General features: G+C 39.4%; 3 protein-coding genes across 6 annotated transcripts; 2 read left to right on the top strand and 1 right to left on the bottom strand.

Moving 5' to 3' along the window:
* The first annotated feature begins 13,361 nt into the window (after positions 1-13,361).
* On the top strand, positions 13,362-29,664 carry LOC131249300 (cysteine synthase-like). Of its 3 annotated transcripts, XM_058249965.1 has the most exons (11): positions 13,362-13,464; positions 13,724-13,775; positions 15,064-15,173; positions 16,180-16,237; positions 17,082-17,345; positions 17,864-18,001; positions 18,182-18,233; positions 22,812-22,891; positions 26,780-26,839; positions 27,284-27,364; positions 29,303-29,664. In XM_058249965.1, the coding sequence occupies exons 2-11, from the start codon at positions 13,734-13,736 to the stop codon at positions 29,393-29,395; spliced, it is 978 nt and encodes a 325-aa protein (XP_058105948.1). In that variant the 5' UTR covers positions 13,362-13,464; positions 13,724-13,733; the 3' UTR covers positions 29,396-29,664. The 3 variants fall into 3 exon arrangements, with proteins under 3 accessions (XP_058105948.1, XP_058105949.1, XP_058105950.1); XM_058249966.1 differs by lacking the exon at positions 26,780-26,839; XM_058249967.1 differs by lacking the exons at positions 22,812-22,891; positions 29,303-29,664 and having other exon boundaries at positions 27,284-27,370.
* An 11,303-nt stretch (positions 29,665-40,967) lies between these two features.
* Positions 40,968-54,415, top strand: LOC131249299 (cysteine synthase). Of its 2 annotated transcripts, none has more exons than XM_058249964.1 (11): positions 40,968-40,999; positions 42,086-42,137; positions 43,304-43,413; positions 44,484-44,541; positions 45,095-45,358; positions 45,894-46,031; positions 46,219-46,270; positions 48,741-48,820; positions 51,858-51,917; positions 52,353-52,433; positions 53,962-54,415. In XM_058249964.1, the coding sequence occupies exons 2-11, from the start codon at positions 42,096-42,098 to the stop codon at positions 54,052-54,054; spliced, it is 978 nt and encodes a 325-aa protein (XP_058105947.1). In that variant the 5' UTR covers positions 40,968-40,999; positions 42,086-42,095; the 3' UTR covers positions 54,055-54,415. The 2 variants fall into 2 exon arrangements, with proteins under 2 accessions (XP_058105947.1, XP_058105946.1); XM_058249963.1 differs by lacking the exon at positions 40,968-40,999 and having other exon boundaries at positions 53,962-54,027; positions 54,081-54,415.
* A 1,685-nt stretch (positions 54,416-56,100) lies between these two features.
* Positions 56,101-61,489, bottom strand: LOC131249295 (small ribosomal subunit protein eS24z-like). Its single transcript, XM_058249957.1, has 5 exons — positions 61,359-61,489; positions 61,204-61,245; positions 60,913-61,083; positions 56,946-57,032; positions 56,101-56,440 (listed from the first exon to the last, which is right to left on the bottom strand). Exons 1-5 carry the CDS (start codon positions 61,431-61,433, stop codon positions 56,399-56,401), a joined length of 417 nt encoding a protein of 138 aa, XP_058105940.1. The 5' UTR covers positions 61,434-61,489; the 3' UTR covers positions 56,101-56,398.
* Positions 61,490-72,089: the final 10,600 nt, after the last annotated feature.

Below are 72,089 nucleotides of genomic sequence, written 5' to 3'. Positions count from 1 at the left end.
GATTGACCATTAATACGCCATATAAGTTTTGGATCAAACTGATATTTATTTAATACCTCCATCCACGTTCATGTGAACTTATGGCAAATAAACATTACGAAAACAATAAATTGGGGAACAAGAATTTTTTGTATGGTAGGTCATTTAATCACCACTATTTCCTATGGTATGGTCCGCCTGAGATTTAGATCTTCTTCATTTCTGAGTTCATGCCCTAAAATGATACGGCGAAACGTATGGACAGCATGGATATAGAATACATATATCAAGGTGGGCCCCCACACCTAATCGGCTCCCTTTCGTCTATGGACGGTTCATGATTCTCGCCTTGAAGAAAGAGAAATGTGGGACGGTTCATGATTCTCGCCTTGAAGAAAGAGAAATGCGAGCCTGCGACGGATGATACTCATACATCCGTCGCAGCGTGGGATTTCATACGTGGCATACAAGCAATGCATATTAAACGGTCCAAATTACGGTACACATTTAGATGAAGCGTGGACCAAAACTTAGGCTTATTTAATTATCTGATGATGAGATTGTTAGACATTTATTGGACGGTTAGATGGTCACATTTCCACAAATAAATAAATAAATAAATAAATCCATAAATCTAAGGTAACCATTGTTCAATCCTATCTGGCTTTGGGCTTGTAACTTATTAATACTGTGATCCACAATTTAGTCGGTTTAAGTATTTTGTACCATTTCAAGTGCCTGCGTATCATGAGTCATGCGTAGCCAGAGTAACAGTCTATCTTAGGCCTAAAATTAGGACCTGACTTAGACAAAATATCTGACATTTAGGCTTAGGAAAGACTCACGACATGATAAATGGGTCTGACTGTAGGCTTTTTTGAATAAGTATCATCCAAGAAATGAATGGGTGAGACAGTTCGAAAACTGGATCATGGCCCCACCTGAGTATTGAACATGTTTGGGCCAAGTATTAAAAGAACAGGTGGGGCCCAATTCATGGATGGGCCTGATCAAGACTCTAGCCTTAGCCCATTGTGGCCCAGTTCAACCATATTCTCACTCACAGTGATACTCATACTGGCTAATCTTATCCCTGTTTGGAGTGTTCTAAGTGGGGTCAAAATCAGGTGGGCCCATTTTCAATACACCTTCAAACAGATGTTTTTGGCCGTATATCCTTACTTTTGAAGTATGTACAACCTTGTTAGAAATTTTGAGATCGATGTGATCAAATACGTGCCTGATCTTGATGAGACTCATTTTTGGACGGACCAGATAATCCCTAAACAATCAAGCTGTTCTTCATTGCCCATAGATTCGATGACCGGCCTTCCCGAATCGAAAATGACCACGTGGATGTCATTTTTGGGCATTTTAGGTCACGTGGCATATACTAGTGATGATTCTAATGTCCTTGATTCCTGATGAATGGCCCAGATATAATCATCTATTGAAATCTGTGAACCTGATTAACAAATATAGATTATTTTTTTATATATATAGTTAAGGTGTGGATTCCTATGATAGGGGTGGTGATGGGATGGGTTGCCTGGCCTGGCCTAGGTAGCCCAGCCTTGAAGGGCTAGGGCTTGGGCCAGTAGACTTGACCCAAAGGCTGGAAGTCTAGGCCCGCTGCTTGGGCCAGGATGGACAAGGGCCAATGATGAGTAAGCTTGACTTACCTGACCCGGCCTGGCTCGTTACCCACAGCGTATACCACACAATATACTGGTACTAGTAATGAGCTAACTTACCAATTTTACACGTACCATTCATGTAATTAAAGTTGTACATGAACCAAGTTGGCCTGATTAACTTGCTTGACTCAACTCGGCTTGGAAAAGCTTGACCTGTCTCGGAATTGAATTATAGCTGAGTCCAAGCTAAACCAAACTCGACTCGGCTTGACTCGAACTTGACTTGGTTCGAATCGATTTGACTTGGATCGGGTTCACTTAATATAAATATTTTTTTATACATATATAAAACTTGTATATATTTAAAAAATCTTAAAACTTAAACTTGAACTCAGCTTACAGGCTTGAGCTTGAACTCAACTCAAAAGATTGAGCTCAAGCTCGGCTCAAACTTGGCCTGAGCTGCTGACTAAGTCAAGCCGAGTTGGCCAATTAGGCTTGAGGACCGAGCTGAGCCGAGTACGAGCTGGATAGCCTGTTGGCCAAGCTAAACCGGCTAGTGTACAACTCTACATGTAACTTATTTTTTAATTTGTAGGGTTGGCCTTGGTTCAGCCTAGCCCAACCCTTTAAGGTGAGGGTCAGGGTTGAGCTAGGTTAGGGCCAAGCCAAGTCTAAACTTGATCCGGCCCTGCTTGGCCCATTGGCATACCCTAGTCTACGTGTGATATTTAGAAGAATGGTAGACTCATAGGTTTTCTACTAAAAAAGTCATGGTGGTTTTCATAGTCCTAGTTGTTGACCACTTGGATTAAAATTGATTAAAGAGATGATGAAGAAACATTAAATAGTCATAGTTGTTGGCCACTTGGATTAAAATCACTTAAAGAGATGATGAAGAAACATTAAATTGCATGCTAACCCCGGTATCTATATTTGGTGATAGGGTTCTTAGCACTTAGTATTTGAGATACTACACATATTGCATGCGGTTGAAGTAGTGCTTTTGCCTATTACAAAAAATCAAGTTTGCAAGGGAGTCTACCCCCTAGTTTTAAGACTTTCCTGAGAGGTCTAGCACTCTAGGCAGAAGATTCCTAACGGGAGTGAGAGTTTTTAGACTAATGAAACTTATTTCAATGAGTGCTGGCGTCTAAAGTCCCAAGACGTGAAGGTGTAGAGAATTAAATATCCCACAAATGATGCTTTAGGAAGTATTTATAGTCCTTATGAGGGATGATTTTATCTTCAAAATTATGTTACATGGTCATGAATGCCTATCAACATTTCATTGCAATTTTGTAGAATTTTGGGAAACTAAGCAAACCCAACTAACTCCCATCGTGGGGGAGTTAAGTGCTTGGTGCTTAGACATTAATGCATATGCCTAAGTAGATTAGCATTAGGTACTCTACATCTGGTTCCAAGAGTCTTTCTTATCAATAAACATAGTCTAGTTTCACTACAAACCTTCCTGAGAAAAGCTTAACTTATAAAATAATGTGTGGGATTTTTATGATATCAAATCTACTCATCATTTGACCTAAAAAAAAAACTATCTTAAACTAGAGAACATTGATATTCTCATCTATGCACCATTGCCAATAGGTTCCGGTTGCTCGACCTGATCCATTAAAAATCATTTGACTAGAACCATTTAATTATAATTAGGGCATCTACCATGCTAGGTCTAGTCTGGGCTAATGTCTGTCTAAGCCCAACCCTCAAAGTAAAACCTAGGCCGAGCCAATGACAGACCAAACCCAGCTTGTGATGATTATGCATGGTTTGGGCCTGAGTCCAGCCCAAACCCGAGGCCAGCAGAGTTTTGGGTTGGATCCGGTCTGGTCAGATTATCGGCAGATCAGATTGGGATCAACCCAAGTCGGATGTATTACTCAAATGGGCTACATTTTCTAACCCAAGTCCGAACGGCTAACCATTTAGCTTGACACAGACCCACCACAAAAGCAGGTCGGCCCCGGTCCGACCTATTGCGGCCCCTAGTTTCCAATTCTCTGTGGCTTATTATGCTGCAGATTCATGTGTGGGCCCAAAGGCCTACATATGCCAACAAGACCATTGGATGGGAGGATTCCATGGTAGACTGCAGATTACCAAAATGTAAGTTTGATTGTATAACCACAGCCATATCATTGAGGACATGCAAGATGGATAATATTATTGAATTGATATCATGGCCCACTTTGCCTGCCCTTATTTGGATGGATGTGATCTGATCAGGCACACTGCTGGATTTGAGCCTTTTTTAATGGATTCCCCGACTGTTGGATTGGTCCTTTTAATGAATCCAGCCGTTTATTTGATAGGGCTCCCCATGGATGGAAAATTCTGCTTATCATTCTCAATTGGACGGTTAGACTGAGGTCGTCAATAGGAGTCTTGGAAATTTGCTTAATGCCTTGTGAGAGATCACATCAGAACTTTGGATACTATTTTGCTTATAGCCGAGTTAGCAGCGTATAATAGTTCCATTAATATATAGGTTCATAGGCATAAGTCCAGTTGAAGTAGCGCATGGCTACAAACCTAGGAAACCTGTAAATCTCACACCTATGTTTATGTCCCATCGCCCACTAAGTCAGCACATGAGTTTGCATGTCACATACATAAGTTGCATAATAAGATGAAAACACCCTGCGGACTTTTCAAAAAATTACCTAATTAATATAGAATTCATGGCCGACACGATAACAAATGGTTGAGTGGCTCAAGTGGGCCCCACTGTAACCTCAACCACCACATAAGCCATCCCAGAGTTAGGCCAGGAGCTCAAAAATCAGTTCAATCTATGATTCAGGTGGGCCATATGATTGTAAAATATAGGCAACACTTACCATCCAAACTATTTCCATTAGTATGTCTTTACGAGCCATTGATGTATATCATTTTTTGGACACATGCTTAAATTTTTGCGTGGGATCTAATGATTGGAATGGATTTCATATAATTATCATGGTGGATCTCATCAAATCAAGGATAGTCGTCTATCTCTCTAAGTGTTTCCTTTGGTGTGTCTCACCAAAATTACAAAAGAGCCTTTAAAAAAAAATAAAGAACAAATGCACGAGGCTTTAATTTTTGGCAAGGCCCACCATGATGTTTAAGTAACATCTACTCTGATATGCGTAATCCTACTTTAGGCTCATATTTTAAAAAAAAGAAGTCATGATAACTTGTGATTTAGGTGGGCTATACCAAAAATAAAATAAAATAGAAAGAACATGTTAAATGGCTTTCATGTGCAAGGGATTAGCCTATTAAACGTATCCCACATCTTGTGTGGGGCCCACTAGATCATCTTGTAGCAATCTAAGCTGTCTGCATGAAATGAGTTTTAATTTCATGCCATCTGCCCAAGTTTGAACGCAAAACTCATCATGAATGGATCACACTAGAGGATGTAATTCGAAATTAACTCACAGCGTTAATACAAATCTTTTTTTTTTTTTTAATGACTTTATCGTGGGTTCAAGGTTGTTCAATTAAAGTGAGATGATCAAATTACTGAAGCTTGGCCTCAATCATTAATTTAACTAGGCTCACATTGCCATTTTCAAAAGGTCATGTCAACTTCGCTGGATAGCTAATGTTGAGTAACGATTACTGTTGATGTAAGAATCAGGACCACCCATTTTAGATCTTCGAGCACCTGCATAATAGAAGAACAAATGAGACTCTGGCTAGAGTAGGGGACCCTCCAATGCCAAAGTCAAGCTAGGAATCTGAGTTTGGTCGTATTAAAGAGTTTAGGGTGAGAGATTTTGCGTACCTTTTCAGTAGGACGGGATAGTTCGTAATCTTAAGCACGATCTTAGTTGTTAGGCGAGATGTGCGCAAGTGGTGAATACCGGTAGTTATCCTGGAATCACGCGGTAGACGATTATGCGCAAGTGATAGGTGTCGGCAGTTACGTTTGAATCGTGCATAGCTTAGGAAAATCATCCACTCAGCCAAGGAGGTAGGTCGACATAGTTCTAGTCAGGATGTCATAGGTCGGCACGGTATGAACCTCTTATCTTGTTCGAAGTAAACCCGTATATGAGTAATCCGATGAGGTTATCAGGACTCATGAAGAAGTTAAAGGCTACAGAAATTGGACATCACAAAGATTTGGGTTGAAACTTCGTTTACTTGCGTTGGAACTGAGATGGATCCAAATCTATGCTGTCAACCATATTGAAAGCTTATTTTAGGGTATGATATAAGAAATAAAGCAGATCCAAATCTCAGATAAACTATAATATAAGAAACAATGGTAATTGATTATTAAAAACTTCTCATGGGCCACAAAATATCAAAATGATATTTGTGTGGTCTCTTCATGTAGGTCTTTGTGACCTTATCAACAGATTTGATGTAAAATAAACATTAAGGTGGAATTCATTAAGTCTTCAATGGTGGAGATTTAATCAAGACTTTTGCATGTAGTGTGGTCTACCTGAGGATTGGTCACCTTCATTTTTGGGAGCTATAAGAATGTACATGCATCACTGAGTGTTACGGCACGACTAGGGGTGTACATGAACCGAGCTAGCTCAGTTAGCTCGCTTGACTCAACTCGAAAAAGCTTGATTCAACACGGTTTAAAGCTGAGTTTGAGCCAAGTTGGGCTGATTTTTTGAGCTTGAAAATGAGTTCGAGCTGGCCGAGCTTGACTCGACTCAGATCAAACCAGTTCAATGACTTGGTTCCTTTGATATTGATGTTGCTCACCAAGTGTTTGATGAAATGACTCAAAGAAGTGTGGCTGGTGGCAAAGAAAGTACGTATACAAAACTAACACTTTTTTTCTTGATTTTTTATATTGCTTAGAAGGTGTTTGATAAAATACCTCTAAAACCATTGCTGCTTTCTCAAATATAGTGAGATTTTGAAGGTGCAGCCCAATGTTTGTGATAATGCCTCAACAGCAAACTCGGCCGGCCTGCTAACCAAACCGAACTGAGCTGGCCAGTCAGGCTCGAGGACCATGCTGAGCCGAGTTCGAGCAGTGGTTCGACCAGATGTGCACCCCTAGTCGCAACTCCATGTACAGTTCAAAGACGCCGGTCGCGACAAGGCAATCCGCTTTTTCTACGGATTATTTGATACTCTGACCGTGTATGAAGATCCATACGCAGGCACGTGGAAATGATTCACCTATAATATACTGACTCAAATCAAACGGACTAACTTTTAGAAACCAGTCTTTGCAAATTACAACCCAAAATCAGTTAGATTGAAGAATCCTTGTCTCTGATTCATTGATGCTTGTTTCTCTAAATAAGACCATTGGATATATCTTATTTTAACGGTCCAATAAATAATTCGGTTCCCAGAACTTCTAAATTGATACCATACGGCCAGGTTGATTAATTTTATTCCCCGTATGTAATTTTTCAGTAATTCCTACCTGCATGAGTATCATCAATCACACCCTGCCAGAGTATCAAAAGTATTTCTCTTTTTCTCCGCATGACAGCTTATATACGGCAGTTATCGCATTGGACAACGATTTTTTTATTTTCTTATCTCATTTGGATTTTTCTCCTATTGATTCCTACCCTTCCAGTGCTTCGAAGGGCCGGGTCTGCTAAGCCCACACGTGCATACCTGGCACACGTGTGCAAGATTAAGCTGTCCTTTAGGTGGGTTTCACCGTGTGTATGCCCTCTCATGTACATAAGGCTGGACCATTCATCAGGTGTCCCACAACGGTCACAAAAAATGGGCAGCCAAGAAAGTTGGTGTGTGTTTTAAGCCGTTAATTTTTTTTTGAGCGCTCTGGTCTACCCAATGAATCGATTGGCCTGATTTTTCCGGACAGAGCATATAAGTCGTGGGCCCAACCTGATGGACGGCTTAGATCTCGCATAAATGTTCCAGGATGGGATGTGGTGTGTGGATGGGCTTGGCATGGCTACAGGCCCACACGCGTGAATAGGCCCATAACATTGTACCACACGTGGCAGGGTGACAAATGGGTGCAAAATCCAAGATCCCATCATGTGGTTCCACTCATAATCTACGAAACAAATGAACGGCAGGAAATGATCTGCGCAAGATCTTTTAAGCCGTCTGCCTGCATCTACCATTGAAACCATCTTCTACAATACACTAGCTCTGTGGGACCCGCATGTTGTTTCTGTGACATCCACTCCGTGAATCAGGTGAGATACTTGATTCTCATCGTCCATTCCAAAAATCATCTTGATCAAAAACTCAGATGGGCCACACCAGGAGGAAAATTGCAAACTCACCCCTAAAGCCTCTTACCTCATGGTGTGGCTCTTTGGAATTTTGTATCAGGCTGAAATTTCTAGTGTCCCTTGATAAGCACCTGATTAACAGGTTGGATGGAATATACACATCATGGTGGGGCCCTCACACAAACTAACGGTCGACATCCACTTCCCATTGTTCCACCTTAGTCGCGAATCCAACTGATTTTGGCCCAGGCCTAACATTGAGGGCCACATCTCGAATATGGTGTAACCCATGCAATAAGGTGAACCCACAATCTGTCTGTCTTAGTGCAGGATTCAGGCCCCTAACATTGCTGTCCTGGTAATAAATGGACGTCTGGTATTTCACACCCGTGCCATATTGGAGGGTGATTGAATCAGGTAATGGAGTTCGGTCAGGTCGTGATGGTGGGACCAACCTCAATGTATATATTGTACATCCATGCTGTCCATTCATTTTTTTTCAGCTCATTTTAGAGTATAGTCCAAAAAATGAATCAGATCCAAATCTTAAGTAGAACATTCCGTATGAAACAGTGGTGATTGAATGCCTACCATTAAAAAATTCTTAGGGCATACTGGAATATTTATTTGTTATTCAAACTAAGGGCCCGTTTGGCCGGGTGGATTGGAAGGGATTGAATGGTATTAGGGTGGATGGCATGGATTTCTAGGTAATGATGGTGTTGTCAGTGGATTGTCTTGAGATCCATGGGATTGCTATATCCCTGGATTGCTATATCCAGTCTGTTTGGCACGCTTGGTCAATCCCGGGATTAAACCTTCCCATTACTTCCAATCCCTCGAACCAAACATGTTCCAGGTAAATTTGAACGGATTAGGGTGGATTGGATGGGATTTAAAGGTAATGATGGTGTTGTCAGTGGATTGTCTTAAGACCTATGGGATTGGGATCAGATCACGACTCTGTTTGGCACGCCAAGCCAATCCTGGGATTTAACTTCCAATCCTTTCCAATACCATCCAATCCCTTCCAATCTGACCGGCCAAATGGGCCCTAAATGTTACAAAGATGTGGATGAACAAAAAATGCAAACATTGGCTTGATTCAAAACTTTTGTGGCTTATGAAAAGTTTTTAATAGTCGGCAACCACTATTTCCTGTGGTGTGGTCACCTAAAATTTTAATCGGCTTCATTTTTTGGACTTTGCCCTAAAATGAGTGAGCAAAAAGGATGGACCAACACATGCATCAGTCAGGTCCCAGCTTGACCCACATATATATGGGTTTTATCCATGCCATCTATCCATTTTACCAAATCATTTTACTACGAGCTTAAAAGGTAGATCCAATGCTCAAGTGGACCAAACTACAAGAAACAAAGGTGATAATGATGCCCACCTTTAAAACCTTACCAAGACCCACCGTGATGATTAGTTGCAATCCAATCTGTTCATAAGATCACATGAGCCTAGATGCAGGGAAAGCACAAATATCAATTAGATCCAAAGCTTCTATAGCCTTCAAAATGTTTTCAACAACAAGTGTTTAATCACCACTACATGGTCCACTTAAGCGTTTGATCTGCATTGTTTTTTAGCTTGTACCTTAAAATGATATGATAAAATGGGTGGACAAAGTGAATAAAACCCACATTATGGTGGCCTTTATAGATCCCCTGTCCATTATTAGTTAGCGACCAGAGTTGTGGTACTCAGATGTGGGTCCGAAGAGCTTTGGGCTGTGGCTGAAGGAATCTTTCTACCACATTAATCATGGTGGGCTCCACGTAGATTATGCCACACAATTCTAATGCGTGTATTTCCTTCTAAAACTCTAAGTAACTGACTCACTACTAGACGGTGCTCTATGAACCCTACCGTGATGTATATGTCTTATGGGCTACAAAAGTTTTGAATTAAGTTGATATTTGCGTTCTTCCTTCACTTAGGTCTTTGTGACCTAATTAACAAGTTGGATGGTAAATAAGCATTACAATAAGCCTATGAAGTTTTTTATAGTGAGCATTAAATCACTACAGTTTTTTGTGATGTGGTCCATTTAAGATTTGAATTTCACTCATGCCCAAAAATAACGTGAGAAAAACATATACATCATTGTGGGACCCATGGGTCACTGTCCATTAGCAGTCCCTGTGAACAGTTTCAATACGCAATCTGGGAATCTTTCTGTTATTGAGTAATGCAAGCAATCCCATGTCCTGCTGACACAGCTTATGGTCAACGTAGTGACGTGTGAATGTGAGAAAGTATACTTTGTGAGGCCCACTACGATATATGTCTTATCCATACTGTCCCTCCCATTTTTTTATTTTACTGGCTTATTTTAGTGGGTGAGACCAAAATAAAAACACAAATATCAGCCTTATCCAAAACTTCTATGACTCCCAATAAGTTTTTAACCTTAAGTGTTTAATTCATACTGTTTCCTTCGATGTGGTCCACCTAGCCTTTGGATGTGCTTCGATTTTGGTCTCATGCCCTAAAATGATGGTAAAACAGATGAAAGTGTGGATATTATACACATATTGCTCATGCCCTATTATGGATGGATGGCTATATGTTTCTAAAATAACATGTATAAGAAAATCCAACCTATGACCTTAACGTTGACTGTTAGATACATCTGTTTCTACTGCTCAATTGAAGGCCATTGATTGTATGTCTAGGATTGTATGATCCATGTGCGTTAGATGAATGGTTCTAAATGGAACGTCGTTTGTATTAAGGATGTGACAAGTCCTAACATAACTTTTGTAGGCTCGAAGCAATCTCAGGTGAAATCATACAATATAACTGCAAAAGAAAATTTCAAATAATTATAGAAAACACATGAATTTTATGTGAAAAAATTACAACACTAAATGACAAATAATACACTGTGAACATAAAGTTATAAAAGATAGAACAATTTATTAATGTGAAAACCTTATCTTTACCCCTCACAAAATCTATGGATCTTAAACTCTCACAAATTCATTAACCCTAATCTCATATTAATATGATTTTTATAACCTCTGTACAAAATTAGAAATAAAACAGGCATAAACCATCAATCGAATCAATTCCTGTTGATGACATAGTGATTGAATCGGCACCCATTGTCAATCGAATTGAAAGTGTATAAAAGTGTCTACAGAGTAAACTTGTAATTTTCGAATATTTTCAATTAAATGGACCAAGTTGCAGTTCAAATCTAAAACTCTGTTCCAAAACTAGACACCCCATCAATAAATTAACTAGGGACTCCAACACCAGGCAACTAGTTAGTGTCAAATCCCTATTGGCCACACTATAATGTATGCATTTTATGTAAGCTGTCCATCCACTTTTTCAGATCACTTGAGGACATGAGCCTAAAAATGAAGCAGATAAAAAGTTCAAGTGATCCACACCATGAGAAATAACGAGGATTGAATTTTTACCATTGAAAACTTATCAGGGGTCCACTGTATAATTTATTTGCCATTCAACATGTTCACATAGTATGTAATTCAGGTTAAAGGGAAACACATATATCACCTTCATCCAAAACTTTTGTGACCCAATAAAGTCTTTAACATTAAGTGTTCAATCCATGCTCTATATATATATATATAGAGAGAGAGAGAGAGAGAGAGAGAGAGAGAGAGAGAGAGAGAGAGAGAGAGAGAGAGAGGGTGGATGAAGCAAACATCATGATAGGGTCTATTGATGTGTGGATGAAGCACACATCATGATAGGGCCTATTGAGCTTTGACACTAGCTAACGGGCTGGCCTTAGAGGTAACCAGCCAAGATCGTAGCTCAAAATGAAAAGTTATTCTTATATTATTCTTAAGCGTGTGATATGAATGGTCAGCGGATTTGGTGTTACTCGTGTAATAGCTTAGTAGGTGTTACCTTCGTGTGCGGCCCACCTTGATGATGTGTTGTATATCCATTCTGTCCACCATTTTTTACAATGCCTTGATGATGTGTTGTATATCCATTCTGTCCACCATTTTTTACAATGCATTTTATATCGGGATGAAAAAAATTATGCAGATCCAAATCTCAGGTTGACCACACTACAGGAAAAGATATTGATTGAATGTTTCACCATTAAAAATTCGAAAGAGCTCACAAAAAACTTTCAATGGTCATTCATCATCATTTCTATTGGTATGGTAAACCGGAGAGTTGAATCTACTTATAATTTAGGATCACATCTTAAAATGAGATAAAAAAAACAGACGAACAGATTGATTGAATATTCAACAAATACATTAAGGTGGCCCCACACGGTGAGAGTAACAACACTAAGCTGTTGCCCGGGGACACCGATTGCATCTAACTCCGGCCATCTCAAGCCACGGACGGCCACTGTGATGTATCGATTTATCCACGCTGTCCATCCCTTCTCTCCTATTATTTTAAATTGGGTTCCAAATATGCAGCATATCTGCTATGCTTAAGTAGACCACACTAAATAATCAGCTATTTACATTAAATGCACAAAGCATTAAATGCAAAATTGCATTAAATGTAAGAATCATTTGTGCTGTGTTCCACTTGAGTTTCAAATTTACCTTATTTTCCGTGGGATAGGATGCAATTAGGGTTTGTCTGGCACCATGGATTGGAGGGGATTTGAGGGGGTTTCAAAACCCAACATAAAGTAACAGGGGGTTTCAAATCCAGGGGGTTTCCAATCCCTTATTTGAGGGGGTTTGCAATCCACGGTTTGAGCTTTGGTTACAGCTAAAATTATTTCAATAGTTGTAGGTGTAACATGTGTCACTATACATTATTATTTTATTGGGCATATGGCCCACTAATGATGATCAGCACCGTCCAAACATTGTTCATATAAATCAGCACTGTCCAAACATTGTCCAGCACCATCCAAACATTATACATGTAAATCAACGATTAAAAATCGCTGGTTAGCCACTTAGACATGGTCTTGTGCTTGTGGCCCATCGCAGGCTTATCACAACCATTATGTCAAAAATTACATATCTTACTAATTAGAGATATTAAAGTTGATTTAATAATTAAATTCAAACCCTTGTAAATATACCATGCACGGGTACTTTTGGATTAAAGTTAATTCACACTTCCAAGTGCCAAGGATTTCAAATCCAGGGGCTTTCAATCCGGGGTTAGGAATCCAGGGGTTCCAAATCCACGCTCCCAAGCCCTTAGGCTCCGTTACCCTGGTAACAGCGCGAGCTGGGTACCACCGAGGAGGGGAAAATGAGAAATAGGCAGATCAAAAGCTCGACTAAACCACACCACATGAAGCCAGTTGAAAACTTTTTAGGACTTACCATTCTAATGTTTATTTGCCATCCAACCTGTCACATGACCCTGGATGAAGGGAAAATATTAAATATCTATACATTTTGGGCTCATGCTCTAAAAAAAATCTGTCAAAATAAATGAACGGTCTGGATATAATATATACATCACAGTGGCTCCACAGAGCCCCTGATAGGACCGTCCGTTTTCAGTTATTAACTGAGGAGGATGATAGACGGCTCTATTATATTCATCTCCCTGTACTTATAAAACGTTCTTCCAAGAAGAAGTCGCTTCCAAGCTCAAAGCTGGTTTTCTCTCTTTCATTTCCATCCATCGCTGCGCTTTTTAAGGTTAGACAAGAAAAATCCTGCTCGTTCTTTTTTGGGGCCGCGTTTGGATCGCAATTCAATTGCATTGCAGTTATTATGAGTAGTAAAGTGGAACTAACCCCAAACCCGAGCCGCCCAAGTTGCAAATACCATCGTTTCCGATTCCAGCTTGAAGCGCACGGAATTGAAATTCGAGGGGGGTGTGGTCTGCATTCAATACGTTTGAAGATTGGGAAGAAAATGCATTTCTAATAATTTCTTTTGTGAACTATGCTTCTAGTAATCCGGAAATGGGGGAAGAAGGTTGCAAGATTGCAAAGGATGTTAGTGAAGTAAGTTTCACTCAAAACTGCAGTGTGTGTGTGTGTGTGTGTGTGTGTGTGTGTGTGTGTGTGTGTGTGTGTGTGTGTATTCTGTTAGAAATTTGTCAGTAGGAGCTACTATCCAGTATGAAAGCTTCGGACATTATCCCTGTGCCCATATTTATATGGGGCCCATGCGAGCCCTTGGATAGGAGGAATCTATTGGAGATTGCATGGGACCCAAGAATATCCACAATTGGTGGATAATCGCAGCCATACAATTAAGGGCATCCAAAATATGGTGTGAGTAAAAATGGTCTTACCATCCAGTTGGTGCCCACCCGGCGCCACCACCCCCACCCCCCCCAAAAAAAAAAAACCAATTTGAATGGTTGTGATAATCTACTAAGTGTGAAATTGGAACTATGTGCAGTTCTTTTAGAAATTTAACAGTATGGGCTATGGGTCCTTGGCTTATGCCTCGGTGGTAGACTCACGAGAGTTTCAACTCATGGTCACGGGTTTGAGTACCCATTGTGGTGAAATCTCGCGGTGGTGTGAGTGTTGGGTGTGTGTGCCTGTGTAAAAAAAGAAAAGAAAAAAGATAGCATGGGCTATGATCCAGTACAAATTCTTTAAATGTATCACTGCGCCAATTTTTTATGAGGGGCCATGCGATTACATCGATATTGGAGATTGCACATGACCCAAGAACAATTGGTGGATAATCACAGCCATATAGTTAAGGGCATGCAAAATATGATCAAGTAAGAATAGTCGTAGCATCTTGCCCTCCTATCTGATTGGTTTTGATCATCTGATGAGAGTGAAATTGGGACTGTGCAATTCTTTTAGAAATTCGGTAGTAGGAGCTATGATCTGGTTCGAATTACAAATTCTTCGGACGTTATCACGATGCCAATTTTATGCGGGGCCCATGCAACTCCACCAGTAGGAGAGATGTATTGGAAATTGGAAATGACCTAAGAATAATCAGAATGGTGGTAATCACAGCAATACAATTAAAAGGGCATGCAAAATATTGTGGGAATAAAAAATGGTCTTACTGTCTGTCCATATTTGGTTCTCCTATTTAAATGGTTGCGATCATCTGATAAGCATGAAATTGGGACCATGCGCAGTCCATGGTGGACCCCTCATATCCAATAGCCCACTGTCATCATAGGTGGTTCCACCAGGGCACCACATAAATTCACACTATAAGTTATAAGGAATTCATAATGGATAACATCTCTTGATAGTAGTCACTGTTTAATTTATTTTTATTTTTTTTCTATTTCTTGTTCTGCTTGTACAGTTAATAGGTAATACTCCATTGGTATATCTCAATAACGTTGTGGATGGATGTGTCGCCCGGATTGCTGCTAAGCTGGAGATGATGGAGCCATGCTCCAGCGTCAAAGACAGGTATAACTATTTTTAGTTTTGGTTCAATGAGTTTGTTTGGCATGCTGTTGTGGCCTATGTTTTACATAGCTTATACTGTGTAGTGTGTAGCTTATGCTATGCAGCTTAACTTAGGCTCAACGCTATGTAGCTCATGAAAATAGTTTAAGTTGCATGTAGCCTACGCTACACGCTAATTTGCATACAGAACATGCTACATAACCTACGATACAGGTTACTTAGCTTACAGTAAAAGTTATTTTTCGGTAAAATATTAAGATCAATTAATGTTTTCAATGATTTCTTGCAATTTTCTATTTAAAAATAATAATAATTAATCTTTTCAATTATTTTATTTAAATAAATTGTGTTTAATCAGTTCCTTTCTTTATCTTTATACTTGAATCTTTGCCCTATTTTTCCTATTATTTTAGGTTGTGTTTAGTTAAACCAAATATCATGAAATTCCATTATTAATCAGTAATTTAGTGGAAAATATCTTAAAATTTCATGATACTCCGTGCAACAAAGCACAACCTTAATTAAAGATTTAGAAGTATCGTGTAGCTTACACTACATGTTGTCTCTTATGCCTCATGCTTCGGGGGGGTGAACACTACACTGTATGCTATTTGCTATTTAAAACACTGGTTGTGGCTCATGCTCATTGAGTATGTTGCCTTGACATGGATGATGGATGGTCCATGATTGAAAGTAATGCTGATTGGATGATCATGATCTTGCCCATCAATTTGTGGAGTTGTATGTGGACCACTGACAATGTTCTTTATATTGATGGTGTGGGTCATCTGTTCACCATGGATTGTTCTTTGAGCAACTCCTCATGTGGGTCCCATGGGGTGATTCATGCTGGATAGATTTGATTTATCATCATTCTTTGTCGTCGTCTGAAAGGTAGGTAATGCTTTATGCTTTCAATCTGGTGCGCTACAGTAATAGGGTAAGGTGTTTGAACTATGATAAATTTTCTCTGCTTGATATCATGTCATTGCATTTCCACTGGCAGGATTGGGTATAGTATGATCGCCGATGCAGAGGAGAAAGGGCTTATCACACCAGGGAAGGTAGTTCGTTCTGCATTACGTGGATACTTTTAACCTTTGAGTAGTTTCTTCATTGGACACACTAATGCCTTTTCTTCCTGTACGAAAACCCATGCATTTAAATTCAATGTATGTCTATCCTTACAAGTCTCTGTATCATCTTTTTACATCGTTTTTTCCTCTTTTACTTTGGTTTTGATTTGGAACTGACGCTAAGTGACTCTGATAAAGCATCATCTTGGCCTTCTTTTCGATTTTTTCCCAAGATTTATTCTCTTACTCATTATTGCTTTCTTGTTTGGAACATTCTCTAGTTGTTACTCCTTCCACATATAATGATATATGGAAGATTTTTATTCCATATAGCATTAAATAATCTGATTTGATGGTAATTCATAGTATGGAAGGTGGAGCTTCTCAAACTGACTTCTTTCATTCAAACTGATTTCTTTCATAGTATGGAAGGTGGAGCTTCTCAAACTGACTTCTTGTTTGGAACATTCTCTAGTTGTTACCCCTTCCACATATAATGATATGTGGAAGAATTTTTTTTTATTCCATATATCATTATAGAATCTGATTTGATGGAAATTCATAGTATGGAAGGTGGAACTTCTCAAACTGACTTCCTTCATAATATGGAAGGTGGAGCTTCTCAAACTGACTTCTTGTTTGGAACATTCTCTAGTTGTTAACCCTTCTACATATAATGATATGTGGAAGATTTTTTTATTCCATATATCATTATATAATCTGATTTGATGGTAATTCATAGTATGGAAGGTGGAGCTTCTCAAACTTACTTCTTTTTAATAATTTTATATTTCTTTCATTTTGTTCATGCTTGTTGCATTAATTGCTGAAGAGTGTCCTGATTGAGCCAACAAGTGGTAACACGGGGATTGGGTTGGCCTTCATAGCAGCGACTAAGGGTTACAAAGTCATCCTTACCATGCCAGCCTCCATGAGCCTTGAGAGAAGAATCATTCTCCGAGCCTTTGGAGCCGAGTTGGTCCTTACAGACCCCGCTAAGGGCATAAAGGGCGTACTTCAGAAGGCTCAGGAGCTGTTGGAAAAGACACCCAATGGTTATATTCTTCAACAGTTTGAAAATCCTGCCAACCCGAAGGTATACTTTGAATTCATATCTTTATAGTCATGCGTAATGGTGTTTGAAAGGTTTTGAGTAGCGGTTTGATGTTGTCTGTGTCATAGTTCTAAAACTCAGATGACTCTGCAAGATTCAAGCTGAGTCACTTGGAAACTTGAATCTGAGAATGTCTTGGCTATTAGTCACAGCGAGACTCGTCGAGTCAACTCGATAACTCGGTCCAGTCTATGCGTCTTGCTCTAACTTGAGCTGTTACTCACATTATCAGGCCTCATTTAAATAAGAAGGAAAAAAACATGGAAGGATTCAAACCCACAGTCTCTAGTGTACTCAAAACTAACATGCTACACAGCAACTAGTTGTTTATTTTCTTATTTTATAATATATAGATCAAAGATAACTAATTTAAATATTTCTTCTTGTTTCTACTATAACTATGGAGTTGGGTCTGGTCGACTCGAGGACCCGACCCAACCCAACCCAAATGAAATTGCATTGAGTCGAGTTTTCAGGTTTTTAACTCATGGTCTGTGTAGATTCATTATGAGACAACTGGACCGGAGATTTGGAAAGGCTCGGGCAGGAAAGTTGATGCTCTTGTTTCTGGTATTGGAACTGGGGGTACAATAACAGGTGCTGGGAAATTCCTCAAAGAGCAAAATCCTGCGATCAAGGTTAGTTTGATATTTTTATCATGATTGACAATGCTAGTGTATTTATATCGATGCATGTCTGTATTGTAGTTAATGAAAATTCCTCTACAGAGTTCTTTTAAAAAAAAAAAAAAAAAATAAATTTAAATAGTATTACAAAATTTTTTGTTGTTGGGTGCCTTTGTTTTTTTTTTTTTTCAGCTGTATGGAGTGGAACCAGTTGAAAGTGCAGTTTTGTCTGGAGGAAAGCCTGGTTAGTTAGTAGTAGTAGTTTTTTGACATTGTGGGCTATCCAATGCTTGTGGCTGGGGTGTAATAGGTTCGAGATACAATAGGCCTGAAAAGCTTTGCTATGGGCAATAAAGTTCATGTACATGCCGTACATGCACCAACATGGTACAATAGGTCCGAGATCCAATCCATCCATCAGAAAGGAACTACTATATTGATGCCCTAGCCCAACAGTCAGGTTGATCCACCAGCGTCAGGTGGTCCACAGTCTGCAAAACAAATGCACAGCTCTATAAAACTTGGCCTAACTTAGAATCCACCTATTTCCCATATTGGAACCCACATGCTGAGTGGATTAGATTTATTTTTGAGAAAACATGTAGTAGGTCGGACCAATCTGATGGATGGATTGAATTTCACATCTAAGTGCCTTGCTGGCACATGCGGCATGTGCGTGAGATTTATTGCACATTTGTTTGCTCTTGGGACTGCAAATTACTGGAATTGCGCTTTCAACATAACCAGTCTTGAATTAAGCAAGTAGCACCATGGCATTTTTGGGATCCCATGGATGGAGATGTTCTCATTTTATGAATTTCAGGTTTTGCTCATATTAGCATTTTTTTGCAACAAGGAAATGAGAACGTGAATTTGGTAAATCCACAAACTTGTCAAATTTATGCATTTGCATTGGATTTGGCAAATTCCAAAGTACATTGTTTAGGGATCAAACTACAAATCCATGGATTTAGGGAGCATTTATTGCAAATGACTTGCTTCTTTTTTTCTTTTATAAAAAGTTTTTCATCTTGAGGATTTGCCTAGTCTTTAGTTCTTTTGGGGATTTAACTTTACCCCAAATCCATAGATTTATCATTTATGTAGGCGTAGATTGGGGAAATCCATGTATATGACAAATTCCCAACAAAAAATGAACAGGGGAGATTTGAAATCCATGGATTTCACAAACCCTGCCCAAAATCTCTCAATGCCAACAGCCCCTGCCTGTTTTTGTTGAGTTGTGCTTCCTTCATCTGTTGGTGAGTTGTGTTGCTTTACTCTTTTACACTGTAGTTCGCTCTTATAAAGTTATATTAATTACCTTAATATCATCTCTATACTCAATACTCTGGCCTTTTTCTCTTCTTTGTAAAGGAGGCTGATTGTTTTTTCTTCACATAATGTACATAAATGTAATTTGTAGATGATCATTGAAAACTGAGACATTCACCTTTTCCTTTTCTCTTTCAGATTTGTACTTCCGTCATGTTGGCATTTTTTTCCTGTGAAAGTTTCATTCACTCTGAGACTGTGAAGGGTGATTCATTCCAGTCTCAGTCCTAAATGTGCTCCCATTCTCCAACTTCAGTTTGGCTATCCATCCAATTCCCAGTCCCTTAGTTCTCCTAACCATCTATGACACCTTTGGAATTTAGTCAGGGTGTCATAGTAGCGCTTGCTCCAAGTTGCGCTGTGAATTTGTACTTGTAATTATAAATTCACTACTACCTACTCAGATGAATCTCTCTCACTTCAATAGCGGTTATCATGTTTGAGTATCAGCATTATATTCCTCATGCTTGTGCCTTCCTTTCCTCGTCTATCTCTACAAGACGGGGGTTCACACCCCAAGTATAGGGTTGTGATATAGTAATAATCTCGGTAAGATTGGGGTCGAATCCACAGGGACTGAACCTTGACGTATTCTGAAAGTAACTAGAATTAGAACTAGGCGAAGATGTAATCTAAATCAGGTAAAAGGAAGGGAATAATTGTGAATTTATTTAACTAAAACTTGCGAGATTCAAAGGTAGGGAACTAGGGTGTCAAGGGTTCACTTGTAGCAATTAGAGAGATCTACGCTTGATTCAAGAACACAACTGGATTTAGAGTCCCATCTTCATCTAGTTAGAAGTTATTACATTAAAAATCAATATGAACTTCCTTTTGATCTAGTTTTCAAGAGATGAGAAGGGTGTGAATTCGGCTTAATTCCATCACAAAACTATGCCCATGAGACAAAGCAAACAACAAAAGTTAACCAATTCACAATCCATCCAAGGGAACTATGAACATTAGGAAGGGTTCCGTCATCCAACCATGCCCTGAACAACAGGGTTCCCAAAGTCATAATCCCTATAATGCTAAGAACATGCTCAAAGCTATCGCAGATCCATTGTAATTTAAGTCACAACAAACCATTAAAAACTGAAAGCATTCCTATTAATCAAACTATAATCAAAGAGAGTTCAAGTAACATGAATTAAAGCAGTAAAACCAAACCCATCACACTACAAGCTTCAACTCTTAGCCCTAGGCTAAGATCTTTATAGGAAAGAAATAAACCAAACAAAGGAGGAAAAAGGAGGAAGAAGGAGAGGAAGGAAGAAGCCGGCCACGCTCCATGTCCCAAGATGGAATTATGCCTCCATGGCTGCTCCACACCAAGATTGGATGTGTGCTACCCACGTTCTCCATTCCTTTTATAGCCTTCATGAGGCGGTGGAGAGTTTTTTACGCTGGAGAGACGCCGTGCATATCTCGTACGCACGTTGCAAGCACAACGCAAAACGAGCTGCGATTGGAGACAATTTTGGGACGGTGAACATCCTCACCTTGGTGATTTGGCTCCATAGCTAGGGTCGTGGCTGGCTTGAGCTCCACTTGGACGGTTCAGATCGACCGTCCGATCATGATCTTGATCGCAGAGTGGCCCACGGAAGTCGGGTGCGTTTGGACGTGCGAAGAAGGAAAGTTCTTGCGCTGGGACGCTTGGTGGGCCCCACAGTGATGTTTTAAGAGAGATCCACGCCGTTCATTAGATTCCTGGCGCGATTTCAGTCGGAAAGGAGTGATTTTGGTCGAGTTTTGGTGCGGTTCACTGTATCAAACCAACTCACCGTCCAAGCCGCGTTTTCTGACGATCCACATATGTACATGCGTAAGGGACAAAAATTCCACCTTGTCGAGGGTTGTGCCCTCCCTCAGGACACAATGGATGGTCCAGATCAACTATTTGGGTGATGGGTGGGCCCCACTACTCAGAACCGGCGGACGTGCGTCCGTCCACTGGTTCTAGTCGCAAGAACGAGACGGCTCAAGTGTATTTTGACCAGGCTCTTTGTCCGGTGCACATCTTGTGCACGGGTACCCTATGTACATGCCATGTACATGTGGGGTCCATCGTGATGTTCGTGAGAAATCCTCTCCGTCCATCCGTTTTGCCATCTCATTTAAGGGGTTGAGACTAAAATTGAAGCATGTCCAGATATCAGGTGGGCCCCAAATCAGTATTTTAGGAGCTGATCTATCTGTTGGGTCACTTCCATAAGGATCCAATGGCTGAAATTTGACGTGTACGGTTAATTTATGGTCCTTAGGACATATATGAAGTTTCGAGCTGAACGGATGGTGAGAACCCTGTGATCTTGCATTCTAGACAATTTTCGGGCCCGTTTAACATGAGTAGCCTAATTTTCTCAAATCTTTGGCGTGTAAGTTCTTCTATCTCAGTCTCTTGGGGTCCGTCCCTTGCTTTGGTGACTTCAGAGTGTCAAATCCATGCTTTTAGTATCCCTTTTCAGTTCAAGCTCCTAAATTCACCTTGCAACAAAAATACGATTAAAATAGGACGTTAAACACAATCATGTACGTAAAATCAGGTAATTATTGGGGTCTAATATGCAATATATGACCCTCAACAACGGGCCTATTTAATTCACAACTATCATTTTTTCTATTAACTGGATTTTTAAGGGGATGTAGGGGTGAGGGATTTGTTAAATCCACCAATTTCAAATCTCCCCTGTTTATTTTTGTTGGGGGATTTGCCAAATCAATGGATTTCCCGAATCCACTCCTCCAAAAATCCATGGATTTGGGGCAAAATCCAAATCCACCAAAAGAACGAAAGACTTGACAAATATTTAAAACAAATTCATGTAAAAGCAGAAATAGGTAATTCCTTTGACATAAATGTTCTTCCACTACAATAAATGCTCCCCAAATCCTTGGATTTGTATTTTGATTACCAAACAATAGACTTTGGTATTTTTTATCCAATCCAAATGCAAATCCATGTCTTTGACAAGTTCATGGATTTACTGAATTCACATTCTCATTTCCTTGATCCCACATAGCCTACATAGAAAAAGCAGAACAAACATCCATTAAAATAATGGCCAGTTGTTTTTGATATAAAAAACAGCTCTTGTGCTTCACTTCTTAACTAAAGAGTTTGTTTCCATTGTAACTAGTTGAAATATTACCCATTTCCCAAGCAACTATGGAAATGATTTCATTAACCGAAGAGATTCACCTCCATGGTACAGTCAGTTTTTATTTTTATTTTTATTGGAATCCCTTTATGCCGGTTCTGAGAAGACTCCAAGACCAAATTCACCCCTACTTGGATCTCTGTTAACTGCTCATCTTTATACAGCGCAAGCTTGGAAAATGATCTATAAACCGTTTATATTCATCATTTAAAGCCTGTGGTTCTACGTTTATATTCATCTTTGTGCTAGGAAAAGAAACTGATAATCTTTGCATAATTTTTTATTTCATGGCCTGATGAAATACCTACTTTTAAACGTCCTAGGCCCACATAAGATCGCAGGTATTGGTGCTGGTCTTATTCCTGATGTTTTGGAAGTTAACCTTATCGATGAAGTTATCCAAGTAAGTGTATATTACTTGGCTTTCTCGTCATTTCGCATACGTAATTGTTTCATTGTACATGTCTTCTTTGCCTATCTTGACGGTAGGACTGGACCTTTGGCTTAATGGGCATTTGAACCACACAAATGAATTGAACTGTAAACATTTCGTTCAATCAATAGGAATGGTGAAACTACAGTGATGTTTCCTTGCATTCAGAATGAGGTATCCTGCAAATAGCCTTTAAGCTAATAAGGATAACACAGCAAACTGTGGGAGCTGTTCACAGTGTATGCAAACACATGGACATGAATTTATGGAAGGCTTGTATAGGAAAAAAGTACCCCTCAAAACTCTTTACTCATTCCTTTCAGTCTCAACTTGAAAGCATAGTTTTAAAACTCGGTGACTTGTGACTTGACTTGAAACTTGACTCAATAAGATTCCACCATGAAACTTGCTAGTGAGCTCGATTAGGTCGAGTCGGCAGACTCGTTGCGTTGGCTCACTGACTCAGTAAATTTGATGCGACTCGGTGCAACTCAAACCAAGTCGCTTGCTTGGTGATTGCTTTTCATAATAATAAAAAAAGTGCAACATGTGAGATTTTAACCCCTACCCTTTCTTAGAGAGTCAAGCGACTCCAATAGGCTATGCACTACAGCTATGATAATTTCTATCATTTTTTACATTCATAGCCAATTAAATAGATATTATTACTCAAATATTCTCATTAATTTAATTATTAAATATCGAGTTGAGTTGACCTGACTCGGCTGGACTTCGAGTTGAGTCTAGTTTTTGGATTTTTGAATTGTGCTTGAAAGTAATGTAATTGCAACTTTGTGCCTGTCACTCAATATGAATACTGGAGAAGTTACTTACAATTTGGTCATTTCCATTTTATTGAAGTGATTATTGCAATTCAATTCATTAGTGTACAAACACAACGTTAGCTAGTGAACGGACCTTGTTTGATTAGAATTTATAAGTTGAAATGAAAAGAGTTGGAAGGAAAAGATTCAATGGAAGTCGGAAAAAAGAAAGCTAGGCCAGGTTATTATGCTCTTTATAGGTGTAGACCAGGGATTTCCGACTTGCCCGAGTCGTACTTGGCTCATATAAGTCAACTCGGACTCTGTTGGGACTGGTACGGGCAACATATTCAATAATGGTAATGCTGGCCATGACGGCTAGCCTTATGGACATTACGATACAGGCTGTAATGACTGTTGCAACCCCTCATAAAGGCCATTACAGCCCTGTAACAGTCGGCTTTCTTTTCTTTTCTCTCTCTCTCTCTCTCTTTTCCTAAGGAAGAAAATGTATCAACCCTGTACAGCCCCATACTGGCCATTATAGGCCTTCTTTCTTTAGAATAGGTGTTACAACCATGTATCTCGTAGTGAATCTCAACATTACCGTTATGTAACATCTATAACATTTATTTTTTAGAACGGGCATTATAGCCTTGTATCTCGTAATGATCCCACCGTTACCTTTACCTAACAACCGTTATGACCGTTAAGTAGCCAATTTTTAATACCATGGTGTGGGCTGGTACGACGATTTACCCTTGACTTGGGTAAGCTGGGCTAATTTACCCCGAGCTCGGGCAAGTCTTGGCTTGACTTCAGAGATTCAGTGCTGAGGTGGGTGTCCTTTGGAGGGAGCAGATTGCTCATAAATATGGCACTCAAGCGGGCAGGTGGTTTGTCAAGAGATCCTCCACTTACAGGGTGTCCATGATTTGGAAAGTGGTGGCGGCTCCTAGACACTTTGTTCGTAGGGGGATATCTTTCGAATTGGGTGACGGGCATTACATCCGTTTTTGGTTTGATATTTGGTGTGGCGACCGGGCGCTTCGGGACCAATTCCCTAGGATTGCTCGGGTTGCTCTTGATCATGTCATCTCGGTGGCGGATTGTTTTTCTTTGATCAGAGAGGTGGTGTGGGCTCCCCCTTGCTGAAGGAATCTGTCGGTGTGTGTGTGGTTGTGAGGGTGTATGCGTTTAAAAAAAAGAGAGAGTTCATTGAGCCATTTAACATCCTTTGTAGAGTAAAGCCAGATATTGCTTATGTAGTGAGTGTTATTAGTCATTCATGCATAATCTAAGGACAAGAGATTCTTAGATATCTGAGATCTCCTAGAAGAGGAATTTTGTTTGCTAGACATTGTCACCCAAGGGTTGAAGCCTATATTGATGTGGATTGGGCCAGTTCAATTACCGACAGACGATTGACTTCTGGGTATTGCTCCTTAGTTGGTGGGAACTTAGTCACTTGGAGGAGTAAGAAACGGTATGTTGTGGCAATATCTAGTGTAGAAGCAAAATTTAGATCCATGGCTCATGGTGTATGTGAGCTATTATGGCTTTGACCTCTGTTATCAGAGTTGGGATACAACAGTCCAAGACCAATGCATCTATACTATGACAATAAGGTTGCCATAAGTATTGCTCACAATCCTGTCCAGCATGATCGCACTAAGCACATCGAGGTGGACCGGCATTTCATGAAGGAGAAGCTGCAGGCTGGATTAATTTGTATTCCTTACATTTCTACACAACTTCGATTGGTGGACATTCTTACTAAAGGAGTTTATAAGGCTAGATTGCTTGAAACTTTAAGCAAGTCGGGCATGATAGATATTTTTGCACCAACTTGAGGGAGAGTGTTGACTTTAAGGGTATTTTGGGTGTATTTGTTTAAGTATATGTACATATGTCTGAGGGCATTTATGTTATTTTCTTATTATAAGACATTTCTAATAAAATAAAGGGGAGACATGAGAGAGTATTCACATTTTATTTTTATTTTTCATTTTCCCCATTCTCTTCATTTTCTTCTTAACTTTTTATTCATTCTTGCAAAGTTTTTAATCTTTCATTTCTTTGGTCCATATGGGGAGCCAGAAATGGGCGTTGTTTCAGGAATGTTGCCAAGGGAGTTGATGAGGTTATTAGCAAAGTTAGAAGCCTTGTTAAGGAATAGTCTGTAGTTGTTAAAGCTGCATCGGTTGGTCTTTGAGTTAGTTTTTGGTCTTGTTGGGTTGTATTTCTTTTCTTGCTTTTGTGAGTTTCTAATAAAATAGTTATTACTACAAAAAGAAAGAAAAAAGTCTCAGCTCGACTTGAACCCAAATGAGTTAGGACGAGATGCCGGGTAAAAAAAGAAAAAAAAAAAAAACATGGCACAGTCTGCAGCCCAAAGCATAGTACAACCTACTGCAGTCTCAAATGATTTCTCCTATCCATTACATGTTGGAACTAATTCTCTTTAGCTCAGTTGCTGGACAAGATCTCTGTGGCTGTACACTTTAATGGGTCACACTGCCTAGTTAGTCATGAGCTCACAAAACCGATCTGAATATGTAATGAAGTTTATAGAATAATCAATTGATTGTTTGACATGTGTAAAATTCCTTAAGCTGACCCTAATAGCTGGGACATCATCATGAAATGATGTTGGTAATGCTTAAAGAAACCATCTAAAAGTAGAGAAATGCTCTAGTGCTGTTAGAGCACCATAACTTATAATCCTCCTAGTTTCATGAGGTCATTCACACAGTCCTATCAATTGATTTGAACAGTCTATTTAAGTCCAGAATGCATTTCATGGGCGGCCATACCAAAAATCACACTGATCAGACAATTCGGTCCATCCTTTATTTGGTCATATTTTTCATTGCCCAAGCCATGAATGGGATGGTTAGGGTTACCTAGCAAAAGTGATTCTTCATAATCATAAGCAATCCATGATGATCCCTAGCTAATAAATGGAATGAATTGTTGATGAGACCTATTTCTGCATAAAAAAATCTTGACCATCCATGTTAGAGGTTAGTGATAAGATGATTTTGATTTTCACGTCTGTTATTGAATTTGTTATGTTGGTGTAATTGCACAGATCTCAAGTGATGAAGCTATTGAAACCACAAAGCTTCTTGCGCTGAAAGAAGGATTACTGGTGAGTTGTCAGTGCTGCTGTTGAGATCTCCATATTTTGTCATAAAGTTTATACCATGTTCTTGTAAATATATCAGAAGGGCACCACTATCTTGATGCCCTAGCCCTAGTATCTGGTTAATCCATTGGTCAGGTGGGCCACAGTTTGCAAAACAAAGGTACAGCTCTGAAAATCTATGCTGAAGTTTTCTAACCCATCCACCTGTTTCCGATATTGGTGTTCATGTCTTGAGTGGACCAGATTTATTTTTGGGAAAACATGTACAAGGTCAGACCAACCTGATGGATGTATTGGATCTTGGCACATGTGGCGTGTATATGAGCTTTATTGCACACGTGTGATTAGCAGAGCTCTATATAGAGTACGCTGCTACTTGATTTCACTTTTTTCTTTTTCCTGGTTGCATGCTTGTTACTCCTTTTCCTTTATTATGATGATTTGCAGGTTGGGATATCATCTGGAGCGGCTGCTGCTGCTGCAATTAAGATTGCAAAGAGGCCAGAAAATGCTGGGAAGCTCATTGTCGTAAGTTATTTTTTTCTGTCCTTTGAATTTGGAGGGTGGTTGTACGTTGTTTTGTGGAGTGTGGCCCACCTGATGATTGGATTGGCCTGATTTTTTCACTGGGTGCACATCATGGTGGGGAAAACCTATTTGATTGGTTGGATGTTGTCCACGCACTATGTGGGCCCCACAATATCCTGGTACACCAGTACCATGTGGTCACACCCCTCTTCTAACTCAAAAGTTTTTTAGTTGAAACTGCGTTAGACCTGAATTTTTCATATTCTGCTCTTTTGGTTTCCCTGTTTCTCTGACCAAAGCTTTTTTAATGATTGAACCTTATTCTTGCCATATGGTGTTTTGTAACACACACTAGACTGGCCTTTTTTTTTTCCCTTTTGGGCCACACACGAAGTGGGCCCACCTGATGATGAAACTTGGTTTTGGAGTGTCACATGCCCAGGGACTCAAAATATGGGTTACCTCTTTTCATTCTCTTCTTCCATCAGTTGTCTAAAATCTCAATCCCAGAGCCATTTGAGAGGATGCTCACGCAAAATCTGTTTTTGACTTATTCCTTTAAAGGGGAAAAAAAAAAAAAAACAACCGTTTGCTTCAAATACTATCTTCAATTGTTTCTGATAGGTTCAGATCAAATGGCTGTCTCATGAGATTATCGGTTGCACTTCATTCATGCACATGCGAATGGATCTTTATATGCATGGATAGAAATACTGGTGCGAAATAGTCAAATTGACATGCTAATCTAGATATTTGTGTGGGATGTGGCATCTGTAGCATTTGTTTCTTTCAATATTTTTATAGACCATATCCATGGTGGGCCTGTTTGGATGGAGAGAACTGTACGAAAACTGGTTTTTACTAGTTTGAGAGAAAATGCAATCCCCTGCAATTTTGTTTATGTGTATTGTTGTGGCTCATGCAAAACCAGAATGAGAGAGTTTCTTCAATGAACTGACAGAAACACACCCATTTTCATACATCTTTTTTCCCTAAACAAGCCCCTGGAACCCTAGTTTCAAAACTTGCAGATTCAACTCAAAACCTTGCAGAGACAACTCGACCAGACGAGATTTTGAGTGAGTCTCTTGGAAACTCGGTAGTTGGCTTGGACTCAGAGAGACTCATTGAGTCGACTCGACATGAGTAAGGGCTGCTCAAACCAAGTCACTCACTTTAGGGGCATCAACCAAGGGTGGTGACCTTAACCAGCGAGGTATATATATAATGTTGTTGTTTTGTGTTGCATTCTATATTTAATTGTACTAGATGTAACAAATTTAATTCTATTAACCTTCTAATATTTTCAATTTATGATAAGAAAAATATCAAGTCGAGGTAGTTCGAGTGTTCGAGTCAACCTGACCCAGCTGAGCATTGAGTCAAGTTTTCAGATATTTGGAGTGTGCCTGAAACCATAGTTCTAAAACTCGATGTGTTGACTTGAAACTCAGATGAGTCAACTTGACTCGGTGAGATTCGAGCCGAGACACTGGGATACTCAATACTGGGCCTGACTTGACCTAGAATTGGACACTGATTGAGTTGATTCAATGGATTGGTCGACTCGATGCGAGTCAGCATGACTTGAACTGAGTCACTCGCCATATGGGAATCAACCCAAGGAGGCTAACCAGTGAGGTCCATATAATGTTGTCGCTGTGTTGTGTTCTATATAACTTATATAGATCTAACTATTTTAAATCTGTTAACCTTCCTAATATTTTCAATTTATAATGACTAAGTATCAAGTCGAACCAGATCGAGTCTTTGAATCAACACCTGACCCAGCTGAACACTGAGTCAAGTCGAGTTTTTTGGTTTTTGAACTCTGCCTGAAACTTTATCAATTAGACATCTGCATTTCTATCGTTTCGTTTCAGTTCACTGACTCTCTCTCTCTCTCTCTCTCTCTCTCTCTCTCTCTCTCTCTCACAGGCGGTTTTCCCCAGCTCCGGAGAGCGCTATCTGTCAACTGTGCTATTCGAGTCTGTGAAGCAGGAGGTAGAGAACATGGTTTTCGAACCGTGAAAGGCTTTGCTTCTTTTGGGCCATGTAATGCTTGTTTCAATAAAATCTGTAAAAGCCTTTTGAAGGTTGTAATTAGAAGACAGGTGCAGTCATAGTAGGATTAGCAGTGGAAATGGAGTTGCTGTTATCAATCAAGAACAGAAGATTTTAGTGTATATTTGCTGCACACATTCCACTTGGCAGGTGTCTGTAATGGATCCGGGCCGCTTGTTAGGTGGGCCACAAGTGTAAGCTGAACATACACCATAGGTAAACGTTCATTTTTCTTATATACACGTCGCTCACGTCGTGGGTGCCAGTCTGATTTTTGTGCATGGTCATGTTCACAGTGGGCCCCACCTGATGAATGATCCACATCAAAGATGTGTGCCATGAATCACCTCTTCAGTTGGGATTGACGTCTTGCTGTCAAGGGAGGAATGCCAATCGATGACCCAAATTCAATGTGGAGCCTGTGGGCCATATCTGAGCTATGTAATTCAATTGACTGGCCAGACAATCCTAGCCATCTGATTAGAGGACTTCCCTCTAATTGAATGTGTGGTGTTGCTTATTCTTGCCCTTTAGTGTCTCTATCCATAGGCGATAGATGGATGGCTCAGATCGTCCAGTCACGTGTGGCCCATGCGGCATATCATTTTTACTAATATTGTTGGTGTCCCCTAGTCTAGCCCTAGCCCTAGGTCTGCAACTTGGGTTCAGTCAGTCGGGTTGTCAAGATCCTCGGGTCAGGTTAGATTTGGAAACCTCCAACCTGATTTGAAATTGGGTCGGGTTCATGTTGAGCAAATTTAGGTTAGGCTGGGTTGGGAATATATATATATATATATATATGGTTTTGTTTCAATCTGGTTAGTTTAGGGTTTGATTGTAGGGGTATTCGGGTTTGGTTGCGGTTCGGTCCTCTTGAGTCAGGTCAGGTTCAGGTTGTGGGTTGAGCCTCTTGAGGTCAGGTCAGGCTCGAGTTGACCCCAACCAGACCGAACCTGCCGGAGTTTCCCCTCGACCTGGCCCCAATTGGATTGAAAAGGCCTTGGTACCGGCCTAAGGGCTGGACTGGGTGAGGCTGGCCTGGTAAGGAAAAGAGCGGAATGATCAAGGGCTCAAATCTTCTAATCAAAGAACTTTTGGGGTACACGGTTTCCATCATACATGTAAATGGTTTTGATCTTTGAAACATTACTATGGATCCAAGAAAATACAAACGTAAGTTGAATAGGACTCGGTCACAAGAGTCCTTCAACCTTCAATTGATTTATTTTTTTAATGGTGGCCCACTTGATGAATGGAATGGATAAATGGCCAAGCTAGGCCATACATCAGTGGCCCACACCTGGCCCATCTCACATGCTGAGCCTAGATTTCAAGCCTAACCTGGCCCTTGTTGCCTACACTAATATGAGTGGTGCTCATGGTTCTTATTGGTTAGCTTGAGGCCCACCAATGGATCATGCTTGAACCAACAGTGGTGGTCATGCCCTTTGGGGTTTAACTTGCCTCGCTTTCTAAATTTTGGTTCATGAGTGTAGGAGCTTGAGTGTACCCCCTATAGGTTTTTTCCTTTTGACCTTGAAGCTCTCTGGAACGGACCTGTCGCAACAACCTTAGTGGTAAAATACGTCCCATGTGTTGAGATGCTCAAGTTGCGCTTCCTTTCAGGTAGTCAACTTGATCACTTTGTTCATCGTCCATATGAGTTGCATTTAAACCCGATTCTGAATCGCAATACGCAACCCACATTTGAATCATGTGACTTGCTACAATTCAGTTTTAACCAAATTATTCAAATGTGACTTGCTGCAATTCAGTTTTAACTAAATTATTTCGTGTCATCAAGCGGTAGAATTTTTCTACCTAATCTCTTATTGATTGACTACTTAAGCCAACCAATGCTTCCTGCCGGGTGACCAACTTGATCGCTTTGTTCATCGTCCACATGAGCTGTATTTGAACCCAATCCTAAATTGCAATATGCAACCCACATTTGAATCATGTGACTTGTTGCAATTCAATTTTAACCAAATTATTCAAATGCGACTTGCTACAATTCAATTTTAACCAAATTATTCAAATGTGATTTGTTGCAATTCAATTTTAACCAAATTATTCCGTGTCACGAAGCGGTAGAATTCTTTTACTTAATCTCTTATTGATCAACTACTTAAGCCAGCCAACCTTGCTACGTCGCATTACCCATGCTAGATTTGCAAGATTCCATCATATCAAAGTCAAAAGTCTCATTTATTTTTCATTTCTTACTATAAATAATAAATTTTAGTTTGAGTATAACTTTTGATCCTTTTAAGTTGTAGAAGTCTGCCCAACATAAAAAAGGCTTAGAAAAGTTAAAAGAATAATGCGGTTAGGCTTACTATTTTTGGCTAAAAACATGAAGTCTAATATGAATAGAGGCCATCTATATACAGTAAATTTACTATTATACTAATTCACATTTTTACGATATTTGAGCCAAAGTTTGAGTCTAAAACTCCATCCTTAGATTTGAGTTACTTAGCTAAAGAGTTTGTATTTTTATTTTTTTATATCATCAATCACGTTATTTCGAAAAATTATTTCTACTTGTATACCTCATTCATCCATTGTGAATTCAAGGAAGCTCTATGAGGAGTCTAGAGAGCTCCCTGGATTCAGATTAGATATTGAGACGACCATGATCAACCTCACGAGAGAGAGTACAAGAGGGTAGGCGTTTTTTCAGCTAAGGAAACCTTAGGTAGGTTTTAGAAAAGAATTTAGAATCAATGGTAGGTGTTATTGTTGGCACTGCTTTTTGTGGTGCGGTCCACTCAAGCCTGACGTCTGACTCATTTTCTGGGTTTATAACCTGGAATGACATAACAAAATGTATGGATGGTGAGACCAAAGCCATGCATCATGTAGGTTCCTCGTGATGGTATGGTATCCCATTGGCGTCGGATGCAAATCGTCCGTTCCCCATCCATATACAGTTGATGTGGGAAACAGATTGGCTACTCCCCCTGCCACTAGCCAATGGCTGATGGCCGGTGCTACGTGGGACCCATCATGATGTATGTGTTTCATCCATGCCGTCCATCTATTTTTAGAGATCATTTTATATATGAGATCAGAAATGAGGTATATCCCAATCTCAAGTTGACCACATTAAAGGAAACAGTGTTGAATGAGCATCAACCATTAAAAACCTTTTGGGGGCCATAAAAGTTTTGGATCAAGTTGAATTTTATTTTTTCCCTTGATCTGAGTCTGTATGACCTAATCAACAGATGGGATGTCAAATAAACAGCACAATGGGCCTTAGGAGTATTTTAATGGTGGATATCCAATCACTATTGTTTTCTTGTGGTGAGGCCACCTGAGATTTTTATCTCTCATTTTTCAAATCAAGCCATAAAATGATCTGTAAAAATGGATGAACAGAATGGATGAAACACATACATCATGGTGGGTCCCACAGAGCACCGACCACCAGCCACCGGGCTGATGGCAGGGGGAGTAGCCAATCCGTTTCCGTTGAAGTAGTTGAAAGCTACACGGGGCCCACAGAAATAACTGTGAGAAATTGGCTACGTGTGTCGGTTTCACAAGCTTAAAATGAGGCAGATACAAAACTCAGATGGGCCACACGAGGGATTGAATGCTTACCATTGGAAATTTTATGGAGGCTACATACGTTTTAGATCAGGATGGTATTAATGATTACAGTTTATCCGAATGGTAATAACCTTATGAACGGTTTGGATGGCATATAACCATCATGGTCCACTCCAGGAAGGTTTTGACGGTGGACATTCCCATTCTCACTGTTTCCTTTCGTGTGGCCGTTTTGAGTTTCAGATCTTAGCAGTTTTTATCCTCCCGTTCAATTTTAAGCTTGAGAAACTGATGGACGGAGTGGATTTCTCACACAGCATATTTGTAGGCCCCACATAACTTCCTACCACCTGTGGCCGTGGGGCGTAGGCAAATCGCATCCATCACCATCCAAGCTGTCAGCGTTGGTGTACTGCGAAATACGGAAGCGGATTGCGTCGCGCCCGCACCTGGACGGAAATCGGTCCAAGCATCTTTGTAGGCCCCGCATAATTTCCGACGGACGCGGATTAGATAGTGACAGGTTGAGTAGCGAGTCGGCTACTGAAGTCACGTCACTAAGTTCTGTGGGCCCCACTATGATGTATGTGTTATATCCACACCGTTCATTCATTTTGAGATATCATTTTAAGTCATGAGACAAAGAACGAGGCAGATAAAAATCTGTAGTGGACCCCACCACAAAAAACAATGGAGAGAGTGATTTCCACCGTTGAAACTATCTTAAGGCCCACCATAATGTTTATTTGAAATCCAACCCGTTCAAAAGTTAAAAAGACATGAAATAATAGAAAAGACAAATATCAGCTTGATCTAAAACTTTTCTGGCCTTTAGAATTTTTTAATGATGGACGTCACTGTCCCCACTGTTTTCTGTGCTGGGGTCTGCTGGAGCTTTGGATTTAACTCATTCTTTGGATATTTCCCTGAAATCATCTCTCCAAATGGATGGAAGGTGTGGATACAAAACATACATCATGGTGGGGCCCACGGAACTTGGTGACGTCACTTCAGTAGCGAGTCTCGCTACTCAACCTGTCAGTAGCTAATCCGCGCCCATTTCCGAGAACCTGTGGCCGTGGGAGATAGGCAAATCGCATCCATCGGCATTCAAGCTGTGAACGTTGGTGTACTGCGAAATACGGGAGTGGATTGCGTCATTCCCCCCCTGGACGAAAATCGGTCGAAGCAGGGGGTCTGTGGGGCCCCTGTGATGTATGAGCTTTATCCACACTGTTCATCGTATTATTTTAGTTTTGGGTATGAGCCAATTAAAAAGCGTTAGCAGATTCAAGGCTCAAGTGGACCACACCACAGGAAGCAGCGGTGATAACGATCCTCACCGTTGAAACCTTCTTAGGGTCCACCGTGACGTTATTCGCCATCCAACCTGTTAATAAGGTTCCAAATATCTGCATGAAGGTAAAAAGAATGTCAGCTTAATCCAAAACTTCTGTGGCCTAAAGAAGTTTTTAACGGTGGCTGTACAATGCTGGATGAACGGTGTGGATACAAAACATACATCATGGTGGAACTTGGTGACGTCACTTCAGTAGCGAGTCTCGCTACTCAACCTGTCAGTAGCTAATCCGCGCCCATTTCCGAGAACCTGTGGCCGTGGGAGATAGGCAAATCGCATCCATCGGCATTCAAGCTGTTAACGATGGTGTACTGCGAAATACGGGAGTGGATTGCGTCATGCCCCCACCTGGACGGAAATCGGTCCAAGCAAGGGGTCTGTGGGGCCCACTGTGATGTATGAGCTTTATCCACATTGTTCATCGTATTATTTTAGTTTAGAGTATGAGCCAATTAAAAAGCGTTAGCAGATTCAAGGCTCAAGTGGACCACACCACAGTAAGAAGCAGTGATAACGATCCTCACCGTTGAAACCTTAGGGTCCACCGAGACGTTATTCACCATCCAACCTTTTAATAAGGTCCCAAAAACCTGTATGAAGGAAACAAGAATGTCAGCTTAATCCAAAACTTCTGTGGCATAAAGAAGTTTTTAACGGTGGCCGTACAATGCCCACTGTGTGATTCATTTGAGGCTTCGATCTGTCTCATTTTTGGGGTCATTACTAAAATGATCTGAAAAAAATGAATCAACGGCGTGGATAAAGCTAATGCATCACAGTGGCCGCACAGAGCACTGCCTGGATCGATTCCTTCCATGCGCGGGCAGGACGCAATGCGCTTCCCGGAAAGATGCCGGCCGCACATCACATCGTTGCACTTCTCCTGTAAACGTGAATACAAGTCAAAAGTTTCCTCTTTTTCTACGTGTGATATGATACTCTGGCTGCGTATTACGCTTCATACGCAGGCACCTAGGGCGTGTTTGATTGTCCCATTCGCAGGGAAATGCCATGGTGATAAATATTTTCCTCCGTAATTGCCACACTCTTCCCTGTAAATGATTTGACGGCTTACTTTTTTCAGTGTAAAAATGGTGAATATTGTGAAATATTTGTAGGTCATATATCTACACCGTCCATCTATAATGTCACATGAATTTATGATATAATCTAAAAAATGAAACATATCCAAAGCTCAAGTGGACCACGCCATAGAAAAATGTGAATTAAATACTTACGGTTAAAAACTTTTCAGGGCTATTGTTTCTTTTGGTATGAGTCAGTTGACTGTTGGATTTAACTCATTTTTCTTATCATATCTCAAAATGTTGTGATAAAATGGATGGACAGAACATATATATCATATACATGAAGATGGGATCCTAAAATGGCTATTACTACTTTTGAACCGGTTTCTAAAAAGTGAAATTTCCATGGATATTCAAACAGGTGAAATGGTAATAATCACCCATTTCCATGGTATTTAATGTTTCCAAGTGAAATGATAAAAATCAAACAGGGCTGCTTAATTTTTTCAAATAAGAGGTAATTACCTGTAAATAAGTAATAATTACTTATTAAGTAATTACCGCATTATTTATTATACCAATTTTGATGCCTTAACTTTTCGACACTAGCGGGATGACTGCCAAATGAATGTAGGGCCTATTGTGATTTATGTGATGTATCAATACCGTTTATCATATATGTCAGCCTTATTTAGGACATGAACATAAAAAGGATACGGATCCAAAGCTCCAGTGGACCACGCTATAGGAAACAATGAAAATTAGATGTTTATCATATAAAATTTTATGTCGCCCTTAAAAGTTTTGGATAAAGTTGATATTTCTGTTTACACTTTATCAATGTTTTTATGACTTCATAAACAAGTTAGATGACAAATAAACATTAATGTGAGCCAAATAAACAGAATAACTTTCAATGATGAATGTTTAAGGCCATTATCTCCTGTGATATGTGCCACTTGAGCACTGTATCTATCTCAATTTTGGACTTAGGCCCTAAAATCGTAGGATAAAACAGATGGACGATGTGGACATATCATGCACATCACAGCGGGCCCACAAATTTAAGTTAACTTTTTTAGACCAATTTTTGCCACAAAAATATGTTTGAATTTTCAAACCAGGTGAAAAGATAATAATAGCTTTTCCATGGTATTTCTCTTATGTACAAAAATAAAACAAGCAGTTAGAAATGGCTCACGTGACAAACATAAACTAAAATTAATCCGACTAAATTGTTGGAATCACTCTATAAATTACAATCTTAAAATCAGGTTTGTTGAAGAATCACTGCCTGTGATTCATGGACCCTTGTTTATCTAAACAAAACAATTAGATATTTTTATTTTTAACCGTCCAATAAATAGTTCGGTAACCAAAAAAGAGTGATGTTTTGTTCGTGGTACTTTTAAACTGATACCATACGGTTAGGTTGATTAATTTTATTCCACGTTTGCAATTTCTCAGTAATTTCCACCTGCATGAGTATCATCAATCATTCCCTGCCAGAGTATCAAAACAATTTCTCTTTTTCTCCGCATGGCTGATTCCGGTCATCGCACGGCAACGACGAAAAAAAAAACAAAGAAATTTTATTTTCTGATCTTCTTTGGATTTTTCTTCAATTGATTCCTGCTCGTTTGGCGTTTCGAAGGGCCGTTTTCTTACTATAGGGTTTGCAAAGCCCACGCGTGTGTACCTGGCACACGTGTACCCAATATTAAACAGTCCTTTAGGTGGGTTTCACCGTGTGGATGCCCTTTCATATAAATAATGGTGGGCCAGGTGTCTTACAATGATCACAACAAAAGGGCAGTTAAAGAAAGCTAGTGTGTGTTTTAGGCCGTTGATTTTTTTTTGGAGGCCCTGGTTTATCCGATGAATCAACAAGCCTAATTTTCCGTACAGGGCATAGAATTAGTGGGACCCATCGGATGGACGGTTTAGATCTTGCAAAAATTTTCCAGACTGGAGTATGTTGTATGTACGGAGCTTGGCAAAAGGTACAGGTCCATAACATAGTAGCAGACGTGACAGGGTGACAGCTGGCATGTGGGTCCACTCATAATTTACAAAAGAAATAAATGAACGGCAGAAAATGGTCTGCTCGAGATTTTCGAAAAGCATCTGCCTGCATCAACATTGGGACCATCTACTACAACACACGTGCTTGTGGGGTCCACCTGTTGTTTGTGTTACATCCAATCCGTCCATCAGGTGAACTACTTGATTTTCATTGTACGCCCCAAAAACGAGCCCATCCAAAAAGCTCTGGTGGACCACACCACAAGGAACATTACAAGCTCACGCCTGCAGCCTCTAAGCCCATGTGGCGTGGCCCTTTTGAGTTTTGGATCCGGCAGATTTTTCCAGCGTCCCTTGATCAGCACCTGATTAACCGTTGGATGAATATACACGTCATGGTGGGGCTCACACACAAACTTGTTCTACTGTATTTACCGACGACTATTAGGAAACAGGAACGGATTGGCTACTTCCCCTCCCACCAGCCAAGGGCTGATGGTAGGTGCTCTGTGGGCCCCACCATGATGTATGTGTTTCATCATAATGTCCATCTATTTTTATAGATCATTTTATGTTATAAGACCAAAAATGAGATATATGCCAATCTCAAATGGACCACATTATAGGAAACATTGTTGACCATTAAAAAATTTTTGGGGGCCATAAAAGTTTCGGATCAAGCTGATCTTTGTTTTTTACTTTCATCTAGGCCTGTATGACCTAATCAACAGATTGGATGTCAAATAAACAGTACAGTGGGCCTTATGAGGATTTTAATGGTAGATATCCAATCACTATTGTTTTCCTGTGGCGTGGTCCACCTTAGATTTATATCTCTATAATTTTTGGGATGAAGCACTAAAATGATCTTTAAAACTGGATGAACGGAATGGATGAAACACATACATCATGGCGGGGCCCACGGAGAACCGAGTACCAGCCACGGGGCTGGTGGCAGGGAAGTAGCCAATCCGTTTCTTTTTTCATATTAATGGAAAGATATTGCAATCTTAAGACACCCTAGATGCTCTGGAGTGCAGTTTACAGGAGAAGAATTTAAGTGGCACTAGGGAGGAATTTAAAAATAAATCAAGCAATTGACGAGTTGGAGCAAGCTGTGGATGGTCATCCAGAGTCCGGTCAAACATTCAGAAGATCAATTAGGGGCGATCATCCCAACTTTTTGCCTGGGACTCACATAAGGTATGTGTTGTAAAGCTCCTTCTTGGAATCAGTGCTGAGGCAAGGTTTCTGCAATCGGATTTAGGTTTCTTGTGGCCAGTGGTTGGTGCTGTGTGGACGCCACCATGATATATGTGTTTTATCCATGCCGTCCATCCATTTGGACGCCACCATGATACTGCAAATTTAAGCATCAAATATCTGAATAAGCAACCAATCTTACTGGATCTGGGTGTTACACTACGTTTCTGCCTATTTTAACATTTCAGGGGGTGCTTGTAGATGGTGTCGATGTCATGGATACAACAAGATGAACCCACACAGCTCAGTGATGTAAGCGCTGGGTACCACAGGTGTTGCACAGGATTGCAGTTCCTAAAATCGGGAAACGGATTGGCTACTCCCCCTGCCCCCAGCCAATGGCTAATGTTCGGTGCTCTATGTGCCCACCATGATGTATGTGTTTCATCCATGCCGTTGGTCTATTTTTATACATAATTTTATTTATGATGTAAATAATGAGGTAGAAACAAATCTCAAGTGGACCATATTATAGGAAACAGTGTTGGATGAACGTCGACCATTTAAACTTTTTGGGGGCCATAAAAGTTTTGGATCAATCTAATCTTTGTTTTTTTTCCTTCATCTGGGTCCGCATGACCTAATCAACAGATTGGATTTCAAATAAACAGTACAGTGGGCCTTAGGAGGATTTAAATGGTGGATATCTAATTGCTATTGCTTTCATGTGGTATGGTCCACTTGAGATTTATATACCTCTCATTTTTGGCATTAAGCCTGAAATGATATGTAAAAATGGATGAACGGAAGTAGATGAAACACATACATCATGGTGGGGCCTACAGAGCACCGACCATCAGCAGCAGGGCTGGTCGCAGGGGAGTAGCCAATCCGTTTCCCTAGAATTGTTGTCCTCGTAATAAATGGACGTCTGGGATCTCACACCCGTGCTTCGTTGGATGGCTGGCGTGGCTTTGGTGGATCTCCCAATTGACGGATGTCATGATGCATATTCCTTGCATTTAGTAATGACATGTACATTTAATAAATGATAAAAAATAATAATAAAAATAATTTCTTAGGGACGACCGGAATATTTATCTGCTGAGGTTACGAAGGCAAGGATAAACGAAAAACAAATGATGTATTTTAATGAATTTATTACAATTATTCTATTAAATTCTAAACATAAATAATAACTTAGAATCAAAGTTAATTTAGTATTCAACTTCAAATTCCAATAAATATATTATAAAATCTCAACACGATCTTGTATTATGATAAATTATTAAGTAAAACTTCAATCTCACCTTACAAGGTGTGGCCATTACTATGGGGCCCACCTAGATGTATTTATTCTATATCTACACTGTTCATCTGTTTTTTTTAAGATTATTTTAACATTTTATCCCAAAAATGAAGTTGATCTAATAATCAGGTGGACTATACTATAGCAAACAATGATGATTAAACGCGCCACCATTGAAAACTTCTTATGTCATATCTTAATGTTTCATATTGTTTATTTTCCATCCAATCCGTTGATAAGGTCACGTAAGCCTGGATGAAGGAAAAAACCAAATATTAACTTGATCCAAAACTTTTACGTCTCATTAATGGTCAATCACCACTATTTTCTATGATATGATCACTTGATAGTTTGATCTGCTTTGTTTTTGGGACAATACCCTAAAATGATATGGAAAAACAAATGGATGGCATGGATATAGAATAAATACATCAAGATGAGACACATAGGTAAGGCCTGGACCGTCTTGGGTGAGTCCAGGTCTCCCCTAATCCACTCCCCTGTTTCCATGCTGTGATCAGCTTAACATTGGAATCTGTTTTGACTATTGTTTTAAATGAGCTGGCAAAGCACATGGACCGGTTAGATATAACACATACATCACGGTGGGCCCCACAGAGCTTAGGGCTGCAGTAAGACGTGGATTGCAAGCAATCCGGGTCCAGCTCACCGTCAACGTTGCATGGTTACGCGTCAATCTGGGCTGTCCATCAACTGTCTCTATCATGGATGGATTTACGTATAAAAATTCACATTTATGATGCAACTCACCCTATCGTTTCAACGTTGACATTTTATCAGTTCTATTTCTACCGTTCGTTTGAAGCAAACTGGTTAGACGTCTAGGATTATCCGATCTATTGTGTTTTAAATCACTTCCCATCATCTACAATACTCCCAACAAGATGAACGGTCTGAAAATGACAAATCATCTTTCCATGTGTCATATAAAAAGATGGCTCTACTATATTTCTGTAGTGCCAGTTCTACCGTATCATCTCCACCTATAAAGTGTTCTTTCCAGAGTCGTTTCCAATCAAAACCAGGTTTTCTCTTCTCTTCCATCTTTCGCTGCATTTTTTAAGGTTAGATAATAAAATCTCGGTCGTTCTTTTTTCGGGGCGGCGTTTGGATTGCAATTCAATTGGATTGCAATAGTAATGAATAGTGAAGTGGAATTAACCTCAAATCCGAGCCGCCCAAATTTCACATACCATCGTCTCCGATTCCAGCTTGAAACGATGGAATTGCAATTCGAGGGGGTTTGGTCTTCATCGCGAAATGAATTGAATGGATTGCGATTCAGTTCAATTGAGCATCCAAACATGCCATTAGATATTTTTTTAAGTATATTTTTTCGGATTTTGTAGATGGTGAAATAATCCAGTGCAATGAGAGCACTATAACTTATAGTGCTCCTAGTTGCATCGATACACTTTGGACAGCCTGATCGTTCGATCTGGACTGTCCATTAGGGTTCTCCTGCATTTTTTATGCGACCAGGAAGAAATCAAACTGATTGGACGATCAGATTCATCTATGAGTTAGCCCCTTTTTTCTTTTAAGCTATCGAGTTCCTAAGTCATGGATGGATGGTTAAAATTACCTGATGGAAGCGATTATTCGGAACAGTAACGGATCTATGATCAGCTATTCTGGTATGATCAGCTATTCTGGTATAAATGATCCTGACCATCTATCATATTGCTATTGACCACATGGTTGGAATCATGCGACGGGTGTGTATTTTCATGGTTCACCATGAAGTGTATGGTGGATCTAATGGACGGACCAGATTGATCAATTGGATTGTCCTAGTATCCTGATGCAAATAGTAGCACGATAAACTTTTGTGCTTTGAGAGCCTTAGATGGCATGCCTAATTTCAGGTTGGTCTTGGAATTTATTAATATTTTTCCTTCTTTTTTTAACTATATGAAAAGTTCTGTATCAAATTGATAAAAAAATCTAGTTTTTTTTTTTTTGGCAATTTTTTGAACCTTTTTTCTTGAAGATAGTTAATACTGTTGTTTCCATGCTTGCAGTTCTTTCTGTTTTTACTTCTAAGGGATTAGTTGGGTTTCAATTATCTTTTTCTTTGCATTCAATGCCTTTGAAGATTGGGAAGAAAATGCTGTTCTAATCATTACTTTTGTTACCTATGCTTGTAGTGATCTGAAAATGGGGGAAGAAGGTTGCAAGATTGCAAAGGATGTTACTGAAGTAAGTTTCACGAAAACATGAGTTTCAACACGAGGTCATGGGTTTGAGTGCCCATTGTGGTGAAATCCCACTGTGGTGTGAGTGCGTTTGTTAAAAAAAAATTCACAAAAACACTGCAGTTTTTTTTTTTGGTTCCTTTTTTTTAAAAAAACTTTAATTTAAATTAAATATTTTAGAAATTTGGTAGGAGCTATGATCCAGTATGAAATCTTCTGACTCTATCATTGTGCAAATTTTATGTGGGGCCCATGCAAGCCCTCTAATAGGAGGAGTCTATTGGAGATTACACAGGACCCAAGAATAACCATGATTGGTTTATAATCACAGCCATACAATTAAGGGCATGCAAAATATGGTGGGAGTAAAAATTGTCACACCATCCATTTGGAGCCCTCCTATTTTGAATGGTTGTGATAATATGATAAGTGTGAAATTGGGACTATGGACTATTCTTTTAGATATTTAATAGTAGGGGCTATGATCCAGTAAAAATTCTTCAGAAGTTATCACTGTGCCAATTTTTTATGCAGGGCCATGCGATTACACCAATTGCAGGAATCTACTCGAGATCGCACATGAACCAAGAATTGGTGGATAATCACAGCCATACAATTAAGGGCACGCAAAATATAGTTGGAGTAAAAATGGTCTTCACATCCATTTGGCACCCTCCAATTTGAATAGCTGTGATCATCTGATGAGCATGAAATTGGGACTGTGCAATTCTTTTAGAAATTTGATAGTAGGAGCTATGATCCACTACAAATTCTTCAGACGTTATTTTGTGCAGGGCCCATTCGAGCCCACCAATAGGGGGAATGTATTGGAAATTGTACATGACCCATGAATAACCCCAGTGGTGGATAATCACAGCAATACTATTAAAAGGGCATGCAAAATATGATGGGAATAGAAAATGGTCTTATCATCTGTATTTGGCTCTCCTATTTGAATGGCTGTGATCATCTGACAAGCGTGAAAATTGGGACCATGTGCAATCCATGCTGGACCCCTTATATTCGATAGCCCACTGTGATCATAGGTGGTTCCACCAGGGCCCCACATAAATTCACACTACCATAAGTTATGAGGAATTCATTACAGATAACATCTCTTGATAGTAGCTATTGTTTAAAATTTATCTATTTTTGGTTCTGCTTGTACAGTTAATAGGTAATACTCCATTGGTATATCTCAATAGCATTGTGGATGGATGTGTTGCCCGGATTGCTGCTAAGCTGGAGATGATGGAGCCGTGCTCCAGTGTCAAAGACAGGTATAAAGATTTTAGGTTTTGGTTCAGTAAGTTTGTTTAGCTTGTTGTTGTGGCCAATGTTTTAAATAGCTTACACTGTAGCATGTAGCTTATGCTACGCAGGGTAGCTTAGGCTTTAACGCTATGTAGCTCATGAAGATAGCTTAAATTGTCCGTAGCCTACACTACATGCTAATTTGCATGCGCTAAATGCTACATAGCCTACACTACACGCTACTTAGCTTACACTAAAAGTTATTTTTCAACAAAATATTAAATCAATTAATGTTTTCAATGATTTCTTACTTTTTTTGTGCTATTTTTAATAAAAATTAGTTTATCTTTTCAATTATTTATAATACAACTGATGATGTTTAGTCAATTCCTTTCTTTATTTATATAGTTAATCTTTGCCCTATTTTTCCTATTATTTTATGCTGTGTTTGGTTGCATCAAATATCAGGAAATTTCATTATTATCAGTAATTTAGTGCAAAGTATCATGAAATTTCATGATATTTGGTGCAACAAAGTGCAACCTTAATTAAAGATCTAGAAGTAGTGTATAGCTTACGCTGCATGCTATCCTCCTTGTGCTTAATACTTCAGAGGAGTGAACACTACAAGCCATTCACTATTTAAGAGACTAGCTGTGTGGCTCATGCTCATTGGGTATGTGTTGCCCCATTGCGCCCACATGTAAGATGGTTGAATGATTGGAATTGTCCATCTTCCAGGCCTTGACATGGATGTTCCACGCTTGAAAGTAATGCTGATCGGATGGTCATGATCTTGCCTATCAATTCGTGAAGTTGATTTCGGATCACTGACAATGTTCTTTATATTGATGGTATGGATCATCTGTTTACTTGAATTGTTCTCTGAACAACTTTGCATGTGGGTCTCATGGGGCGATGCATGCTGGATAAATTAGATTTATCATCATTGTTGTCGTTGTCATCTTTTGGCATGGAAAGGTAGCTAATGCTTTATGCTTCAATCTGGTGCACTGCACTAATAGGGTAAGGTGTTTGAAGTATGATAAATTTTCTTCGCTTTGTTGATATCACATCATTGCATTTATGCTGGCAGGATTGGGTATAGTATGATTGCTGATGCAGAGGAGAAAGGGCTTATCACACCAGGGAAGGTAGTTTGTTCTGCATTATGTGGATCTTTTAACCTTTGAGTAGCTTCTTCATTGGGCACAATAATGCTTTCTCTTCCTATACAAAAATCACGTGCATTCAGGTGTTCCAAAAACTGTGCGATAAATTTCAATGCATGCAGTCTCTGTATCATTCTCTTACTTTGTTTTTGTTTTGTTTTTTGTTTTTGTTTTTTCTTCCTCTTTTTGTTTGATTTTGATTTGGAACTGATGATAAGTGAATCTGATAAAACATCATCTTGGCCTTCTTTTCGATTGTTTTCCAAGATTCATTCTCTAACTCATATTGCTTTCTTGTTTTGAACATTCTCTACTTGTTCTGCATAATTGCATTACATTTCTTTGACATTTGATTCTCGTTGGATGTGATTGATCAACTAAAGGAAGATTATGTTATTGTATATATCATTATATGTTTCCAATAATCTGATATGATGTTAATTCATGGTATGAAAGGTACAGCTTCTCAAACTGACTTTTTAAAAATATAATTTTATTTTTATTTTGTTCTTGCATGTTACATTAATTGCTGAAGAGTGTCCTGATTGAGCCAACGAGTGGTAACACGGGGATCGGGTTGGCCTTTATGGCAGCGGCTAAGGGTTACAAGCTCATCATTACCATGCCAGCCTCGATGAGCCTTGAGAGAAGGATCATTCTCCGAGCCTTTGGAGCTGAGTTGGTCCTTACAGACCCAGCTAGGGGCATGAAAGGCGCAGTTCAGAAGGCTGAGGAGCTGTTGGCAAAGACACCCGATGCTTATATTCTTCAACAGTTTGAAAATCCTGCCAACCCAAAGGTATACTTCGAATTCATATCGTTACAGTTTACAGACGTGTACTGGTATTTGAAAGGCTTGAGTAGCAGTTTGATATTGTCAGTGGTGTAGTTCTAAAACTCACCTGACTCAACTCGACCCTGCGAGATTCAAGCCGAGTCACTTGGAAACTCGAATCTGAGAGTGACTCGGCTGAGTCAAAGTCAGATTCATCAAGTCATCTTGATAACTCGGTCCACTTGACGCGACTCACTCTCACCTGAGCTGAGTCTCTCACCTTGTCAGGCCTCATTTTAATGAAAAAGTAAACAAAACATGGGGGGATCTGAACCCACAGCCTCTTTTAGAGACAGTAGAGTACTCAAACAAGCTATGGAACAACTAGTTGTTTATTTCTTATTTTATAATACAAATAACAAAGTTAAATAATTAAAATATTTCCTCTTGTTCCTACTATAATTATGGACTCGAGTCGGGTCGAGTTTTTAGTTGACCTCATCCAAATGAACATCATGTTGACTCGAGTTTTCGGATTTTCAAACTATGGTCTGTGTAGATTCATTATGAGACAACTGGACCAGAGATTTGGAAAGGCTCGGGTGGGAAGGTTGATGCTTTTGTTTCTGGTATTGGAACCGGGGGTACGATAACAGGTGTTGGGAAATTCCTCAAAGAGCAAAATCCTGCGATCAAGGTGAGTTTGATATTTTATTATGATCGACAATTCTAGTGTATTTATTCTGATGCGTGTCTGTATAGTAGTTAATGACAAGTTTTCTACAGAGTTTTTTTTTTTTTAATTATTATTTTTAAATTTAAATTTCTGTTTATTTTAAGTAGTATTACACTATTTTTAGTTGCCGGGTGCCTCTTTTTTTTAGATGTATGGAGTGGAACCAGTTGAAAGTGCAGTTTTATCAGGAGGAAAGCCTGGTGAGTATTACTTAGTATTTTCCCCCCTTTGTGGGCTGTCCATGCATGTGCATTGCCTTGTGACTGGGCTTCATTTCTACAAGAACCTTCTCTTTTCTTTTCTTTCTTTCTTATTCCTTTTTTTTTTCCTGCCTTTTCTACAAGAACCTTCTTTTTTCTTCTTTCTTTCTCTTTCTCCTTATTATTTCTCTTCAAGTAATTGTTTTTACTGAAGAGAAGAGCTTTGCTAAGCACATAGGCATGGGCAATAAAGCTCAAGTACGTGCCACATGTGCCAACATGGCACAATAGGTCCAAGATCCAACCATTCATCAGAAAGGAAACACTGTATTGATGCCCTAGCCCAAGAATCAGGTTGAGACACTAGTGTCAAGCAGTCCATAGTTTGCAAAACAAATGTACAGCTCTAGAAAACTTTGCTGAAATTTTCTAACCCATCCACCTATTTCCAATATTGGGGCCCACATGCTGAGTGGACCAAATTTATTTTTGGGAAAACTTGTAGTGACCAATTCTAATGGATGGATTGAATCTCACACCTATGTGCCTTTCTGGCACATGTGTGGTCAACATAACCAGTCTCGAATTAAGCAAGTAGCACTATGGCATTTTTGGCATCCGTGGATGGAGATGTCCTCATTTTATGAATTTCGGGTTTTGTTTTGTTATGGGCTTGTTTGGGTTCAAGGAAATGAGAACGTGAATTTGTAAATCTGCGAATTTGTCAAATTCATGGATTTGCATTGGATTTGGATTTGGCAAATTCCAAAGTCCACTATTTGGGCATCAAACTACAAATCCATGGATTTGGGGAGCATTTCTAGTGGTAGAGCATTTATTACAAATGAATTACTTTTTTGCTTCCTTATATAAGAGTCTTTCATCTTGAGGATTTGGATTTACCCCAAATCCATGGATTTATCTTTTCTGGAGGTGTGATTTGGCAATTTCCCAACATAAAACAAACAGGGGAGATTTGAAATCCCTGGATTTCACAAATCCTGCCCAAAATCTCTCACCCCAAACAACTCTCATCTGTTTTTATTGAGTTCTACTTCCTTTATCTGTTGGTTAGTTGTGTTGCTTTATTCTTTTACATTGTAGTTTGCAATTATAAAGTTAGTATCATCGCTATGCTCAATACTCTAAGCTTTCTCCTTTTTTCTCTTTTTGTAAAGGAGCCTGAATTTTTTTTTCCTCACATTAATGTACATGAATGCAATTTGTAGATTTGTCTTTTATCAATGAAAACCGGGACATTCAGCATTGCTTTTCTCTTTCAGATTTGTACTTCCATCGTGTTGGCATTTTTTTCCTGTGAAAATTTCTTTCACTTCCAGACTGTTGAGGTTGATCATTTCAGTCTCAGTCCTGATTATGCTTCCATTCTCCAACTTCAGTTTGGCTGTCCATCCAATTGCCAGTCCCTTAGTTCTCCTAAACACTCTATGACACCTTTAGAATTTAGTCAGGGTGTCGTAGTGGCGCTTCAATACTACCTACTTGGATGAATCTCTCACTTCAATGGCAATTACCATGTTTGAATATCATCAGTACATTCGTTATGCTTGTATGTCTTCCTTTGACCCTCTATCACTACGAGATGGGCCTATTTAATTTACAACTATCATTTTTTCTATGAACTGGATTTTACTGTTTGGGGTGAGGGATTTGTGAAATCTATGGATTTCAAATCCACCCAGGTTTTTTTTTTTTTTTTTTTTTTTTTTTGGGGGGGGGGTGGGATTTGCTAAATCAGTGGATTTCCCAAATCCACAGATTTGGGGCAAATCCAAAGGCCCTAAAAGAACTAAAGACTTCACAAATATTTAAAATGAATTCTTGTAAAAGATGAAAAGGAAATTCCTTAGAAATAAATGCTCTTCCACTACAGTAATACCTAAATCCATGGATTTGTATCTTGATTCCCAAACAATAGACTTTGGTATTTTCCAACTCCAATCCTACGCAAATCCATGTCTTTGACAAGTTCATGGATTACCAAATTCACATTCTCATTTCCTTGATCGCACACAGGGACTAAATAGAAAAGGGAGAACAACCATCCATTAAAATAATTAGACAGTTGTTTTTTATATAATTTTTTTTTTTCTTTTTTGCGTGCTTCACTTTTAGCTAAAGAGTTTGCTTCCATTGAAACTTATTGAAATATTACCCGTTTCCCAAGCAGTTATGGAAATGATTTCATTAACCAAAGGGATATGCCTCCGCGGTGTCAGTTTTTTATTTATTGAAATCTTCTTCTGCAATTGATGAGTTCTGAGAAGACTCCAAGATCAAATTCACCCCTACTTTGATCTCCATTAACTGCTCATCTTTAACAGTTCAAGATTAGAAAATGGTCTATCATCCGTCTGTATTCATCATTTAAAGCCTGTGATTCTACATTTATCTTTAAATAGTTTTCAATTTCATGGCTTGATGAAATGCCTACTTTTAATTGTCCTAGGCCCACATAAGATCCAAGGTATTGGTGCTGGTTTTATTCCTGGCGTTTTGGAAGTCAACCTTGTTGATGAAGTTATCCAAGTAAGTGTTATGAATTGGCTTTCTCGTCAGTATGCATGCACAATTGTTTCCGTTGACTAGTCTTCTTTTTCCTGTATTGATGTTAGGACTGGACCTTTGGCTTAATGGCCATATTTGAACCACACACTGAATTGAACTGCAAACATTTAGTTCAATCATTAGCAATGTTTTAAATAGTGGCAGCATGATGCATAGCGCTCAGCCCTCCATAGCGTGTAGCGCAAATACGTAGATGCTACACAATACTTCTATTTTTTATATTTAAAAATAGGACAAATATAATAAATAGTGGAAAAAAGGGAAAAATATAAAAATGCCTAAAAGATTATTCATTTGATCATTTATAAGCATGTTCAAACAAGTTATTAGTTATCATTTATCAAAAGCTAATCCACATATATAAACCAAATCAAATAATTATCACATCAACAACTTTCTAAGCAAGCCACTTTAATTAATAATGTCTAATTGAAACCACAAGTCACAATTATGAAAAGAAATAAAAATCCCCTAGGTTAAAAGTATCAAGTACAATACAAGTGTCACATTCCTCAACATTAGATACAAAGAAAACATGAAAAATATAATAAAAAATAAAATAGTAAAAAAAATAAATTGTAGTGTACGCTATGTACGCTACGCGCTACGTTGCTGTAGCGTACGCTACAGGCACTATTTAAAACATTGATCATTAGGAATGATGAAACTATAATGATGTTTCCTAGCATTTGCGATGAGATAAATATCCCTCAAATAACCTTAAATAATGAATAAGGATAACAAAAAGAACTGTGGTAGCTGTTCACAGTGTATGCAAACACATGCACATGAATTTATGGAGCTGTTGTAGAAAAAAAAGAAAGAAAAAAGTACTCAAGGCTCATTTACTCAATTCCTTTCAGTTCCAACTTGAAAGCATATTTCTAAAACTTGGTGACTTGACTCGAAACTTGACTGCGTCAAACTGGCTCGACAAGATTTCGAGCCGAGTCACCATGAAACTCGCTGCCAAGCTTGACTTGGTCGAGTCACGGCTAGACTCGTCGAGTAGACTCTCTGAGTTGGTCAAATCAGTGCGACTCAACAGAACTTGAAATGAGTCATTCGCTTCGTGATTGCATTTCATAATTTTTTTTAAAAAAATGAAAGTGTAACTTGTGAGATTTGAACCCCTAACCTTTCTTTCGAGAGTCAAGCAATTCACCAACAAGCTATGCATTTCATATATGATAATTTTTGTCAATTTTTATATTCATAGCCAATTACATAGGTTACTTAAATATTCTTATTAATTTAATAATTAAATATCAAGTCGAGTTGACCTGACCCGGCTGGACGTCAAGTTGAGCCAAGTCTCTGGGTTTCTGATCTGTGCTTGAAAGTAATGTAATCGTAACTTTGTGCCTATCCCTCAATGTGAATACTGGAGAAGATACTTAAAATGTGGTCATTTCCATTTTGTTGAAGTAATTGTTGCAATTCAACTCATTAGTGAATAAACACTGCCTTGTGAACCTTGTTTGCTTAGAATTTATGAGGTAGAAATGAAAAAAGTCGGGAAAGAAAAGATCCAACGGAAGCAGGAAAAAAAAAGAAAATCGATATGCTCTCTGTACGTGTAGACCATGGATCGCTGACTTTCCTGAGTTGTACTATGCTCATTTAAGTCAGTTCGAACTCAGTCGGGACTGGTATGGGCATTGTATTCAATAATGGTAACTCTGGCCATAATGGCTAATGGCCATTATGATACAGGCTTTAATGGCCATTATGGCCCTGTAACGGTTGGATTTTTTCTTTTTTAAGGAAGAAAATGTATCAACCCCGTATTAGCCGTTACAAGCGTTTTTTTTTTCCTAGAACGCGTTACAGTCTGTATCTCATAACGGATACCACCATTACTGTTATGTAATGGCTGTACCATTTTTATTTTATTTTTATTTTTTAAGAATGGGCATTGCAGCCCTTTATCTTGTAACGATCCCACTGGTACCGTTACATAACGGTCATTACGACTGTTAAGTAACCATTTTGTAATACCATGGTATGGGTCAGTACCACAAATCACCCTCGACTTGGGTGAGTCAGGCCAATTTTCCCTCAACTTGGGTGAGTCCTGACTTGACTCGAACCCAAATGAGTCGGGACGAGCTGCTGAGTTGCACGCACACACACCCAAACTTGGCTCAATCCACGGCACAAAGCACAGTACAACCTACTGCAGTCTCAAATGATTTCTTCTATGCATTACATGTTGGGACTAATTCTGTTCAGCTCAGCTGCTGGACCGGATCTTTTTTGTGGTTCTGCATTATAACGGGTCATACTGTCTAGTTAGTCATGAGTTCACAAAACCGATCTGAATATGTTACGGAGTTGTAGAAATAATAAATTGATCTGCTTGATGTGCGTAAAATTCTTTAAGACAATCCTAATAGCTGAACAATGTCATGATAATGATGTTGGTATTGCTTAAGGAAACCATCTAAAAGTAGAGAAATGCTCCAGTGCTATTAACTTATAATCCTCCTAGTCTCATCAGGTCACTTGCACAGTCAATTCAATTTATCTGAACAGTCTACGTAAATCCAGAATGCATTTCATGGGCTACCGTGCAAAAATCACACTGATTGGACAAGTCACTCCATCCTTTATTTGGTCTTATTGTCCATCCTTTTTTCCAAGCCATGGATGGGATGGACAGGGTTACCTACCAAAAATGATTCTTCATAATCATAAAGCAATCCATGATGATCCCCAACTAATAAATGGAATGAATTGTTGATGGAGCCTATTTCTGTGTAAAAAATCTTGACCATTCATGTTCTAGGTTAGTGATCAGATTATTATGATTGTCATGTTAGTGTGATAATTCCATGGTAGCTCTTGAAATGTGTGTTGGACCTAATGAACGGTTTGGATCAATGGATTAGGCTGTCTAAGATCCCAATGCATCTAGGAGCACTATATGGTGGATGCAGACACAAACACCATTCAATACCCTTATTGATTTTTTTATGTTGGTGTAATTGCACAGATTTCAAGCGATGAAGCTATTGAAACCGCAAAGCTTCTTGCGCTAAAAGAAGGACTACTGGTGAGTTGCCAGTGCTGTTGAGATCTCCATATGTTAGTCTTGAAGTTCAAACTATTTTCTTGTAAATACATCAGAAGGGCATCACTATGCTGATGCCCTAGCCCAAGAATCAGGTTGATCCATTGGTCAGGTGGGCCACAGTTTGCAAAACAAAGGTACAGCTCTGGAAAACTTGGTGAAGTTTTCTAACCATCCACCTATTTCCGAAATAGGGGCTGACATCTTGAGTGGACCTGATTTGTTTATGGGTAAACATGTGCAAGGTCGGACCAACCTGATTGATGTATTGGATCTCGCACCCATGTGCCATTTATATGCGCTTTATTGAATAGGCGTGTGCTTAGCAGAGCTCTATATAGAGTATACTGCTACTCCATTTCACTTTTTTCCCCGGTTGCATGTTTGTTACTCTTTTTCCTTCCTGATGATTTGCAGGTTGGGATATCATCTGGAGCAGCTGCCGCTGCTGCAATTAAGATTGCAAAGAGGCCAGAAAATGCTGGGAAGCTCATTGTCGTAAGTTTTCTTCTTCTCCCTTCAAATTTGAGGCTTTTCGGTGGTTGTATGTTGTTTTGTATGGTGTGGCCCACATATGAAGTGGGCCCACCTGATGTTGTATCGAATCTAACTCAGTTTTGGAGTGTGGCATGCTTGGGGACTTAAAAAAATGGGTTGCCTCTTTTCGTTCTCTGCTTCCATCAGTTGATTTTCTTCAATGAACCAATGGAAATCCACCCATTTTCGTACACCTTTTCACCTAAACAGCCCCTGAAACCATAGTTTCAAAACTTGTTGACTTGAAACTCAGCTGAGACAATTCGACTAGACCCAGCTGAGATAACTCGACCAGATGAGATTTCAAGCGAGTCACTTGGAAACTCGGTAGATGGCCTGACTCGGCCTAGACTTGGAGAGACTCGCCGAGTTGACTTGACATGTGTTGGGGCTGCTCAAACCAAGTCACTCGCCTTATGGGCGTCAAATAGAATCACTTGCCTTATATGCGATTGCACAAGTGCTTGTGCCATCGCATATGCCATTTTGGACCAGTGGATTGCATACGCCATGAAGCCATATGTAGTTATTGTGCCATTTTGGACCAGTTGGACTTACCTTTTCTTCATTTTCTCTCATCTTTTGCCTATAATAGACTCGTCCCCTATTTTCACAACACACACTCTCTCTCTCTATTACTTTCGTTATCTCTTAAAATAAGTCAATAAAATTTACATTTGTTGTTATTTTTTCCACATTTTTAAGTATATGCATTCATTTTCATAGTTGTTAGTTGACTTGCTATAGTCTAATAGTCTGATAAAACTTACAAAAATAAAAAATAAAAAATCCCTACACTTCAAGTCTTTTTACATATTTTTTTTCATTTTTCCTTGAATTTTCTGGTTTTTAAAAAAAATTGTTTGGAGGCTTGCCATCGCATAAATGCACAGCCCCCTTGGGTCGCACGAGATCGCTTGTGCCATTTGACAATAGTGGTTATGTTCTACATTTACTTATACTAGATGTAACAATTTTAAATCTAGTAAACCTCCTAATATTTTGAGTTTTCAGATATTTGATGTATGCCTGGAACAATAGTTCTAAAACTCACTGTCTCGACTCGAAATTCAGCTGAGTCACCTTGATTCAGGGAGATTTTGAGCCGAGACACTGGGAAACTCAGTACTTGGCCTGACTTGACCTGGACTTGGAGAGACTCATTGAGTTGATTCAATGGCTCAGTCAACTCAACACGAGCCGGCATGACTCATACCAAGTCACTTACCTCGTGGGCATGTATAATGTTGTTTATTTGGTTCATGTTCTATATCACTTATATAGACCTAACTATTAACCCTGCTAGTATGTTCAATTTATAATTATTAAATATCAAGTCAACCAGGTCAAGTCATTGAGTCAACCCAACCCAGCTGAGCACAGTTGAGTCGAGTTTTTGGGTTTTTGAACTTTGCCTGAAACTTTATCAATCAGACATCTGCTTTTCATTGTTTCATTTTGGGTCACTGACTGTGTCTCTCAACAACAGGTGGTTTTCCCTAGCTTCGGAGAGCGTTATTTGTCGTCTGTGCTATTCCAGTCTGTGAAGCAGGAGGCCGAGAACATGGTTTTTGAACCGTGAAACTATTCCAGTCTGTGAAGCAGGAGGCCGAGAACATGGTTTTTGAACCGTGAAAGGGAACGGTCCTGGTTTAGTTCTTGTGGGTCATGTCATGCTGTTTTCAATAAAACTATAAAGCTTTTTGAAGGTTGTAATTAGAAGACAGGTGGAAGTCATAGTAGGATTCAATGTGGAAATGGAGATCCTGGTTTGGTTCTTGTGGGTCATGTCATGCTGTTTTCTATAAAACTTTAAAGCCTTTCGAAGGTTGTAATTAGAAGACAGGAGGAAGTCATAGTAGGATTCAAAGTGGAAATGGAGTTGCTGTCATCGATCAAGAACTGAAGATTTTCAATGTGCATTTGGGATGTGGTTTGGGTACTGTCTCTATCTGTATCGAATTCTTCCCTGACCTGACGTGGCAGGATATGATTAGATGGTAGGTTGCTTGTATATTTGGGACATGGATTGAGTATTGCCCCTCCTGCAGCAAGCTCCATCCCTCCTGATGTGGATTTGCAGCACACATGCCACTTGGCAGGTGTCTGTAGTGGATTCGGGCTGCTCATTAGGTGGGCCATGAGTGTAAGCTGAACATAAACCATAGGTTGTTTCCCAAGCATTCATATTTTTTATACATGTGCTGCTCTTGTCATGGGTGCCAGTCTGATTTTGTGCCTGGTCATGTTCACAGTGGGCCCCACCTGATGAATGATTCTCATCACACACAAGTGTGCAATGTGGGCACATGTGCCGCAAATCACCTCTTCAATTGGGATCAACTTTACAAAATTCCATGTGGAGCATATGGACCATATCTGAGCTATTCACTTTGAGTGCCTTCTGCAATGTGGGCTATGTAATTCAAATGACCAGATTATCCTAGCCATCTGAGTAGAGGACTTCCCTCTAGTTGGATGTGTGTTGCTGCTTATTTTTGCACTTTGGTTTGTCCATTTGGAGGCCACGGATGGATGACTAGGATCGTCCAGTCATGTGGCACTAATGAGTTGCATATCATTTTTATAATACTGTTGTTGTGACCTAACCAGGCCTTGGCCCTTAGGGCTGCAACTTGGGGGTCAACCAGAGTCTGGTTAGGTTTACTAAAACTCCAACCTGATTTGAAAATGTGTTGGGTTTGGGTTGAGCAAATTTAGGTTGGGTTGGTTTAGGGTTAAGTATAGGGACATTTATGTTGGGTTGGTTGATTCCTTTTGGGCTCACACCAGGTTCAAATTGTGGGTCAGGTCAACCTGACCAGATGTCACCTCATTATTAGAAAGGCCTAGTGCTGGACTGGGTGAGGTCAGCCCAGAGCGAAAAGATCAAGGGTTCAAAACATCCTAATTAAAGAACTTTTGGGCACATGGTCTCCATCGCGGTGAGAACCATCATGTATGTAAATGGTTTCGATCCTTGAAACATTACTTTGAATAGACCCGTTCACAAGTGTCCTTAAACCTTCAAATATTATTATTATTTTTTTTAAAACAATGGTGGCCCCCTTGGATGAATGGAATGGGCCATTGGTGGGGGTTGGCTATCTACATCAGTGGCTCACACCAGGCCCAGCTCAGACACCGAACATAGTTTGTGGGCCCCATTTGTCAGAACTGCAAGTGACAATTACCGTAGAATCACTAATTGTGTTTGGCAGCATGTAATTAAAATCCTTTGGAATCGTTAGAACCACCAAATTATGTTCAGCAATGTGTCAGGAAGAAAGTGAGAAAAGATGATAGCGACCTGCACATTGGTGGTAAATAGAATTTATATATAATAAAATTACATGAATTTACTGTAATTTCAAAAAAGTGCATTTTAGTAAATTGGATTTTAATTCACATCAAATACACTCCAAATGCACTAATTACCACCAATTCATGCTCCCAAAAAAACCCTCCATTTCCGTATCTAGTGTTTTGAAAATAAAGGACGTTTAATTAAAATTTTACTCAAATACAGACGGTGAAACTGCAGTATAGAGATTGTGGAATCCTAGTGAATGAGCTCAAGAAACTATGTTGGATTTTTTTTTTCTTTAATTACCTGCAACACAGCATGGACCATAAAACCAATGGACATGATGTCCCTCCCAATTTGCATATGATGGTGCATCAGCATAAAACTATTCATGCTATGATTCTATTTCTCAAAATCTCTGGCAAAGAGGGGAAGAAGACACTGCCGATGATATTAAAAAAAGTACTGCCTTAGTTACTGCTACATTTCAGTTCTTAATGCTGCATCCTTCATCAATGAAACTCAAAACCGGAAATAACATAAATCACTCAATAGATTCTTAAGTCCTAAAGCAAAAAAGGACCAAAAATAGACTAAATGGGAGAACAAGCACACTACTTCATTTCTTCTTCCCGGCCTTTGCAGCATCTCCTGCTTTCGTCTGCACACGAAACAGGAAGACAACATCAAGATGATGTTATAAAAATCACAAAAAATAACACCACCACCATTTGGTTTGAAAACCCAAAAGCTCCACTCAACTTTGGAAGTCCAGAGAATCATGTAATTTAAATAAAATAAAATAAAAAAGGAACTCAACTAGAGGGAATCAAGTCAACTCGAAATCCAATTGTGACTCATTGAGTTCTGAAAATAGGGCCTGTTTGGAATAGTGGGAAAAGAAACGAATATTTCACCAAGTTTGGATGGCAAAATATTGGGATTTCTAAAGCAACCATTAGACAAACACCATATTCCAATTCTCCCGCAAAATGAGAGCTTGAGTTCTCCATTTGCTATCCGAACGACCTCCCCTCAATAGTGCTCTTTGAAATATTGAGAAATCAACACTGGATAATCATTACAATTTTCTTCTTTTCCCGCTATCCAAAAAGGTCCCTAGAGTAATAATCACAAAACAAGGGAATAAAAAGCACTAGCTTCACCTTCTTGACACCGCGTATCTTCTTAGCCCGATTCTTCCTCTCCTTCATCTGTTTTCGTGACTTCTCCACCTTTGTGGCTAATCCGTTCTGCCAAATATCAAACCATGCCCAAATCAAGCTTCCATTAAAGATAAAACACGTGGAGAAACAGTCCAAAAGATCTCATTAACATCAACACCGTATGCATGATGAGGCACATCAATAATAGCATCCAGTTGGAAACACAACACTACTGCAGCAATTGTGTATATCAGATGATTGGAACGAAATTTCGCATCACATTGGTAGACATGCATTCAACAAGGTACATCAGCTATGGCATTAGGATGAAAAACGCATCAGTATCTGCGGAGGAGAGAGAACAACACACTCAGGCATGATATTGGTAGCATTGGCATTATATACAATATGGAAGTTCTAATAGAAGCTCTTCCAGTTTCTTCTAGTAGGTACAGGGGATGATTGCCATTCCCAGATCCAGTCTTCAAGCAAATCAAGCATATAACCAAGTTCAGTCTTACCAAACAAAATTCAGTTTGGCCAAACCTAACCAACAGCTTAGTTGCAAGAAGCAAAAACAGGAGTGGGATGAGACAAAATTAGGAATAAAAATAAACAGTGGCCAGGAATGGTTTTTAACCATGAGTTGCAGTTCGGTAGGAAGATGTGGGGTCCGTGTGTTGTACATATCACATCCAACCTGTCCATTTGATGCATCCTTTCAGGCTTTTCCCAGGGCCTGAAAATCTGCTTGACCCAAAACTGTGGCAGTCCTCAGTATCACATTCAACCTGTCCATTAGAGATGCATCCCCTCAGGTTATCCCCAGGGCCAGAAAATCCACTTGACCCAAAACTGTTGTGGTCCACGGCACAATAGACAAGGTGGGAGGGGAAGCCCAGCCTTGATTCTCATGAAAGCCCACGTGAGTTGTGGAGCAAACTGATTTGTCCTGATCCTTCACCAGGGAAGATGAAGGCTTGGACAGTCTGGAGTCTTTACACAAAGGGTGGACTTCCCCACCTGACCTTTCATTTGAGCTGATTGTTGGGCTCTAGAGGTAACGTGAGGTGATGCATCTGATGGGCAGGTTGGATACCATGAACCCATCACATGGGCCCCACTTCTGCCAACTACCAGAACAACTTGAAGTGGGACTGGTGCCACCAAAACCCACCCCTTTGAATAAAGACATGTATAAAAAAGTATGAAATTACCTTAAAATCTCTACTATCTATATAACATGAGTAGTCTAGTGCAAAATTTTACCTGCAATTAGTTTTTTGAAATGCTGATAGATGATACAGGAAAGAGTTTCGACAGAAAGGGCATCTGAGTCATTTATTTTGTCATGTTCGTGTTTGCTGTGGGCTAGATGAATTTGGCTGTTCTGACGGAAATTCACCAGCATTTTAGAATGGTGGAGACTTATCAACTCACATTTGAGACTACTAATGCATGGCTATCTGGCGCAATCCATTTTGGTGTGGGATTTTTATTTCTTTGTTTTTTTTTTTTTGAAAGGATATTTTGGCGTGGAACTTTAAAAAAAAAAAAAGATTACTGAATAATGGCGTGGAACTTGCGGAGTAAATCTCCAAAATCACCCTGATCAAGCATGGATGGTTGGAAGTAAAATGGTGAATGGTCCCAATTTCAAGGTAAAATAAGATAGTAACTATTATGTTCTCAGTGCAAATATTTAGGTGTTCTCCCATCCACAGAAGGGTTAGGGATTTGGATTGCAATGAAACTATACCAAGAGACTGTCATTTAAATAATAATAATTTTAAAAAAAAATCCTATGGAGGTGAACTTTTGTAGGGCAGCACATCAATTAAAAAAAATCCTACTTCTACAACGAACTCTCCTCTCCCCCACAATTTCCTAACAAGTAAACACAATTTCCTAAGAAGGAAAACATTTTACACTCTAGCGGAGTGTGATGAATGACAAGCAGGCATCCTAAAATGGAAAACACGCCAGATATGCATCTCAAATTAAACCATCGTCAACATCAGGACCCCAGAACAATAATAAAACAACAATTACACACTGACATAATAAATAACTGAATAATGAAAATAGTGCTGCTAAACATTAGTATATGAGGAAAACAAACTTGACTTCATATCAGTTAAAGACACATGCTAGACATCATGCGAGAACAGCACTTGACTCGAATCAGTTACAACCTTTTGAACTAGCAATTGCTATGATGCTCAGACACAAACATCAAAATGGATATGCTGATGCCAATACAACTTTCCATTTATATAAAAAAAATCAAGTATATACATAAGGATATGTATAGAAGTTCCCACTTTTAACATGCCGATCATACTTAGTCCTATGATAAATGTTTAATCCATTCTTTTAATTTTAATTTTTACTAGGGTAATTCTTTTATAATCTTTCTTACATCCTAATTTAACAAAAGGGTTGATGTTTACATCTTTTAAAGCGCGCATACATTAGGACAAAAATACAATAAAATTTTCATAATTTCACCAATAGAAGTTTTAATACAATATGTCAGTTTAAAACAGTTCCCACAAGCATTCAGTTCAGGATATCAACAGGTTGGGGGTTCAGGTCAAAAGCACATCCAACCATGGGAATGAGGTTGGATATGAGCACCATATAAGAGGCACTGGATCTGAATCTAATCATACTTGGGTTTCCCATTGGATCAGGTTTAGTGGCAAGCACATTCAGAACGTGATTTGGAGCCAAAATCGGATCCAGATCTGGGCCCAAACTTGTTGGGGCCCAGATGTGGATTCAGCTCCATACTCCATACCAAAAACATGCTTTTTAAGGTTTTGAAATACCAAGTATAATTCAATAAAGGATAAAACTTAAAATGTGTGCGTGTGGATACCTGATAGGTATATCCTTGTCGGATGGCAGACATTAACCAATTTAAAATAGCATCCGAGTTGGACCCAAATCCGACCAAATTATTAATAGGGTGTGAAATCTGAATCCAGTTCAAATTAAATCGGGGTGGAGGGATACTTTAAAAGAGTAAACATGGATCCAGGCAGCCGTTGGCAACCATATATCCAGTAGAATTATTTGTTGTGTCCGGCACAATAAGTTAAGCTTATACAAGTATCTAGGTATGCCATTGGCAAATCAAGCTACTCCAAATAACACTCCAAAAGAGCTTAAATCCATGCAAATAAATCAAGAACATCATCCTGATGCATGTAAAATGAAAGCAAGTTGACCCTTTTCCAGAAGAGCAATTATCCTCAACAGAACCCCTTTTCAGTGCATACAGAGAATCAGTTCAAACATATCACACACCAACCAACAATACTAGGTGGGTAATCCACATGTCAAGATGAACTTTCTGAAAGAAACTTCATTTGAAATGCTCAGGGCATTTGGATGTTCTCCATTTGTCATTTCCCTCGAAATTTGCAAATGACTGTTTATTTGTTGGAAAAGCTGCTCCATAAGCAGGAAGGAAAACTGTAGAGAAGAATCATTTCTGAATAGAGAAAACACAGTGTTAAGCCTTCAGAGAAATCAGGAATAATCATCTGTAGAGTCGCATGAGCATGACGGGAAAACTGTTCCGACGCATTGAGAAATGAAACCAGGAGCATCAGCTAAAGAATAGATAAAACGATTGTATTGCCCTGGCAGTGAAAGGTTTTCAAATAAAATGTCCCAAATCCCTTTATCAATAAAAAGCCCCATACTGCAGTTATAAATTAATAAAAGATTGAATCCTACTGACAGATTTCCCAGAAACAAATAACATGCAAGGTAGCACTTGCATGTTAACAGTGTAATTATGCTACAAGCATGATGATACTGAAAGGTAGAATATTGTGTGGGCACATTTTTCACAAGGATCCAATAAGAAATGGACTAACATCTTAATTACTGCATGGGAACTAAGAAATAAGCATGGGAACTCTAGACGACAAAAAATTAGACGTTTACTTACCCTGATGAGCCTGTACTTCGGCTCAAACTTCTTTGCATTCTCCACGGAGTCATAAATAAGACCAAATCCAGTAGATTTACCGCCACCAAAGTGAGTACGGAACTTGAAGACAAAAATTGAGTTTGGATCTTTGACCTCGTACATCCTCGCCAATTTCTCCTTCAACTCCACCTTTGTAAAGTTGAGAGAAATACATATATCCAGTGATGGGTGAAAAGCTCAATGGAGAAATTAAAATAAAAAATCATAGCCATGGACAGAAACAAAGTGAGAAAGGAGAAAATGTCATACCTTAGATACATTAGCTCTCCCTGGGTGGAGAACATCAATAACCTATGCCAAATAAAGGAGGTTTGGAAAATGAGGATTTCGATGTTCTTTTCTCAATAGATTCTGAAAACTTTGAAGAAAAAAGGAAACTGGATGGTGAAGAGGGGAAGACTCACAAACTGTTTCCTAGATAAGAGACGGTTGGTCATAAATTTCCTTGTACGGATGGTAACTGCCTTGGTATCTGCCATGATTCCTGTTGGTGATGTTGCTGTTGTTGCACCAAGTAGAAGCTCAGAAGCAAAGCTGGAGGGAACTATAGAAAATCAGAAAATCTACATATCTTACACAGCCCAAGCACTTGCGCATTCACCAAACAATCAAACAATCCCCACTCGCACGATATAAGGAATGTTTTTTTAGTCCAGTAAGGGCACTTTGACAGTCTGAAGGATAGTTAACAAGGGGGAAAAAAGATGAGAATTTGGGCCTGTTTAGGATTGTTTTAGATCAAATGACAGTCATATCATGATGTGTAAGGATAAAACCATGCTACCACTTATTTTCAAGGAGAATACATACATATGAGTTGGAGAGTGCCACACTAGGTCTAGTGGGAAAGGTAAGTCTTCATCAATTTAGCTAGTGTCATGCTAGGGTGGAAAGGCTCACTGAAATCAATACAACTCAGGCAATACCAAATCGTATCAAGTGATATTAAATACATGATCCAGACCCTTGACCTCATGAAGCTCAACATGGATGGTGTTGGACCAAATGACCAAATATTCACTCCGTGAAACAATCCCATTCATCCTATCAGCAGACCTCTTCCTGCTACAAGGGTCATTGTTTAACTTCTAATCTAACTACACATCATACTAAGGTCTGCGAGTTGAAACATCACTTAATTTGTCCATTGTGATCTTCATGGTGAGGCCTATTGCTTTAATGGCACTGATGTCCTACACAAGGGGCATGCTAGCTGGAAACACGTACGTTACCGCAAGTTGCTGGGGTAATTTACATGTAGGTGATCAGTTCTCTGATAAATTTGGCCCATTGACAACTGTACTTTTATAATGCCCACTTGATGAACACCGTTCACAAGGCTAGGATCATCCAATCAGTCTAAAACCTCAGATGCTACATCTGACTAGTATAATTGGCCATCTACAGCAAACCCTCCAGGCGGACAGTCCAGATACACTCTCCCCCACCACGTGTACCACAGAAGGGTCCCTATCATATCATTTTGAGTTCCTCTGTTTCGACTCAGGATCCTGCACATGCTGCCATCCACAAGGGCCACATGCTAATCGTTTGGATGCCTGTAAATGGGGGAAGTTGTAAATGATTTAAAGGGAAACCATTTACACTCTTCATTTGGATCACGTTTTTTTGCCCGTAAATGATTTACAGCATTTACCCCCATCTCATTTACAGGCAAAAAGGTGGGATTTCATTTACAAGACTTAAACAATTTACAGGCTATCCATTTACAGCCTAATGGGTATATTTTCAACGATTGGCTCTCCATTTACAGGACTTAAACAATTTACAGGCTATCCAAACATAGACAATCATTTACATGTAAATCATTTACAGCTTACAGCCAAACAGGACAGGCTGTAAATCATTTACCACTTAAACCATTTACAGGCATCCAAACGACCCCTAAAATGGTCCAATGAGTCATCACCATATAAGATCCATTATCCCGTGATCCCACTTCAGCAACGATCCTAACTATGATTTTCAGAGTCGAATGTAAGCCATTGTTAAAAAAGAAAAAAAATCATTGTTAGAAATCAACAACAGTGTTGAAGTATATGAGTTGAATAGGTTTATATAAGTAGTTGAATAAGTGTAAATAGGCAACTCATATACTCCAATAAACAGTGATGTTCACAATCACCAGTTCACCACAACAACCCATACAGCATAGTCCACAACATGGACGGTTCAGATCATCAGACCACTCAGCATGTCGGCCCCAGTGAAACGCGGCAAAGATGCAAAACGAACTTCATCGTTTCAATCGCACATTACACATAACACCGTAACAGATACAGCAACCTAGCATGGCAAAGGCGTATCGTAACGGGTCCGATATAACGGCCGCTACATCCACCAAAATCTGAAACCGGCCTGAGTCAGCTAATCCTAAAAAAAAAAAAAAGCACGCGCATACATTTGAAACGAAACCCTAGAAAACGGAAGTAAGAGAAACGAATTGGAAATTGAAAATCAAACGTTAAGGAAACACCAACAGATAAAACACTAGAAAAGAGAAGATCTCTTACCCGAATCTCTCTCTCTCTCTCTCTCCCCGCCGCTGCTTTTGAAGAGAATGAGAGAGACGGAGGTAAAAACCCTAAAAAGGCAAAGAAGGGAGATTGGGAGCGGCCAAAACCCTAAGCTTATATGAGGTTCGCTAAAGCCCACACGCGTGTAGAGTGCTGCCAATCTACACACGATCACACGTGTGCAAGGTACTGGATTGTTCCAACAGGTGGGCCACACTATTTAGATCATCTGATCTGAAGGTATGGATAGCTGCACGTGTCAACAAAAAGAAGGATGGCTGGGAAACTTGTTCCAGCCGTCCATTTGTTTTGGGCATTGTGGCCCACCTGTGGAGTAAAACAGGAGTTCTTTCTTTTTGCAGAAAAAATCTAAATGGTGTGATTGGCATGATAGAAAGCTTAGATGTCTCACTTGTATTACAATGGCACGTGTGCCTGCGAGTGTATCTGCGCGAGTATGTTACTAGAAAACCAAAAACTCCGAAATTCAATGGGCCATTTGCGCGTGTAGAGATTAGACATTGAATTCGCCCCACATCTGCCTGAATGGCATACGTGTCCGGGATCCGAGCCATTCATTGGTTGGGTCTTACATTAAGTATGATCTAAGATGGTCATTTCATCTGTGGACGATGTGTGGACGTTGGAAATTGAATGTGTCCATCTTTTAAGTGAGCGGATTGCCTGTGACGGGGCTATGTGAGGTCCGAATAGATGTCCGTGGAAAATCCACTCCGTTCATCCGTTTTGAAAGACTGCAATAAGACATGATTTTAAAATTCAGACAGATCTAGAACTTAGGTGGGCCACACCAAAAAAAAAAGTGGAAATAGCAATGTCCACCGTTGACCGTTCATAGAATTATTACCACTCAGATAGAACAAATATAATCCTGATATAAAACTTCTGTCATTGACAGGCGTTCAATCCCCACCGTTTCTAATGGTATGGCCCACATGAGTTTTGAATCTGTCTTACTGTGGTCTTTCAAAACAGACGGACGGATTGGGTTCGTCAACGACATCTCTATGGGCCCCACACAGCTCCGGCCACAGGCAATCCGTTCCCTTCTTGTAAACGGGTCAACCTGAGTTTGTAGCCAGTTCATGAACGTAGTGGGCCCACCTGATGAATGACCCATATCTGGTGCAGAACTTCCAAACAGGCACCTATTTCATGAATCAGCGTACGGTGTGCGGCCAGGATGGTGGGACCCAACTTGATGAATTTATTGTGTATCCACACCGTTCATCTGTTTTTCCATCTCATCTCATAGGATTAGCCAAAAAATGAAGCATATCCAAATATCAGGTGTACTATGATCATAGGAAACAGTGGTGATTAAATGCCTACCATTAAAAACTTCTCAGGGGCCACCGTAATATTTCCTTAGCGTTTGTTTGTCATCCAACCTATTGATAAGGTCACACAAACTGACCTAAAACTTTTGTGGCCCATGAAAAGATTTTAGTAGTAAATCACCACCGTTTCCTGTCGTATGGTCCGCCGGAGATTTGAGATTTGGATAGATACAAAAGTGTTGACTTAAATATGCGGACTCCACCTTAATGTATATGATATATCTGCACCGTCCATCTATTTTATTAGAATACTTTGCAATATGAGCCGAAAAATGAGGCAGATCCAACGCTCAAATCACCCACGTGAAAGGAAGCAATGGCCTTAATTTGTCCACTTTTGATAGTCATTTCCTTCACTGGGCCAAGTTTTTTCATCATCTAACCTGTTCATAGGTCACACAGACATGGATAAAGGGAAACACAAATATCAACTTGATTGAAACTTTTAAGGCCCTAGAAAGTTTTTAATGGTAGTCGTTGAATTCCTGCTCTTTCTGTGGTGTGGTACACTTGAGATTTGGATCTGACTCATTTTTTTTGTTCATGCCCTAAATTCAGCTGGCATAACAAATGAACAGTGTGGATAAGTCACATACATCACGATGAGCCCCATATTGATTTTATAAAATTTTCAATTTAAGTGTTAGAAAGGAAAATTGTGGTGATTGCCTAGGTAAATAATTATTACCCATTTACATGGTAATTACAAATGAGCCGAAAAATCAAACGGACCCTAAAAATGAGTTAGAAAAACAAATGGATGACATGAATATACAATGAATAAATCAAGGTGGCTCTCACAATCAGGGTTGCACCGTGTTGGGTGTGGCTGGGGCACACCTAATTAGCTCCTGGCTTGAGTTTGCAGCCCCACCCAACAACGCCGTACACACTGCCAATATAGTACACTGGTAAGATATGATCTGATTGGAAGATATACACATTTGCCTAATTGATGTCTGTGAGATCCCAACCCTATATCAGATGGGCCCTACAATGAGCATTTAAAAATGAAATCATATGGCTAAGTCATCACATTGGCCAAATGTCATTGGGGATTACTTTCACTGACCATTTCTTCTAACACACAAGTACCCACTTGATTAGTGGTTTAGTTTAAGCCCTACATGATGAGTGGGTGGGATCTTGCACAAGCTTACAAGCCCCTCCAATGTAGAGAATTTTTGGGTCGTCATCCATTCAGAAGGTTAAATTACGGTGAATTTGTTTCCGGGTTATGTATAGGCAGCTCATCACATTGAGAGGTATCATAGAATGGTGTAGTAAGGGTCCCTTTAACACTATCCCACACGTGCAAGGTGGAGCTTTACATGTGAACATACTAAGTAACCACTTTCTTTAAAAGCTCGAGGCATCATAGAATGGTGTGATAAGGGTTCCTTTAACACTACCCAATATGTGCAAGGTGGAACTCTGCATGCGAACATGTTAAGTAAGAGTAGAGGAACACTCACATCATAAACAAGCCAAGCCTACCGCTAGAGGTGTACGTGAGCTGAACCGAGTTGAGATTGGCACAGTTTGACTCGGCTCGTCCACTTGTTGACTCCAGCTTGAACTCAACTCGGCTCAGTCTTTGAGCCTGACTGGCCAGCTCAACTCAGTTCGGTCAGCAGCTCGGGTCAGTTCGAGTCGATTTCGAGCCAAGATCGAGTCGAGTTCACCTATACAGTATTTTCACAAACACATGATATACACCTTCAAAATCTCACTGTATATAAAACAACAACAATGGTTTTATAGGTATTTTATCAAACACCTTGTAAGTAACATAAAAATTAAGAAAAAAAAAGGGTATTTGTTTCATATACGTACATTCCTTGCCAACAACTACAATTCATTGAGCCATTTCATCAAACACTTGGTGAGCAACAATAATATCAACTATCTGAGTCACCAAATTGGTTCGATTTGAGTTGGGTTTTATCCGAGTCGAGTTGAGCTCAGGCAAGCTCAAACTCGATTCGAAAGTTTTTCAAGCTCAAAAAATTAGCTCAACTTAGCTCGAACTTAGTTTCGAACTGAGTTGAATCGAGCTTTTTCGAGTTGAGTCAAGCGAGCTAATCGAGCTAACTCTACTCGTGTACAGCCCTACTTGCCGCCTTGAGGAGAATATATTAAATGAGACATATTTGCTACTCTCGGAATTTCAACACTTCACTTCAACTTTAATATCATGTCAAACAACTACTTTCTTTATAGGCTCGAGCCATTGGAGGATGGTGTAACAAAGGTTCTTTTAACATTTTATTGAAGTTGTTACTTTTACCACAAGAAGAAAGATGCCGAAGGTGGAACTAGTGACTAGAGTAAGTAATAATAAGGGAGCCATGGTTGTAATATATATGGTATACAAATTAAGGATGTGATTAGGTAATTGGTACACCTCCTAGTCTGAGGTGTCTCCTTAACTCAGGGTGTGGGCTTTCTGCTTAGCACAAGATGTAAGCTTCTTTATTTCCTTCTTTTATTTTCTCTCACTAGCCTTATTAAAGTGTATCTTCAATACTACAATCAAGGATTCTCCAATCAATTAAGGACTACAATCAAGGATTCTCTAATCAATCAAGGACTACAATAAAAGTTTCCCCAATCAATCAAGGACTACAATCAAGGATTCTCCAATCAATATAGCCATTGTTTCTATCTTTGGGTGATAGTCCTTTCATGTGTAATCTTTTATATATGTGTATACATATGGATGAAAATAATAACAATTAGAAAGCTTTCTCCCAACTCTCTCTCTCTCTCTCTCTCTTCCTTAGTTTTATCTTGGTATCAGAGCAAGGTTAGTATTTTTTTTTTCTTCTTTCCCAGGGTTGATAATCTAGATTGATTTGATTTGATATGATTTGATATATATATATATATATATATATATATATATATATATATATATATATATATATATATATATATATATATATTTCTTCGGTGCCAAGATCTAGTTGTTATTTGTTTTTTTTGGTGATTTTTTTTCAATGGAGGACGACGGATCGTCCGTTGGAAAAACTGTTGTTGCACCTCTATCTTCCACGCAGTACCTCATAATTGAGAAAGAGAGTCCGACTCTCCAGATTACCACCGTCAAATTCGATGGAACCAATTAATTGACATGGGCAAGATCTGCGAAGCTCTATATTTCTGGAGGTGGGAAGATCGCATATATTACAGGGGCAGTTAAAGCACCAGATACATCAGACTTGGCAGCCGTTGAACGATGGGATTCAGAGAATTCAATTGTTATGTCCTGGTTACTTCATTCTATGAAGCCGGAGATTGGGAATACATATATGTTTCTGCAGACTGCTAAACAGATCTGGGATCTTGTGCAACGGACATATTCTCAGAAGAAGAATGTTTCCCGCATCTATCAGTTGGATGTGGAGACCTCTCAACTCAAGTAGGGGGAGAAGACCCTATCAGAGTATTATAATACTCTTCGACAAAGATGGGAAGAACTTGATCAATATTAGACTTTCGACTGGGAAAGCCCCAAAGATGGTGAGATTTTTTAAACGTTTATTGAAGAGAAGCGTGTATATCAGTTCCTTGCAAGTTTGAACCCGGAATATTAGACTGCTCGTGTGAAGATTTTGAGCAGAAAAAATGATTTTCCACTTTTAGGAGATGTGTATGCTTATATTTATTCCGAGGAAAATAGGCATTACTCTATGGGCCATGAAATGATCCAGCCTGGAGATAAAGCGGCAATTGCTGTAAACAGACAGGGTTGGAGAGCATTGGTGACACCTACAGTATCATCGTCACTTGTGTTTCCTTTTTGCCCAAGCAAAAATCAGAAGAACTCCCAGCGTTTTTGTGACCATTGCAAGAAATATGGACATACCAAACAGTTCTACTATTTTCTTAATGAGTTTCCATAGAAAGGGCCTACCTTGCCATAAGTGAATCGGAGTGCATCCTCACCGTCCACTCAGACTGCCTCTACTGCTGAGATTTCGGTTCAAAATCATACCCCTCCTGCTGCACCATCTGATCATGTTACTATATCTTGAGAAGATCTGGATCGATTCCGGGTCTTAATGGCACAGTGTGACAAAAAGACAACCACCTCCACTTTTGCACAGTCAGGTACATTTATTTCAGCGAACACTCTCTCTATTGTTCCTTCCCCATCCTGGATCATCGATTCAGGAGCATCTGATAATATGAGCGATATGCCTTCTCTTTTCCGTGCATATTCTCTTTGTTCCGGTAGAGATAAAGTTCGGTTAATGGATGGATCTCTTTCTTCTGTTGCAGGGAAATGACTCATAAATGCTGCCCCTTCTCTACCACTCTCTGATGTGTGGCATGTTTCTCAACTCACTACCAATCTTTTATCTATCAGTAGCATTACACGGTCGTTGAATTGTAGTGTTACATTTTTTCCATCTTATTGTCTTTTTCAGGATCTAGTAACAAAGAAAACGATTGGCAGTGGACATGAAGCTAATGGTTTGTATATCTTCGATGATCCGCAAACTCCAAGTGTGCTTCAACCATGTGCATTGCAGAGTCAGCTCATAGTAGCAAATAAACATCAAATTATGTTATGACATAACCGGCTAGGTCATATTTCCTTTTCATTTGTGAAGCATTTGCTTCCAGCTTTATTTTCTGGTCAATTAGTTTCTGACTTTCAGTGTGAAATTTGTCAATTGTCTAAACATTGTAGAACTACTTATCCCTTAAGTTTTAATAAAGTTAGTAGTTCTCCTTTTTCACTTGTTCCTTCTGATGTTTGGGGACCCACTCCGGTACCGTCTCTTTTGGGTTTTGGATACTTTGTGTTATTTATTAATGATTTTAGTCGTTATACCTGACTCTTTCTTATGAAACGTAAAGATGAAGTTTATTACATCTTTAAAAAATTTATTACCATGGTTCAGACTCAATTTGATACAAAGATTCGTGTGTTTTGTTCTGATAATGGAACTAAATATGCGAATTCTGGAATTCAAAAATTATGTGAAGATCATGGTATTGAGTATCAAACATCTTGTGTTAGAACTCCACAACAAAATGGTCGTTCAGAATGGAAGAATAGGCATATCCTTGATTTGGCTTGTTTTATCTCCATTGCGATGAACATTCCTAAATTTTTTTGGTCTGAAGTTGTCTTGACAGCTTGCTACATTATTAACCGCACACCTTCTAGTGTGTTAAATTTTCAAACTCCTTATTTTGTTTTTCGTCATCGTGACACAATTTATTCTTCCACTCAAGATTTTTTGTTGCGCTTGTTTTGTGCAAGATTTGGGTCAGAAACGTTCCAGACTTGACCCAAAATCTCTAAAATGTATATTTTTGGGTTACTCTAACACACAAAAAGGATACAATGCTATCATCCACCCCATCGATGGAGGTTTGTTTACAAAGATGTTTCCTTTTTTGAAAATCAGTCCTACTATTCAGGTCCAGTTTTTTCGCAGGGGGAGTGGTTTGCTACTTGTCGTGACCGTGATGTCCAACCATCACAGGTCCCTCTTCCTTCTGTCATCCTAGATCCCCCTGTATCCTCTCTAAAGTCTTCCATGTCACCTATGTCGGTTATACATTATGAAGATACTACTGGTGACTCAATTGTACATGCAGGACCACATAGGGACTTGCAGTTTTTGGAAGGAAGTCCTGCTTCACAACACTGCAACGTTTCTCCTGTATCAGATCAGTTCATGCCTTTCTCACCTGGTGAGATAGAATCTTCTGATGTTCCTCCTCTTGCTTCAGACCTTGAGATTCTCATTGCTTTACGAAAGGGTAAAAGACAAATTTCTACTAAATATCCTTTATCTGATTATGTCACATATTATGCTATGTCATAATCTTATCGTGCATTCTTAGCTTTTGTGTCTTTTGTCACGATTCCCTCTACTGTTCGTGAAACAATGTCTGATCCTAAGTGGAAGGTTGCAATGGAGGAAGAAATGAGAGCTTTGACTCACAATGATACTTGGGAACTCGTGTCATTACCCAGAGGGAAGAAGGCAGTTGGGTGCCGTTGGGTCTTTACAGTTAAGCATAATTCAAATGGTACCGTGGATCAGTACAAAGCATGACTGGTTGCAAAGGGATACGCACAAACCTATGGGATTGATTATTATGAGACCTTTGCTCCTGTTGCAAAAATGAATTCCATTCGTGTCTTACTGTCCTTGGCTGCAAATAATGATTGGGAACTTCATCAATTGGATGTTAAAAATGCATTCCTTCACGGGGATCTTCAAGAAGATGTGTATATGACTCCTCCACTTGGTATCTCGTTTCCTGGCCATGAAGGGCAAGTCTGTTTCTTAAAAAAAATTCCTATATAGACTTCGCCAATCTCATCGGCTTGGTTTGACCGATTCAGTTGGGGTGATTATTGGTTTTGGATATCGACAAAGTGCGGTAGATTATACTCTTTTTATTAGACACATTGGTGATAGTTTTACTGCTCTTATTGTCTACGTCGATGATATAGTTATCACCGAAAATGATTCAATCGTCATTCAGGAGTTAAAGTCTCATCTCCGACATCGCTTCGAGATTAAGGACCTTGGCCCTCTAGAGTATTTTCTTGGCATTGAAGTTGCAAGATCAAAGTCAGGTATTTTTATCTTGCAACATAAATATGTCTTGGATCTTTTACAAGAGTGTGGTAAATTGGGATGTCGTCCAGCTGATACACCTATTGAGCAAAACCATAAGTTGGGTGATGTGGAAGGAGAGTCCCTTGTAGATGTCTCACAGTATCAGCGTCTAGTTGAGAAGCTAATTTGTCTCTCCCTTACTAGACCTGATATTACTTATGCTATAGGAGTTATCAGCCTTTTTTGCATGCTCCTCACTCAATTCATCTTGAGGCAGCCTTTCATATTCTTCGGTATTTAAAGAGTTGTCTTGGAAAGGGTCTAATCTTTCGTAAACATTGTCACAATCGGATTGAATGTTGGACGGATGCTGACTGGGCCGGATCAGTTACTGATAGACGTTCTACATCCGGATATTGCACTATGTCGTGGTAATCTTATTTCTTAGAGAAGCAAAAAGTAGATGTGGTTGCTCGCTCTAGTGCCGAGGCCGAGTTCCGTACCATAACACATGGTATTTGGGAGATGATCTGACTACAGAAACCGTTGCAGGAATTAGGAGTTGATGTTCCAACTCCAGTAACTCTGTACTGTAATAATAAAGCGCCAATTAGCATTGCTCATAATTAGTACACCAT

Source organism: Magnolia sinica, chromosome 6 (genome assembly GCF_029962835.1).
Source record: "Magnolia sinica isolate HGM2019 chromosome 6, MsV1, whole genome shotgun sequence".
NCBI classification, from domain to species: Eukaryota; Viridiplantae; Streptophyta; class Magnoliopsida; order Magnoliales; family Magnoliaceae; genus Magnolia; species Magnolia sinica.
Note: the sequence above shows the minus strand (reverse complement) of the source record. Positions and strands in the feature narration are given on the sequence as shown.

Coding starts and splice junctions, on each gene's coding strand:
- LOC131249295 (XM_058249957.1), bottom strand. CDS start 61,433: ATGGCAGATACCAAGGCAGTTACCATCCGTACAAGGAAATTTATGACC. Junction 57,033..60,912: donor CGAAGTACAGGCTCATCAGG/GTAAGTAAACGT, acceptor GATATTTGGCAG/AACGGATTAGCCACAAAGGT. Junction 56,441..56,945: donor AGATACGCGGTGTCAAGAAG/GTGAAGCTAGTG, acceptor TTTCGTGTGCAG/ACGAAAGCAGGAGATGCTGC.
- LOC131249299 (XM_058249964.1), top strand. CDS start 42,096: ATGGGGGAAGAAGGTTGCAAGATTGCAAAGGATGTTACTGAA. Junction 44,542..45,094: donor GGCTTATCACACCAGGGAAG/GTAGTTTGTTCT, acceptor TAATTGCTGAAG/AGTGTCCTGATTGAGCCAAC. Junction 45,359..45,893: donor AAAATCCTGCCAACCCAAAG/GTATACTTCGAA, acceptor TGGTCTGTGTAG/ATTCATTATGAGACAACTGG.
- LOC131249300 (XM_058249965.1), top strand. CDS start 13,734: ATGGGGGAAGAAGGTTGCAAGATTGCAAAGGATGTTAGTGAA. Junction 18,002..18,181: donor AGCAAAATCCTGCGATCAAG/GTTAGTTTGATA, acceptor TTTTTTTTTCAG/CTGTATGGAGTGGAACCAGT. Junction 22,892..26,779: donor TTATCGATGAAGTTATCCAA/GTAAGTGTATAT, acceptor GTAATTGCACAG/ATCTCAAGTGATGAAGCTAT.